This window comes from Pinus tabuliformis, chromosome 7 (assembly GCF_031772625.1).
Source record: "Pinus tabuliformis cultivar Carrire ecotype Pingquan chromosome 7, CPIR1, whole genome shotgun sequence".
Taxonomy (NCBI): Eukaryota; Viridiplantae; Streptophyta; class Pinopsida; order Pinales; family Pinaceae; genus Pinus; species Pinus tabuliformis.
Window position 1 is genome coordinate 1,877,108,937 of NC_142293.1, and position 72,089 is coordinate 1,877,181,025.

Consider the following 72,089-nt stretch of genomic DNA (forward strand, 5'->3'; position numbering starts at 1 on the left):
CAATGGAGTAGAAATTCCAAATACTTTGATTGATTTAGGCGTTGCTATCAACATTATGAGTAGACAGACTATGGAACAGCTAAAACTTCCTAATATTCGTTTTACACCTACTTTACTGCAACTTGCAGATCGATCAATTATCAAACCAGATGGTGTATTAGAAGACATTTCGGTCTCCTTACATTCTTGGGAATATCCAATAGATTTCATGATTTTAACTTCCAAGAGTAATCTAGGAGGGCACCCACTCATCTTAGGAAGACCTTGGCTAGCCACAGCTGACGCTTTTATCAGTTGTAGATCTAGGGATATGTATATTTATGATGGTAATTCGACAAAGAAATTCAATCTGTATCCTCCAGCAAAAGAAATTATAGAAGTAGGAGATAATGAATGGGTCGATGTTGAGGACACTGTACAACCTGTCTTTACCATTTCTGAAATCAGTGAAGATAGTCAAATTGTGAACACATTAGAAAACTTTGAAACATCTTCAGAATATGACCACACACAATTTCAGTTAGATTTTCACATTGAGTATCTATTATCTAGACAAATTTCTCTTTACTCTATGGAAGAGTTTGGTAGTTCTGCCATTGAGATCTTTCCAGGTAAAACATTGAATATCAACAAAAACTTGGAAAGATCACAACAGGGAGAGCTAACCAAAATCTTACAAAAACATTCTACTGCATTTGCATGGGAGTATACTGATATGAAAGGTATTGACCCTAAGACTTGCATTCATCACGTCTACATCGAGGAAAATAGTAGACCAATCAGACAACCTCAGAGGAGGACGAATCCAAACCTTAGGGAGATAGTGAAAGAAGAGCTCCAAAAACTACTCAATGTAAACTTCATTTATCCAATTTCAGATAGCCGATGGTTTTCCCCTTTGGTTATAGTACCTAAAAAGAATGTTAAATGGAGGGTATGCATTGATTACAGGGAATTGAATAAAGCAACTTTGAAGGATCACTTTCCTTTACCCTTTATCGATCAGGTATTAGATACTCTAGCAGGCAAAAAGTACTTTTCATTTTTGGATGGTTTTAGTGGCTATAATCAAATTCAGGTAGCACCTGAAGATCAAGATAAGACCACATTTACCTGTCCATGGGGAACTTTTGCTTACCGAGTGCTTCCTTTTGGATTATGTAATGCACCCGCAACATTTCAAAGGGCAGTACTAGGAATCTTTTCTGATCTAATCCATGATTGTGTAGAGGTTTATATGGATGATTTTATAGTTTATGGTGATTCATTTGAAGAGGCATTAGAGAATTTGGAAAAAGTCCTTATAAGATGTAAAGAAACAAACCTTTCATTAAGTCATGAAAAATTCTTTATGATGTTTACTGAAGGTATTGTTTTGGGACATCATATTTCAGGGGATGGGATTAAAGTTGATAGATCAAAAGTTGAAGTCATCTCCAAGTTGCCTATTCCAAATTGTCAAAAAGATGTTAGAAGTTTTCTGGGATTTACTGGGTACTATAGAAGATTTATAGAAAACTTCACCAAAATAGCATCTCCACTCTTCAAATTACTTACAAAAGACTGTGAATTCAAATGGGATCCTGATTGTCAATCAACATTTGAAACTTTGAAAACAAGAATATCTGAAGCACCCATTTTGAGAGGGCCAAATTGGAAAATTCCTTTCCATATTTCTACAGATGCTTCAGATACAGCTCTAGGAGCTGTGTTGGGTCAAAAGGATTTAGTTCCTTATGCCATTTACTATACTAGTAAAAATTTGACTCCCACTGAGTTGAACTATACTGTGACTGAAAAAGAGTTCTTAGTTGTTGTTCATGCAATCAATAAGTTTAGACATTCTATAACAGGCTATGAAACTTTTGTCCATACTAATCATTCTGCGATTAGATATCTAATGAACAAACTTGTTACTAATGGCAGAGTTACAAGATGGCTCTTACTTTTACAAGAATTCAATATTACTGTATTGGATAGACTAGGGAAACAAAATACAGTAGCTGATTTCTTGTCTAGGATCCAAAATACTAACGAAGATTCTCCTGTAGAGGATAAGTTTCCAGATGAATATTTATTTGCAGTAACTACTAAGACTCCTTGGTATGCAGATATTGCTAACTATTTGGTTACAGGGAAGCTACCTCCACATCTATTTCCTAGTGAAAAAAGAAGAATTATTCAGGAGAGTTCAAAATATTCATGGATTTCTAACGAATTGTTTAAAATAGGGCCAGATTGTGTGATCAGAAGATTTGTTAGGGAAGATGAAATGCCTGACATCCTCAAGGCATGTCATGATGAACCATGCGGTGGACAATTTGCTGACAAAAGGACGACCTATAAAATCATTTCTTTAGGATATTATTGGCCTTCTCTCTTCAAAGATACAAAAGAATATGTCAGAAGGTGTGACAACTGCCAAAGAGTAGGGAAACCAACTCTTTCAAATGAAATGACATTACAACCACAGGTACTCATCGAACCCTTTGAAAAATGGGCTTTAGATTTCATTGGACCCATTAATCCACCATCTAAACAGAAGAAGTATATATTGGTATGCACTGATTATGTCACCAAATGTGTAGAAGCCAAAGCATTACTTTTTGCTACTGAAAATGCAGTTGTTAGTTTTCTTTATGAAGATACTTTTACTCGCTTTGGTGTCCCAAGAGAAATTGTGACAGATCATGGAAGTCAATTTACATCCAACATGATGGAGAAGCTGATGGAAGAATACAAAATCAAGCACAGAAAATCTACTCCTTACCATCCGCAAGCAAATGGCCAAGTGGAGTCTACAAACAAAGTTATTGAAAGCATCATCACCAAAACTGTTCATCTACATAGAAGAGATTGGGCAGAAAGGCTTCCTGAAGCCTTATGGGCCTATAGAACTACATGGAGGAATACAACGGGACATTCTCCCTATGAACTTGTTTATGGGAAATAAGTCTTGCTCCCCATTGAGTTTCAAGTCAAATCCTTCAAGATGACAGTTCAATTGGGGATGGATCTATCAGAAGCCCAAAAGCACAGAATGGAGCAGCTGAATGAGCTAGATGGGATCAGACAAGAAGCAATCCTAAGAACTGATATAGTTCAACATCAAAGAGCTAAGTGGCATGACAGATACATCAAAGAGAAAAAGTTTCAAGAGGGAGATTGGGCATTACTATTTTATTCCAAGTTTAAAGACTTCAAAGGTAAATTTTAGACCCATTGGCTTGGGCCATATGAGATTGACAAAGTCATTAGCAATGGAGCGGTAAGAATCAAGACCATTGATGAATTTCAAACTCCTCTTATTGTGAATGGCCACAGATTAAAGATTTATCATAAGCCACTCTCAAAAGAGGAATTTGTCAAAATGTTTCAAGAGAATTCTGCAATAAGGATGGTGAAGAAGAATCCTTCTTCCCCACTAGCCTAGCCTTTGTTCCTTTCTGTTAAAAAAATAAATAAATAAATAAATAAAATTGTATAAGCCTGAAAACCAATCACTGATTGGCAGTCTTATACAGAAAATGTAGAGTGAAAATCAGAGACACCTGACACTATATTTTCCAAAAAAAAAATCTCTCCTTCTTTCCCATTTTCACTTCACTTCATTTCCATCCCACTCCATCTCCATTTCATCTTCATTTCACTCCACTCCATTTCATCTCACTCCATCTCATCCATTTCATCAATAAATGTCTCTTTCATGACCATTTCCATTCAGTTAGTTATTATCTAACTATCTTTATTCAGCCAAGTGGGTGCTGTGTCAGTTTCCGCAGCTGGAATCAGTTTCCGCAGCCAGAAGCAGTTTCCACAGCCACCACTCTGTTTTTCAAATTTACAGTCAAGATGTTAGTGCAATAATCATGAAAATGTAGGTATGACTGAGCATATGCTATGAAGACATGGAGCATCTACAGACATCAATAAGGAGTAGTTGATTAAAGGCTAATGGACAACAAATGACAAGGATTCCAAGGTATGAGTAAAAATTTCTTTCAAATAGCAATCAAAGGCACAATTTTACATAGTTATTAAACGTTAAAGCTCCACTATATGCAATGATTATCACGATAGCTCCATTACCATTCCACGACATTATTCCATAAACCATGCATTTATTCCCTAAACGGTCTCATGATTAATTTTTGGGTTTAGCTCATAGTTGACTGCACTTTCACACTCCATTTGTAATCATGAGATGTGACCTATTTCATTACGGCTCCTCTCCACCGCATTTTTCGCAGCCATTCCATAAACGTGTAACATCTCGTACGCAGCCGTTCAATTTAAAATTTTAACTTCACTTCACTACCCTGCCATTTTGTTAAAGCCACGGCTACATTACCACCTCGTTCACATACGTCTCCACTCCATTTTGTGAACTCACCTCGGCTGCTCATCCTTTGTTTCCACTTACAGTTCCTAAACACTCCCGTTACCTGTTATCCATCTTCCAATTGCAGCCACTGTTTTTTTTTTCCATAAACCCTACAACCTAGCCATCTTACCTCTGTTAAACCCTCACACATAGTTGAATTTCAGTTGAATTTCAAACAGAGGAAAGGATGGGACGATTATTAAGGGCAGAACCGGAAGGACCTAAGTTCTTAGAAGGTTACCCTCAAGTAAAAGATTTGCTGAAGAAAGAAAAATGGCTATGCTTCATTCAAAAATTTAAGGGCCACAATAAGGAGGTAACAAAAGCCTTTGCAAGGTCTTTCATTAGCCAGATGGTGGAAATTGGAGACCTGAAGTTCACGGTCACTGAAGCATCAATAGCAGCTACCACAAACCTGCCCCCGGAAGGTGAGCGTTGGTTTAAAAACAAAAGGGTGGACGAGCAGGCATGGAGAATCATATTACATAACCCAGGTATGGACATTCCTGTATTTACAAAAGGAATTCTTGTTCATGCATTAAAAGAAGAGTGGGCCAGCTTACTGTTAATCATTCAAAAGTTCATCACTTGTGAAGGCCGCTTTGGAGCAATGTACATGTATCATACTAGGTTATTGATGAACTTCTTAGAGAATCAAACCCTTAATATGCCCTATTTCTTACAGCTGAGCTTGAAAAAGATGAGCACCATAGTGCAAAGGAACATAGGAGACATAGAACCTCATTTATATCATCATGGACTTGTAAGGATTCTCATTGAAGGCCAACTGAAGAAAAACAAAGGTACCTGGGAACCAAGGATAATTTTAGGGGCGAATGTTCGCCCTTTGGCGAAATTAAGGGGTTTTAAATTTTTAGTGGGCGAATATTTTGTATCATAGTACATTTTTACAAATCACCTAAAATAGCCCACCTTATTTTAAGGGAGAGGGTAAAAAAGGTAAATTTAGCCCTTGAAATTAGGAATTACAACCTTCCATTCGCCCATTTTCAAGAATAGGTTTTATTAAAGTGAACCCATTCGCCCATTTTCAAGAATAGGTTTTATTTAAGTGAATCCTATGGGCCAAATACCATATTTATAAAAGAGGTATGGTAAAGTAATAAAAATATAAATAAATTAGAGGTATGGTAAATAAATAAAACATTTTTTATATTTACTCCATAAGTCACCTTATATACATGTAAGGGTGTAAACAAATAAAAATATAAGTAAAGTGGAGGTATGGTAAATAAATAAAACGTCTTTTTATACTTACTCAAAATGTATGGTAAATAAATAAAAATATAAATAAAACCTCTTTTTATATTTAGTCCATAACCCTCGTTCTATTTATGAAGGCTCAAGAAAGAGGTTTTATTTAAGTGAATCCTATGGGCCAAATACCATATTTGTAAAAGAGGTATGGTAAATTAATAAAAATATAAATAAACGAGAGGTATGGTAAAAAAATAAAACATTTTTTTTATATTTACTCCATAAGTCACCTTATATTTACGAACACTCAAAAAATGGGTTATATTTAGGTGAAACCTATGGCCAAAATACTATGGGACAAATACCATGGACTAGATTGTTATTAATACCATGCAAAAAAACAATTATTAACCCTAATATTAGAATTAACAAAAATAAAAATGGCACATGGTATTGACCCATGGTATTCACCTGGAATGTAGCCTATTTAAATGGGGTAATTAAACCAGCATGTAGCCTATGCTAAGATTCACTAGGACTTTACAAAGTTTTATTATTTAGTGAAAGACTCGCCAAGATCTTACAAGATTTTATAATTGAGTAAAATATTCGCCATGCCTGGTGAGAGATTCGCCAAAAAATTATATATGCATATTATATTATTGATAAAATCGCCTTCCACTTTTCCTATATACCATGGAGATTCGCCCATTTATTATATTTATAAATTTAGGAGGGGTTCTTAAAATTTTCCCTGCTGGGAACGGTTCTTAGTAAGAAGTTACTTTCAAGAGCCATCTGAGGCACCTGAAAGCAGTACACCAAAGACACCAAGAAGGGGTAGCAGAAAAGAAAAAAGTTCCATAATCCAAGACTCTCCTATTAGAAAAACTAAAGAAGTTGGTCAAAAAGAGAAGGAAGAAAGAACTAAGGGCAGAAAACAGAGGAAATTGAAAGGAAAAAGAAACATAGAAGATGTCTACCAATCACCAGAGCCATCTATAGAGGAAGACTATCAAACATTGTCTGAGAGACTAGTGCATCTTCAAAAACAAGCTGCTACAGCCAAGAAGAAAGAAAAAGGGAAACAGAGCATGGAAGAAGGGAGTACTAGCCCACAGTATTTAAGAAGAAGCATCAGGCTTAGAGGAAGGTGGAGGAAAACACAAAACAATGTAAACTTTGAAACGGGAACTATAAACTCAAAACGGGAACTCTGGCCAAAAAACCCCAAAAAAACATCAAAAACAGTGCTAAAAACGAAAAGTGTGTATACTGGAACGATGTTTTTTTTTAGGTGTCAATTTTGAACGTGTTTTAAAAATGGCAGTGACTACGAAATTTACTACGAAATTTTCATGCAAAATGTAGCTTCAAAACGAAAGTGTTGATACTGGAATAATGATTTTTTTTTTAGGGTAAATTTTCAAACTTTTTAAAAAATGCTAATAAAACCAATTTTTTATGTCTCAAACAAAGTTAAATTTTAAGGAAAAAACACATTAATGTTTCTGGTAGAATATCATTTTTCTTTCCTAAGTATAAATTTAACATGTTTTCAACCACAACATGCTAGATACAAAAGAAATTGAAATTTTTGCAACTATAAAACTAAAAAAACATGACATTATGAACAAATTATATCACTGAATGAATTCAAAAGTCTTTATTTATATACTGAATAAAACAGACATTATATCTCTAATTTGATGTTGCATTGTAGATATTTAAACAATAAAATTTATCATACTTAAGACATAATCCAACAACATAAAAATGCTTCATAACTTCTCATTTAACAAAATATGGAAAACATTAATTTTATTTGAAGATACGATGCATACATCAGTTATATAAACTGTCTTAAACAATTATTCAAACTCAATCACCCAATAACCGTGGGTAGGCCGTCGTCGTTCCCCCTTTCCCCAACCCATTACCGATCTTTCCCATTCACCCATGCCCTCTTCCCCCTTCTGCCCTACCCATGCGCCAGCCCTTGCTACCCCCAACTCACCCACCCATGCACCATTTCCCCAACTCTTCCTTCCCTACCCCACAACTCTCCTCCCCATAAGCCCACCCCCTAACTCCCATTCCCCTCCAATCTCAACTCCTCCCCCCCTTCCTTAACGTCGGCCCTATGGGCCTCGCGCCCTACCCCCCTCCACCCTACCCTTACCCCTACCTTCTCCCACCCCCCACCCTTACCTTACCCCCACCCCCGCCACCCCGCTACCCATACCCTAACCCCCCCAACCCCTACCCCCGACTACCCCCCTGCCCCCCCGGCCGCCCCCCCTCCCCCCCGCCCCCCTCCCACCCCCTACCCTTACCCCCCACAACCCCCCCCACCCCCCCAACCCCTACCCTTACCCCCCTCCCCTATCCCCCCTGCCCCCTACCCTTACCCCCACCCTACCCCCCCTACCACCCCCTACCCGCCCTACCCCCCCCTGCCCTACCCCTTACCCCCCCCGCACCAACCCCCTACCCTACCCCCCTCCCCCCCCACCCCCCTGCACCCCCCTTACCCCCCCGCCCTACCCCTACCCCTACACCCCTCTCCCCCCCCACCCCACCTAACCCCCACCCCCCTTACCCCCCCCTACCCCTACCCCCCGCATTCCCCCCCCCGCCCCCTCCCCACCCCACCCATCCTCGGCACCCTCCCCTGCCACGGACCACCCCACCCCGCCCACCCCCCCTCCCCCTCCCCGCCACCCCTCCCACCCCTCCACCGCCACCGCCCCCTCCCCGCCCACCCCTCCCCCGCCACCTCCCGCTCCCCGGCCACCCCTCCCCCGCCACCGCACCCACACCGCCCCCTCCCCGGCCCCCCCGCCCACCCCTCCCCTGCCACCACCCCCTCGGCGCCCACCCATCCCCCGCCACCGCCCCCTCCCGGCCCCCCTGCCCACCCCTCCACCGCCACTACCCCCTCCCGGCCCACCCCTCCCCCTCCCCCTCCCCCGCCCCCTCCGCAGCAGCGGCACCCCCGGGCCACCCCGCCCCGCCCGACCGGCAGCGGGTCGATTACGGAAATCGACCAGCCACCGGTCGGGCAGGGCGGGGCGGCCCGGGGGTGGCGCTACGTGCCCGCAGCGGCACCCCCGGGCCGCCCCACCCCGCTCGACCGGCGGCGGGTCAATTCCAGTCGGGCAGGGCGGGGCAGCCCGGGGGTGGCGCTGTGGCGCGCAGTGCCACCCTTGGGCCGCCCCGCCCCGCCCGACCGTCGGCGGGTCGATTCCCGGAATCGACCCGCCGCCGGTTGGGCGGGGCGGGGCGGCCGGGGGGTGCCGCTGCCGCGGAGGGGGCGGGGGAGGGGGCGGTGGTGGTGGAGGGGTGGGCGGGGGGGACGGGAGGGGGCGGTGGCGGGGGATGGGTAGGCGGGTGGGTGGGGAGGGGGTGGTGGCGGGAGAGGGGTGCGGGGGGGCCGGGGAGGGGGCGGTGGCGGGGGATGGGTGGGCGGGCAGGGGGCGGTGGTGGTGGGCAGGGAGGGGGCGGTGTGGGTGGGGTGGGCGGGGCGCCCGGGGAGGGGGCGGTGGCGGTGGAGGGGTGGGCAGGGTGGCGATGGAGGGGGGGGGCGGGGAGGGTGTGGGCGTGGTGGGCGGTGGCGGTTGAGGGGGGGGCGGTGGCGGGGGATGGGTGGGCGGGGAGGGGGCGGTGGCGGTGAAGGGGTGGGCGGGGGTGGGCCGGGGAGGGGGAGGATGGGGCTGGGTGGGCCGGGGAGGGGGGGGTGAGTGGAAGGGGGTAGAGGGTGGGCGGGGGTGGGGGTCGGTAAGGGTAGGGGATGGGGGGGTGTAGGGGGTTGGGGGAGGGGTAAGGGGGGCGGCGTGGGTAGGGGGTAGGGGGTAAGGTTGGGGGGGGTGTAGGGGGTAGGGGGTGGGCGGGGGTGAGGGGGGGGGTAGTGGGTAGGGGGTGGGCGGGGGTGAGGGGGGGGGGGGTAGGGCGTAGGGGATGGGGGGGTAGGGGGTAAAGGGGTGCGCGGATAGGGGGTAAGGTGGGGAGGGGGGGTAGGGGGTTGGCGGGGGTGAGGGGGGAAGGGTTAAGGGTAGGGGGTTGGGGGGGGGGTAATGCAGGGGGGCGCGGGTAGGGGGTTGGGGGCGGGGGTAAGGTGGGGGGTAGGGGGTGGGCAGGCGGGGGGGTAAGGGTAGGGGTTGGGGGGGGGGGTAAGGGTAGGGCGCGGGTAGGGTGTAAGGAGGGTGGGGGGGGGGAGGGGGTAGGGGTAGGGCACGGGGGTAGGGGTGGGTGCGGGCTGAGGAAGGGTACAGTTAGGCGGGGGTTGGTGGGGTGGGCGCAGTGGCAAGGGGCGGCCGTGGGGAGGGGTTGGGGGGTGTAGGGGGTTTGGGGGGATGGGGGGGAGCGGGGGTTTGGGGGGCGGTGGCGGGGGGCAAGGGGGGATGGGGCGCAGGAGTGTGGGGGGACGGTAGGGGGTAGGGTGAGGGAAGGGGAGGGGGGGAAGCTTAGGAAACTTCGCTCAAACAGAAAATTTAGCTGAAAACAAACATCTAGCGTGGCATGCAAAGGATGGACCACGAAGAAATACAGAGTTGGCGAGCGAAACAAAGAGAAAACACAGATTTGATGGATGCAGGGAGTATAATAAATTGGTAATCATATCGAGGGATTTGTCATCATCATCATTTTCGGAGATTGGATCAGGCGTGTTACTTTAATTATTAATGTGTAGTGAATCCAAGCAAGAGATCTCTCGTGAGAGGAATAACTTAATGGGGTCGGGGCTTCAATGTAGTCGTCAGGGGGTTGTGGGGGACGCATGGGTAGGGGCTCGCCCATACTTGCCTAATTGTGCACTTAGTCTCATTATCCCTCACCTGACCTCCCGCTCGCCCATCGACCCGCCTGCCCATTAGAGGTGGCTGGGCAATTCTGATTATACAAATAAAAAATTTATGGTATATTTTTGTTGTTAATTTAAGTTAATATGTTTTTTTATTTACTAATTTATGTGTTTTTTTTAGGAAAATGGCATCAAGGAAAATTTCTGTGAATCTTTCTGGACCAAAGAGTCTTAAAGGTGTATCTTCAAAAAACATTGGTGAACGAACTCCACCTGAGCTCATGCCTACAAATATTTCAAGTGTTTTAAGTGATAAGAAGCTAATCTCAGATTGGAAAAGTTCAAAAGAGGTGAAATTTCAATCAAGAGTCTGGTATGTGAAAGAAAGAGAGCACAACTGTGATTTTCGCATTGATTTTTAAGTCAATTATTATTTTTTGAAAAAAAAAAGTTGTTATTATTATTTTTTTGACATGAAATTCATAAAAAAAACTATTATTTGACCATTTTTAGTTAATATTTTTGTATAAAAATTGTGATTTTGACATGTTAATTCTAGCAAAAAATTATCAAAACGTTTAATTTTTTTGTTATATTTATGTTAAAAATGGTTATTTTTATGTCCATTGTTAAAAAATGTTGTTTTTTAGAAACAATTATTTCATGTGGGTTGGAAAATTAATTAAGGATGTATAAATATGTAGATTATCTAAAATTCAAACTATCGACTTTCTAATTTAAAAACGCAAAACAATAAAAACCCCCCTAAAAAAAAAAAAATTAAGATAGAGAACAAGAAAATATGAATAAAATGACGACTTCAAAAACTATCAAATTTAGAAAATAATTTTTTACATTTCACACACTAGAAAATTAAAAGTCAAAAAATAGGTCTTTTAAAAAAAGGGTGTGATGCAAAATACTCACATTTTAAAATCAGCATGAAAATCACTACCATTCTAAAACTTGATTTCATCCTTGAACATGAAAAAAAATTAAAGTTCCAAAAACCATGTTCTAAGAAAACATGTGTATTCTGCATCACCACTTTTTAAAATTGGGTCATTTTTTTGCTATCTCTACGAAACGGGTAACAGTGTCAGTTCTCGTTTCAAAGTTTACATTTTTACAAGTAAAAGGACCCCACTTCATCAACTTGGGTGGGGAAACACCCGAGAAACCTCCAGCTAACCGTAGTCCACCTCATCCTCAGCCAAATATTGAAACCAGTCCTCCAGATGTTGATGTAAGTCCTTCTCGGCCAGAATTAGAAAGCAGTCATCCTCCTCAACAAGACTTTGAAGTCAACCCAAGGAAAACACCCGAAATAGATCCAAGTCAGCAAGAGGTGTATTATTACCTCGAATCCTTAGAAAAGACAGCTGCAGGCCTGAGCACATCATCCACTCTGCCCCACATAACACAAGATGCACAAGTCCAATCCTTAAAACAAGAAGTGTTTGAATTGGAGGTTCTAAATAGGCACATTAAACAAGAAAATGAAGCATTAAAGGAGCAAAGCAAAGTGGAAAAAATCATTCATGATAATACTATGCTACATTTGGGACTATGGTAGAAAAAGAACAAGAAACTAAAGAAAAAGTGCAGAAAGTTGAGTAGGGAATTAATCAATCTCAAATTCAGATGTTTGATAAGGAAACCCAGGATGGTAGTAGCACCAAGAAAGAAGAGAAGAGGACTGGATGTACTAGCAGAGGCTTCAGAACATATGGACTAAAGGGGGATGACTAAAATTTTGGTTGCATGAGGACATGCAACACCTTCACAGTAGGGGTATGTTGAGTCCCAAACTTGCATCTTCCCTATACACCTTTTTAGCCTTTTTTTCTAGGTACCTGAACCACCAAGCTGTGAAATCATTGCATATTAGTTTAAAAAGATCATATAAAATGGTTTCCTAACTATGTCTTGCGATTGTTGTTTGATCTATATTTTTGCTCAGTCAGCTACGAAATCTTGTCACTTTCCGCAGCCAGCTCAACTTTCCGCAACCTTTTTGTTGAAGTTTATGTTACAGGTGTCTACTGGAGAATCCGGCCACATGGGCAAGCTACAAATGATGTGGACATGGAACGTGTCCCCTTGGTTTAGCCGAATCCCTTACAAAAGGCCATGGTCAAGGACAGTCAAAGCAGTGGTCAACCTAAGACTTTTACTGTGGCACAACTCTGTTTTTCACCACGTGAAGACTTGCGTGGCAAATTCCTCAATCTTAGGAGGCGTGCTAACACTTGTGGACTGCTCCATGAACCAAATCTAACAGCCTCCTTCCTTGGATTTAATTTTCACGACTACCATCATGCTAGATTTCCGGACGTGGTTATTCATGTGTCTGTTTATCAGCGCAGATTTTAGGAAGTAGTTGTATCATCCTCAGTTATAAATAACGTGTTATCATACACATATTAGCTAGCCTTTTGTATGTAATTTCGACTGTTTTACGAGCCCACTGTGCCGTGACTTAATCCTTATGTTATGACTACATTTTAATACATGAGAAGACAGTGTTTTTAAGTTCAATTTGTGATTGATTTCTGATTGGCCGAGGTTGCAGAGGGCCCCTGTACACCAAGGTTCTGTAATTACTGTATAGTTTCATGGTTTCTTCCTTTACATTCCTGATGCCATAATCATTTGCTTGTATATATTACACTGCTTATGGTATTCATGTTGATTTATGTCCATAGTTTCTTTTATTCTTTCTAATGACTGTTAACTGATCAGTGTTTTTCTTTCAGGTTCTAGTAGACAGCCCGGGCAGTTGCACATAGCTTTTTAATGACTAATGACATGAAATTATCTTGTCCTTCTGCTGATTTATTTTCATGGTTCTAATTCCAGCACTGTTTATTTCTTTCAGTTTTGTTTTGTTCATTTACTTTTCTGCAAGATAGATATTAGACTACTCATGTCATTTTCAGTTACCTCCTATAGCCAGAGCGAGTCAAATGGTGAGGGATTGGAGTATGAATGCGTAGTTTGATATTAGTTTATTTTTCTGCAAGTTAGTGATTAGATTACTCATGTCATTTTCAGTTACCTCCTATAGCCAGAGCGAGTCGAATGGTGAGGGATTGAAATATGAATGTGTAGTTTGATCTTAGTTTCATTTTATGCAATTTAGATATCAGATTACTCAATTTGTTTATGATTACCTCCTATAGCCAGAGTGAGTCGAATGGTGAGGGGTCGGAATATGAGTTGATGTAATATGATTTAGTTTACTTTGCTTACATTTTTTGAATTGCTTTGAGTTCAGTTTTCTTTTTATATAGCAGCAAGGATACTGGGTTTCATTGTCACTAGCTCACTATTTGGTACATTTTTATTTTCTCTTAGGAATTGATTTCATCATTGCATGTTTTAAAACCTTTTTGAGAACTTTGAAGTTTGGAAATCATTGTAGAGGTCACCATTTCCTTGAACACTTATATCCATACTTGACTTTTAATTTTTCCATCCCACATTAAGGAATCAACAAAAGATAAACCCAAAAACAAACCAAAAATCAAAAATGACAAAGAAGTAAGAAAACGGTTATCTTGCATATATAGTGCACTTCACTTTAGGAGTTTACGACTCCCAGATTGACAATTTATATAGCAATTTAGGACACACTAAATTGACCAAACAGGAAGATGGGTAATAATTTTTACCGTAATGGAAGATGTTTATTAGTCAATTCTGTCCATAATGGGAAAAGATCCTGCGGAAATTTGCCTGACAGGTGTATTACTTCCTAGTTATTACAGAAACTAGTCTGAGTACAACGGAAAATACTTTGTGAAATGTGTGAATGACCTCCCCGAATACAATCGGTTGCAGTACAGTGGCATCGATGCCGCAACTAATCTATAGTGTGGGGTTTATTGTGTTGAAAATAAATAAATTAAACTAACTAACTACTTGACTCACCTACTCCTACTAACTCACTCTAAACCTACCTACGCCATTCACCCATCCTGGTATTAATATTCCATCTAGTTGCGTGAGCTTCACCGCTCTAGACTCCCTCGTTTCCGCAACTATGAAGAGACCTAACCAGTGCATTTGCAACTTGCCTAGAAACTTCTAGAACTTGCTATCATATAATAAAACTTTCCCTCCGTCTGTGAAAGTTTTTTTCTTAATGTGCTTGTCATGTAATGCCTTTTGTCTTATTTTCTCAACGTACTAATGGAATTTAGCTAGAAACCTGGCTTCATCTAGTTCCATCAATTCTTCCAATTTCTTGTGCGATGAGGCATTGTCTATCATATTGGTAACTTGAGTGATGAAGATACTTGGTATCGCAAATTCTGTCGGAACAATGGCTACCCAGCCATATACCAACTAGAAGGGTGTTTTCTTGTGTGACCTCTTTATTGTTCTTCGGTACGCCCATATCATGCCTAGCACACGCTCATCCCAATCATCCTGATTTGCCAAGCATACCTTCGTTATGCCCTTTTCAAGTATCCTTTTAAAGGCTTAGACCGTCCCATTGGCTTGTTGATGGTATTGGCTTCTCTTATGGTGTTGTACTAAGAAGTTCTTCAACAAAGACGAGGCTATTTCATTTATAAAGTGAGTTCCCTCATCACTCGCTAGGATTCTTGGGCACCCAAACCTTGATATGTTGTTTTCAAAAATGAACCTCACGGTTGTGTCTGTTGTACAATATTTCACTGCATCCGCCTCCACCCATCTTGTGAGATACTTTTTTTTTTGTAATTATGTATCGTGCCTAAGAGTGAAGCGCCAGCAGATTGATTGGACTAATGAAATCAACTCCCAACTTCTCAAATATCTGTACCACGTGTACTAGATGTAGTCATAACTAATCACAATGTGATGTTTTTCCGACTCTCTGACATACATCACACCGTTTGGCATACTCTTTACATCCTTGTAGAGTGTAGGACAACATAACCCTCCCTACAAAACCTTTCTTGTCCTCACTTTCCCTCTGACGTCTCCCCCTGCAACTCCAGAGTGGCATTCCCATAGAACATCGTGTCATTCGTGCTGGAGGAGCCATCTCCGAATCACGTGGTCGAGCCCCAACTTATACAAATTCCCTATGATTAGCAAGCAATTGATTTCTCCCACCACCATATATCTCCTCTGTGTCACCATATATCCCTCCACACATTACCCTATGTCTATGAAAGCTGCAATTTCCTCTAAGTAATCTGGTATTGCTACTCTGTAGAACAAATAAATATTTGGTAGTTGGTCATTGAGGGAGCCTCCACTTTCCCCTGACTCCAGTATTGAGATATGATCAGGTCCCACATTTAACCAGCCTGGTTTAATGATGAATTTGAATGTAAACTCCTAGAATAACAGTAGCCACTTGCAGATTCTTCCTTTTAAAATCGGCTTGTTGACCAGGTACCTCAAGGTTGAGTGATGCATGAAGAACTTGAATGAGCCCCAAAATAGATAGTGCCAAAAATTTTGTAAGGAATTCACCATGGCTAATGCTTCTCTCTCAATCATGGTGTAGTTCTTTTCTGTTGTTGACAACTTCCTGCTGGTAAAGTAGATCGAATGGTCCAAGTTTCCTTCTCTTTGTTACACGAACACTACCCCTAGAGCAATGCCCGATGCATATATATGTACATGGAATTGCTTATTCCAGTCTTGGTGTACTAAGATGGGATAACTCACCAACTTTTCCTTCAGGATGTTTAATGTCACCTAACAATCCTCCAACCATTTGAATGCTTATGCCTTCTTGAGCATAGTTGCGGATGAATCTGCAATAATACCTTGTTTGGCCCAACATCGATCACAACTGCTTCACATTGGCTAGTGGATCCATATTTATAATAGTAACAAATTTTGCAGGGTCTACATAAACACCATCATTGCAAATGATGTGGCCCAGCAACATGCCAAATGGGATTGAAAAGATAAATTTCTTCAAGTTCAGGGAGATCTGCAACTGTCTACAAAGATCAAAAATCACTCTGAGTAGGTTGGAATTCTTTTTCAATAGGTTGTAAACTGTCTAATTTCCCATATACACCTCTAGGAATCGGTGAATGTAATCCCTTAATGCGGTGATGACAATCTGAGAGAAAACACTAGGCACATTCTTTAGGTCAAATGGCATGACATGGTAGGTATATGACCCCAACTCTATGGTGAAATTTGTCTTCTTCTTGTCCTCGTCCACTATTTGGACTTGGTGGTATCTTGAGAACCCCTCTGTGAAGGAGTATGCTTCATTTCCCCCAACGTTGTATAGGAGGTATCTTGAGAACCCCTGTGTGAAGGAGTATGCTTCATTTCCCCCAACGTTGTATAGGACCTTATCACTGAAGGGTGTGGGGATATGTAGACCCTTATCTTCGTGGCATCTTTCTTGTTCTAGATCACTATTGGACTGATCCATTCTGCTTCATCTACTGGTAAATTGAGTCCTGCTTCCAACATATTGTTTATCTCTTTCTTAACCCTTTCTTTTATTCTTGTGTTCAGTCAGTAGAGTCTGTGATTCACTCACCTGGCATTAGGTTTCAATAAAATCTTCATTTCCCCAATATCCACCTTTATTCCCTTTAACTCCGTAATCGACGTAGGGAATAAGTCCTCATATTCCCGTAAAAGATCAAAAATATCCTTAGTCATGTACTCGTCCCAATAGTCTCCTATTGATGCCATCTTAGGTTTTTCCTCCCTACCACTGTTGTGCTTTCTAAATTTTACTAGGAGAAAATGTAAGACATTTGTTGCAGGTCCTTCTCAAATATCCCTCTCTCCTTGGTCTCATGAAACATTAGGTGCCTCAGCCCTTCTAGGTCATCCTCCTCTAGGTTTGCGCTCACTTTTCTGCAAGCCATCACCTCTGGGTACCCTAACTCATAAAAGTATTGCATGAACCTTTCGTCAATGCATCCTTCCCATAATTCACCTGATGTGAAGAGGATCCTTTTGATAGCATACAAAGCCTCGGTCAGTTCTCCAATCACTATCTTTAAACAAAAAACTGCTACAGAATTGTTCATCCAGTGTGTCCCACTCCCCCGTTTGTCTTCGAATTTCTTCCTGTATGTACCATGTTTGAAGGACTTTACCCAAGGTGTGTAAGGACATGTGTGCCCATAGTTCCTTTGGAACCTGTTCTCTATTCCAACTGTCTGTGCAGTTCTCTCAGTGTTGTCAGGGATCAGAGTTCCCCCTGTATTTTACAATTTCTTACAGTCGGTCCCCTGCTTGCTTAAACCTTTCCTCCATGGCCGTCTTGATCCTTTCCCATTCATGGAACATTAGGGGGGCTTTGAGCTATAAAATGGGCCTCCTATGAAACTTACAAAATAATAGTGGAAATAATAAAACAGGATTTAATTACATCATCAAATTTTAGAAGGAAAAAAGAAAAAAACTAATTTTTCAACTCGTATTTTCAACTTATCTCCCTATGTGTTTACTCAAATTTCAAGCGGAAACACTCGTTGGATGAATAATTGGATTCCTCATCAAACAAGTATGCATGTTGTATGCTTTCAATGGACCCCACTACACGAAAAATGAGAAATACATGAAAAACGTTATTGTAATCATGGTTTTTCATGTATATCTCATTTTTCTTATAACAGAGTCCATCGAAAGTATGCAACATGGGTAGGCCTTGGATGAGGAATTAAAATTTGCATCCAAAGAGTACTCACACTCAAAATTTGAGTAAAACCTTAGGGAGATACGTTGAAAATATGAGTTGAAAAAGTAGTTTTATTATTTTATTATTTTCTAATATTTTTAATTTTTTACTCCAAAAATGGTGAATCATCCCCGATGGTTGACATCATCATATTGAATCCTATTGGTTCTTATAAAGTTTATTTGGTTGCACATTTTTCTTAGGAGGTGCATTTTAGACCTCAAAATTTCCCTAATGGTTGTTACAGTGTTCTTTCCACTGGCGTGTTGGGGTCACTTGCAGTGCCATGTCCAGCAATGTACCTTGTGGCTCTCTCTTATGGTTCGATCGATCTTCTTTAGAAATACATCTATTGAATTTATGCCATGAAAAGTGGGATAATCACTTACCTCCATTGCAATCCATTTAATGCGGCATATCTTAGCACAACATATGGTATCAACTTTGTATCTGCCTTGCTACCAAGCATCCTATGCAACCTCAGAGCCAACCTCTAAGCTTTGTATACTCCAGCTGATTGATCGTTTTGTTGTGGAGTTGATGTAATCTTCTCTCTTTCCTATTGTCAACCAGTACAACTAGTCTAGCATTCCTCGTTCATCTCGGTCATCCACCGGTACTGTGAATCTTGGCCCCTGGTACGAATCCAGTGGCTAGATCACCCATACTCCTTCCACCTCAAAGATCATCAACTCCTTCTTTAGATTAATGATAGCATAGTTTTCATAGGTCCAGTCAATGTTGAGCAGTGGTGGGTAAGGATCTTTCTCAGCCATTATATCTATCACCTCAAAGTCGGCATGTGTCTTCACTCTTGCTACATATACTTCCACATCTTCCAGCCTTCAAATGGGTAGATTGCAGTATTGGTTGGTCATCCTCAGTTGGAGTGGTAAGTACTTAAATTGTGGTTTCCCTAGTGCCTCCCACATTTTCCTAGGTAGAATGTTAACGTCAAAACCTAGGTCTAACATCATATCGTTGATCTGGAATCCAGCAACCTATGCATCAATTCTGAACTCCCTACCCATTCTCCTCTTATTTCTTCAAACTCTTCTTGTGTGCTTCTCAGGCATATTAGTCCAGACACTTTCTTCTCTAGTTTCTTCCTCCGGCAACACTGCTTTCATACTTTTGTGCAACTCCCCTAACATATGGTCATTTTTTATGATCTATAAGAACATTCTGAACCATTCCTCAATAGGGTGCCCAGGTCTTGGTCAGCCGTCTATTTTTTCCTCCTAGGAATTTGCCAAATTACCAAACAACTTTTTCGCTTCCTGATAATATTGCTTTTGTTGTTGACAACCCTCAGTATTGCAATGAGAATGATGCAACTCCCAAGGCTACTAACTTTAGTTATCAACCCGAGGTTTGAATAAATTTAAGCAGTTCGGCCCTATATGTGTAGCATGCAATGTGTCCTTCCTTTTTTTTCATGATGTAATGGAGTGCATGTACTCAAATCAAATCCTAAACTAATTGCAGAAAATGAAATGCTCGAAATGGAAACCTTAACCTATTGCAAGAAATAAAGTACAAGGAAAGAAACCTATTCTAATTGCATAAAGATCATGAAATAAATGTAAAAGAAACTTAGCTTAACCCTATTTATCACATGTCATGATTTAAACTAATTGAGCACGGAGTTTGATCTAGGGAGTATTAACTGCTATATTCATCTGTGAATATAAAAGAACTATTTTTTTAATCTTTTTGTTTTATAAATGAAAATGCTAATCTTTCCTTGTTCTTTGGCAAGGGAGATGGGTATGGAGGAAGAGGGTTACAATGGCCTTGATGGAATGGAGGTCAAGTAGGGGCCTAATCCTAGCTTCAATGATGATTTTTCTCAATTTGGGCTCAAAACAGGCTGCTACAGGATTTCCTACAGGATGTACTAGTTCTCCTACAGGATCCCCTGTTTTACAACAGGAACGGGCCAAAAGTTTAGGAAGTGGTCTAGAACGTGGAATGAAGCTTGGGAAAGGTGGATAATGGAAGAATATGGCATGGAGGTGGTGGAAACTACCAAGAAATCAAGCAAGGGCTTCAAGGTGGTTGGATTTGTTCAATGGAAATGGAAAATTTTGCTTATAAAACAAGAATTCAGATTGAGATTTTAGTGGATTTTGGCAATATGGGTGGATGAGGCTTGGATGAGGCGAACGAGATGAGTTCTCCTTGCAATGTAGAATCTCCTGCACAACACACATTATTGTCTGTATCTATACACAAATTCATTTATGCATAGGAAATATTTGTTAAATGGAAGAAAACAAAATTGTTACCATCTAATGGCTAGGTGCATGAATGGAAGTGCTTGAAATCAATACAAAAGCTATTTGAAACCAATATGAAATCTAAGAGATCATAAATGAAAATTGCAACTTATCATAAGAAACTTAAAGACAATTAACCCATGCTAAAAAAAAAACGGGAAATTAACCCATGCTAAAAAAATAGCGGAAAATTACTACTCTAAAATACAGAAATTCGAGAACTAGTGAGCTAGTAAATCTATAAAATGCCTAACCTAATCAAGTTCAAATGAAATTGGGTGATTTTTTTATTAAATATAATGTTTTTTTTTATCTAATGTAAGTGGAACCAATTCGATTGAAGCTCATTCGCATGCTCTAAAAAATAGCATAAATTTATTGGTCTTTGCCACAAAGGGGTTCCAGAAACCTAGATCTGGGAATAAGAGAACTAATCCAAGTAGCTCAATTATTACTATGACCTTCCAAATCTTTTACAAGGATAAAATGATGCTTTGTATCCTTCAAAATAACTTACATTAACCATTTAACCCAATACTACAACAAGAAACCATTAATACTAAATGCAGAAATAGAAAGAAACAAGAACAAGAGATGCATGTGAATAAGAAGTGACAAGAAGGAAAGAAAACGATACAAAGGGATTTGAGGCTCTTGGGATGGCCAAGACCAAGGAAAATCAGAGACCTATGGAGCAAAACAAGATTTAGAAGCTGAGCATGACACCAATCTTCATTATTTTCATTAATCCAATTACATCCTTGCAAGAAAATACAATGGAGCTGCAAAAATACAAGTTTTCTCCACAAGAAGACTAATAAAAATCTACCCCTAGAGGAAAAATAAACTTGTTACTTATACACAATGATTAGGAATCATTCCCCTTGATTAGTGGATCTGGTTCCCAATACTATGAATCTGCATTAAATGGCAGGGAACACATTCCTAGATTTTCTCAATAATTGTAGTTCCACAATCTGTGCCATAATTCTATAATATCTTATTGACTTATTATTTAATATTGATCCTCCTTTAGTAAGGAGAAAGTCCCTAAATTATCTCATCTCTCAATCTTCATAATCTACCCAATATTATTATAATATTCCACAAAAATAAATAATATTAGGCACAAATATGCAATTATTCATAAACCTTCCTAATGAACATATTAAAGTTAAAAATATATTATCTAATGGAAAAATAGAGGTTTAATGTGTTGAAGAATGGTTATATGGGCCTTAATTTATGTGTAATTCAGAGGCATGGACCTTAATTTATGTCTAATTTAGAGGCCCATCATACCCCCCTACTGAAAGTGTTTCTCATCCTCTGAACAACTTAGTGACCTCATTGTGCCTCATTCATGGCCCTGGTGGCCTCTCTCTTATGCATTCTTAAGTCCTTTCTCTCAAGAATCTTGGTTGTAAGTTCTACAAGGACAAGCCCAAAAATCTATTTGTGTATAGAAAAATAATTGTTTCTTGAGACCATTTGCTTGCCTTCTTCCCCTTATTCAAGATGGGTTCTTGAATATTTTTCATTTTGGCAAGGTCTTCCACAACCTTTTCTAACATTTTTCTACCTTGTTCCACCATTTGGACACCTCTGAAACCTTCAAAATGCCTTTAGATGAGAACTAGGACATCTTGTAGTAATTCCTCTCAAAACTACAGGAAACCTATAGTAAACCCTGTTAAAACTACAGGAAACCCTTTTTGAGCATAAATGATAGTCTGAGCCTAGGGTAGGCTCTCAACTTGACTTCCATGCCTTCCTCCCATTTCTATAACATCTTTTAGGCCTTGGAAAAAAGCTAGAAAGAGATTAGATACCTCCTGGAAAACCTCTTTTCATCACTGCAGTTTGAGTTATGTTTGATGGTGAATGCCTTATTTCCTTTTGTTGCCTTCTTCATCTCTTTTGTGGCCTAGATGATTGAGTAATGGACTTGGAGTTCTCTTTCTTGATTATGTCTCTCTTAGGTACTACCATTTTGTGTTTCAACACAATTTGTTCCTTTCTTCCTTCTTGTAACAACATTTTGTCTTCCTGTAACAGCCATTCCTTCTCTTTCAAAGTCTTTTAACTGCATGGGAGTGATGAGAAATTATGTAGAGGGTTTGGACGATGATGCTAGGGCTCAGAGAGAGAAGTGTAGGTTTTTGAAAATGGAGAGGAGGCTATGTTTGTTTTTTCAAGAAATTTTCAGGGTGAGACAGAGTGTAGGGTTTGTTCTTGAAATTGTTGGGTTGTGTTATATTCTTTCCACGTAGTTAATAGGGGGTTTGAAGGGCACGCGTAACCCCACTTTATGGGGTCCGGGGCAGCGCCCCGGAAAATTTTGGTTTTGGACCATATGTTAGGTTGGGCGGACCCACCTATGGTTTTGTGCATGATTTTCGCACATGTTTTTTGGACGCGATGGTTTTTCGGTCCATGGTATTGGACGCGATGGTTTTCGATCCATGGTATTGGATGCTTCAGCATGTATAAATAAGTATTGTAACATTGAAAGGAACATAATGAAAAATCAAGCTGGTAGTCCCGGTTTTGGGATCCAGGGAAAAATATTTGTGCATATGTGTTTTATGGGTTATGCTATCGCATTGTTTATTTTCTTTGTTTAAGAATTCGTATGCAGGTAATTTCTGTACAGGGTTAAAACCTACATTTGGTATCAAAGTTGTTTTGGCTTCAAGGCGACGCCTTTGTTGCTGAGGGGTTTCGCTCGGGCTTGTGGTAGACCCTGTTCAGTGGGAGATCTGCGAGATCGATTCTGGTGGTGAAAGAAGATGGCGAGCATTGGAAAGATAGAGATTGATAAGTTCAATGGTCATAATTTTGAGTTGTGGAAACTCAAGATGGAGGATCTGTTGGTGGATAAAGATCAGTGGATCGCGATAGATCCGGGTACTAAACCATCGGGAGTGACCGATGAAGAAAGGAAGAAGTTGGATCAGAAGGCAAAGAGCACAATACGATTGTGTGTCTCGGATTTAGTATTGCTGAATGTATCAGGGGAAGCTACGGCAAAGGCTTTGTGGGTCAAGTTAGGGACTTTGTACCAATCTAAGTCTCTGGTGAATAAACTATTCCTGTGGAAAAAGCTATATAACCTGAGGATGAAAGATGGAGACTCGGTGACAGAGCATCTGAATGCATTTAATACTGTGGTAAGTCAGTTATTATCTATTGATATTAAAATTTCAGATGAAGATAAATGCATCAGTCTGTTGTGTTCTCTACCAGATTCGTGGGATAGTCTGGTTATTGCAATAGGTAGCAATGCAACTGCTTTGCAGTTTGATGAAATAGTCTCAGCCTTGCTGACGGAGGAGATGAGACAGAAAAATATGGACAACCAGAATGGTGATGCCTTGTCTGTACGAGGACGGTCCCAGAACAGAAACAAAAATAAGTCATCGGGTGGGAGATCTAAATCTCTAGGAAAACCTACAAAGGTGGTGTGCTGGAAATGCGGAAAGGAAGGGCACTTCAGAAGGGATTGTAAATCTAAAGCTCATGATAAAGGAAAGGGATCTGATGATGCTCCTTCTGCAGAGGCGAAAACCACCTCAGATGAAGGTGGGGATGTGTACTTGGCTTCTTCAAGTACACATGTAGATCATGAGGCATGGTTGATTGACTCAGGTGCATCCTTTCACTTCACTCCCCATAGAGAGTGGTTCTGTGAGTATGAGAAATACGATGGTGGTGATGTCTTCTTAGGAGATGATAGGAAGGCTAGAATCATTGGTCGAGGAAAAGTAAAGTTGAAGTTGCAAGGTGGAAGGGTTAGAACACTTCTGGGTGTTCTACATATTCCTGCATTGGCCAGAAATCTGATTTCTGTAAGTAAGTTGGATGATGCAGGTGTAAAGACGGTGTTCGAGAAATATACCTGCAAGATGGTTCGAGGAGCACTGATATTAATGCGGGGAGTTCAGATTGGAACTCTATACAAGCTGCAAGGTAGCACTTTTGTTGATGGGTGCAATAGTTCTATGGTTCCTGAAAATGGAGTAGAGAATCTAGTGGTCTCTGGAGAGAAGACCATGTTGTGGCATCAAAGGCTTGGACATATTGGAGAGAAGGGCCTTCGAATACTTCATGGTAAAGGTATGGTAGAAGGTATGAATAATAGCTCTCTGGATTTTGATTTCTGTGAAAATTGTGTATATGGGAAGCAGAATCAGTTGAGTTTCCCCTCTGGTGATAAGACGACGAAACAGATATTAGAGCTTGTGCAAAGTGATGTGTTTGGACTTGTGAAGGTTCCATCACTGGGTAAGTCTGTGTACTATGTATCATTCATAGATGAATTATCAAGGAATACATGGATATATTCTCTTAAGAAGAAATCTGAATTCTTTGATAGGTTTAAAGAATTTAAGGCTCTGGTGGAAAATCAGACAGAGAAGAAGATAAAGGTGCTGAGAACAGATAATGGTGTAGAATTTTGCAGCAAGGAATTTGAAGAATTTTGTAAGAAGTGTGGTATAGCACGGCAGAAGACTACTCCATATACACCTCAGCAAAATGGAGTCGTAGAAAGAATGAACAAGACGTTGATCGAAAGGGCAAGAAGCATGCTCAATGGTGCCGGGTTAGGACAGGAATTTTGGGCAGAGGCGGTGGATACTGCATGTTACCTGATCAACATATCACCTTCATCAGCGTTGGAGGATAAGACTCCACAAGAAGTATGGACTGGTAAGAAACCCTCTCTTTCACATCTAAGGGTATTTGGATGTGATGCATATGTACATGTTCCAAAGGAGAAACGAACCAAGTTGGATAGTAAATCTGAAAAGTGCATCTTTATTGGGTATAAGGATGGTTTAAGCTTTGGAACCAAGTCACATGGAAGGTTGTGTACAACCGAGATGTGTTGTTCAGAGAGGTAAAAGATGTTATTCAATGTGAAGTCCAACCAAAGGAACCTGAGAAGATAGAGTTTGAGCCAAAGGAGGAAGAATCAGACTCTGCAGCAGAGGAGGAATCAGAAGATGAAGAGCCACAAACTCCGGCTGTGAGAAGATCAGTTCGAGAAAAGAAGGCAGCCAGAAAGGTATAGTCCATCCGCTTTCATTTCAAATTTTGCTTTGTCTATTACTGATGATGATCCCAGAACTGTGAAGGAAGCAGTGGATTCAGAGGATGGAAAACTCTGGAAAGAGGCCATGGTCGATGAAATGGCATCTTTGCACAAAAATGAGGCTTGGGATCTGGTGGAGTTGCTGGTTGGAAGGAAACCCATTGGCAGCAAATGGGTGTTCAAGAAGAAGACAAATGCAGAAGGAAAGGTGGAGAAATACAAAGCTCGGTTGGTAGCAAAAGGTTATTCCCAGGTGTCGGGAATTGATTTTGGTGATATTTTTTCTCCTGTTGCCAAGGTAACTTCTATTAGATTACTTTTAACTGTTGCTGCTGCTTTTGATTTTGAGGTAGAACAGATGGATGTGAAGACAAAATTTCTTCACGGGGATTTGGAAGAGGAAATCTACATGAAGCAACCTAAAGGCTTTGCGGTGAAGGGTAAGAAAGAACTGGTATGCAAGGTAAAGAAGTCTCTATATGGGTTAAAACAGTCACCAAGGATGTGGTATCAGAAATTTGATACATTTCTACGGGGACTTGGCTTCACCAGAAGCAAAGCAGATCATTGTGTGTATTTTAAATTAATTGGTGACCGTATTATTTATCTGGTCTTGTATGTGGATGATATGTTGCTGGTTGGAAATGACAAAGAAATTATCCAAGATTTGAAGACCCAATTGTCCTCCAAATTCGACATGAAAGATCTTGGTGCTGCAAACTATATTTTGGGCATGGAAATTAAAAGAGATCGGTCAAAGAGGAGGCTTTGGTTAGACCATAGGAAGTATGTCGACACAATACTCCAAATGTTTAATATGCAAGATAGTAAACCGGTGAAGGTTCCTATTCCTGTAGGTGTGAGGTTATCTGTTGAACAGTGTCCCAAGACACAAGAAGAGGAAGAGGACATGTCCCGTGTTCCATATGCAAGTGCAGTGGGTAGCCTGATGTATGCAATGGTCTGTACTAGACCATACATTTCACATGCAGTGGGAGTATTGAGTAGGTTTATGTCAAAACCTGGGAAGGAGCACTGGACAACAGTGAAGCGGGTTTTCAAGTATTTGCGTGGCACTAGTGATTATGGTTTGTGTTACCAAGGAAGACCAGGATTGGACAGAGTGTTGGATATTCATGGCTTTGTTGATGCAGATTGGGCTGGGGATCTGGATCAGAGAAGATCTACAAGTGGGTATGTGTTTAACCTATTTGGAGGTGCAGTCAGTTGGATGAGTAAGAAACAATCTGTAGTGGCACTATCAACTATAGAGGCAGAATACATGGCAGCCACTCATGCAAGCAAGGAAGCAGTTTGGTTGCAGAGATTGTGTTCAAGTATGGGGTTAGTACAGGGAGCTATAAGAATAGACTGCGACAGCCAAAGTGCAATTTTCTTGGCAAAGAACCCTGCTTATCATTCAAAGACAAAGCACATTGATGTTCAGTATCACTTTGTGAGGGATATGATAGAAGACAGAAAGGTGTTGCTGGTAAACGTGGACACTTTGAAGAATACTGCAGATGCCTTGACAAAATCTGTGAGCTCTGAGAAGTTCTCTTGGTGTAGAGAAGCAATGGGAATCTCAGGGCTGAAAAAATGACTAAGCTCTCCTGTGGCCCCCTTTGGAAAGAAAACAACAAGTGGAAGATTGTTGGGTTGTGTTATATTCTTTCCACGTAGTTAATAGGGGGTTTGAAGGGCACCCGTAACCCCACTTTATGGGGTCTGGGGCAGCGCCCCGGAAAATTTTGGTTTTGGACCATATGTTAGATTGGGCAGACCCACCTATGGTTTTGTGCATGATTTTCGCACATGTTTTTTGGACGCGATGGTTTTTCGGTCCATGGTATTGGATGCTTCGGCATGTATAAATATGTATTGTAACATTGAAAGGAACATAATGAAAAATCAAGCTGGTAGTCCCGGTTCTGGGATCCAGGGAAAAATATATGTGCATATGTGTTTTATGGGTTATGCTCTCGCATTGTTTATTTTCTTTGTTTAAGAATTCGTATGCAGGTAATTTCTGTACAGGGTTAGAACCTACAGAAATTATGAAATGGGATGGACGAATGATGGATAGATAGTGAATATGAAGTGGATGGAGGGTTCAGAGTGTTGTGGTGACTTGGCCTTTGCAAAAATTTCTTCTTTTAACTATTGTCCCCATTCCTTGAAATCATCACCCTTCATAATTTGACTTTTCCACATTGCATGAGTGAATGGGTGAGCTGAAATTAACTAGTTGAGGGTGGTTGAGATTGTTGACCCATCCTTATCTTATAAAACCTCATCTCTCATGCATTGACAACAAATTTATAGCTATAATATGCTCAAGAGAAGAGGTAAAGAACATTTCATACATGTACCTACCTGTTGGTTGTTGGAGAGACATGCATGTTGTTTTTGAGTTGATGTTGTTGTGCTGCTCATGACTCAGGTACATCTTCTTGACTATTTTTTTTTTTAAATCTTATTTTGCAGATGGGTTGTCTTCTTGTTGATGTGAAAGTGTTGGCTTCCCCTGTTGCTGCTGAGCTCTATAGGAGTTTCCTTTTGCCTTCAATCATGCTTCTTATTTCTCAATCATTGTGCTGAAGGTTAGGTTTGGAGTTGTTGCTTTTTTTCAGAATAGGCTGCTACAGGATTTCCTACAAGAAAACTATAGGATGTCCTGTAGCTGCCTTTTTCTTTAATTTTTGCATCTTTACTCTGCTCTGAGGGTGAACAGGTATTGGAATGAGTGGAAGGTGTGGTCATGGGGTGGCAAGTGAGGTAGGAATCTGGTATACCGCTTCGATTTTTTTTTCATCTTTTTTTTAAGACAACGAGGACAATCTCTTATAGTAGACTTGTTTTGTCCATATCTCCCAAACAGTAGAATGGATTGACTTGAAATTTTCAGAGCATGTTTCCATCATCATTATGTACCTCCCCATAAAAAAAACTTGGCCAATAAATGCCCGAATCTAGAGAAAAAAAATGGTTGAAGGTGATGGAGGTTGATTTCTTAGAAACCATGCATTGGAATTTGCTGAAATTTCTTGGGCAGGTTACAATCATCCATATGCATCTCCCCATTAAACATATTTCTAAATGGATGCACGAATATCGAGAAAATTCAAAAATGGTTGTAGGTTATGGAGGTCGATTTCTCAAAAAATGTGCATTGGAATTTCCTGAAATCGCTTGAGCATGTTACCATACTCCATATTCATCTCCCCTTGAAACAGATTGCCAAATAGATGCATGGTTTGCAAGATATGGAAAAAATAGTTTTATGCTCTATGTATTTATGTTTCCTGTAGTAAAACAGAGTATTCTTGTAGTTTTTAGGACAGCAAGCAAACTGAATGGGAAAATCTTGAGAATGATGGGTGGATGGTGGAAATCGATGAGGGTGATGGATTGGCATGGCCTTGACCTTGACCTTGTTGGAGAAAGTCAAAATTTGACTTCTTTTGACTAGGCTTGACCAATTCTTTCTTTTGGTACCAACTTGTTTTTTTTGCTTGCAGATGTTGGAGAGTACATGCATTCATCAAAGAGATACATGGAGCAAAGATTTTTTATTTTTTCCTTTTCTTTCTTCTAGGCCTACTAGTCACCTCAAGGAGGTTTTCAATTAGTAGGTCTACCTAGGCGCTTCAAAGGAGGTTTTCACCTAGGATCTTTTTTTTTTTCTCTTTTTTTTTTTTCTTTTTTCGCAATCGATTGGCCACCTCATGGAGGTTTTCAATCGATGAGCCAATCTGAGGCACCTCAAAGGAGGTTTTCACTTGAGATTTTTATTTTTTCTCTTATGTTTCCTTTTTTATTTTTGTTTCTTTTTACCCTACTCTACTTGAAAAACAAAATCACTTTCAAGTATAAGAATACTTCCAATGGATCCATGTGCACATCAATATGACAGACAAACTGATGTGTAGGCTTGCAATATATGATTTGACATTTACCTGGATTTTAGAGACCAAATAATTTGACTTTGAAAGGATCAAGCATAGTTGAAGAAGAGAGTGATGCTCCATCTTGTTGATTTTTTGGAACCAAACCTCAATAAAACTTTGATGCCCTTGGTTTTCTTGCTTATCTAGATCATTTTTCATGTCTTCTTCTACCATGACCTTCAAATATTCCTCTTTTTGCTGATTGTTCTCTTGAATACATGGAGGATTTGATGGTAACCATGAGGGAGATTTCTCGATCTCTGATTTTGTTGTCTACTCTTCATCAAATGCAGCCCATGATCCTTTGGTATTCTCATTTGAATCTTCTTCTTCTGGATGTTGTCCTTCAATGATATCAAGAGTATCTCTTTTTGCAATACTCTTCCTGAGCTATGGTGAATACCATTTAGCTCAATAGGAGGTGTTTGGAAGTGTTGTACCTTAGCATTGTAAGTGGGCTGAGCTACTTCAATGTGTGGGTTTGGAAATTGTGGTATAAGTAGTTGAGTGGGAGTGGATATTTAAGATGGATGTGATTGAGGTTGTGGTTGTGGTGGAGGTGAATGGTAGGGATAACATGGAGTTGGGTATGGAGGATATTGAGGATATTGTGGATGGATCCCATAATTTCCTTGCAAACCTTGTTGCCAAGTTTTGGGGTTGAGATGGCCAACGTTTCCAAGGAAAGGGTATGTTCCAATTACTTTGAAGTGGATATGCATAACCTTGAAATTGTGAATTAGGCTCTTACATCATACTAGGTTGACTAGGTTGTCATGGTCCTCTTGGAGCTACATAACATAGTCGCTTTGGTGATTGACTTGCTCCATTGTCCTCTTGGTAAACTTCATTCAACCTTGGTAATGATGGACAATGTTTAACACCGTGTGATTATGCATGGACAACACAAATATCAGCATCTTCTTTTTCTTCATCTTGCATTCTTAACATTCCTACTTGTTTGGTTAGATTGTTAAAAATTTATGTTTTAAAATCATCAAACAAATTTCCAAGTTTAGCTTGACTTACTGATCTTGACGTTGATTTACTTACTCTTGCCCTTCTTCTTGATATGTGTTTTCATGTTTCACAAATTTCTTCAAATGATAATTGGTATACATCACCTCTACTAATGAGATCAAGGAGATTAATCCATTCATCCCTAATTTTTCTAAGTAAGAGGGTCTTTAGTGTCTCGGATCCTAAATGATGTAGTTTTTCCCTCTTAACATTATACATGAACCTCTCTATTAGATCCTCTAGACTCTCATCTTCCTTTTGATTCATTCTAGATATTTCTTCTTTAAGATCATGATCTTTATATTTTTCTAAAAATATATTTTGCATATCATTCCATGATCTTATTGAATTATTCCCTAAAATAATGAACCATTTAAGAGCTCTATCCTTCAATGTTGCCGAAAACAATCTTAATTTTTGATTTTTTAGTAAGTAACCATAAGATCTAAAAACAATTTCAAATTAAAAGAGAAAGGTTTCTGGATCCTCTGACCTTAGAGCATGAAATTTTGGAAGAAAAGATGGAGGTATGTTCTTCATGTGCACACTAACGTGAGTGTCTTGAATGGGGAATCTGAGAGGATCTTCCTCATTGTTATCTTCTCCATCCATTTTTTCTACATTATTTGCAATCTCTTCTTCTTCTACCTGAAAAAGGGGATGGTGATAAGGCTCTTACTGCACCATGTGATCAAATGGGGGGGTGGGTTGGTGTTGAAGAAATTTTTTGTTTTTATGATTGAATGAAAGCACTAATGCAATGCACTTTTCTATTTTTGAAATGAAATATGCCTAATTCAAATATTTTTTTGTTTTTGCAAAATGTAAAAAGAAACGAATCAACCAGGGAAGAAAACAATGCATACTTTGACACCTCCCCGGCAATAGTGCCAAAAAGTGATGAGCCTTAGTATTGCAACAAGAATGTTGCAACTCCCAAGGCTATCAACTTTAATTATCAACCCAGGGTTTGTACAAACTTAAGAGGTATCGACACTATATGTGCAACATACAATGTGTCTTTCATTTTCTGCCATGATGTAATGGAATGCATGTACTGAAATCAAATCGTAAACTAATTGCAGAAAATGAAAAGCTCAAAATGGAAACCTTAACCTATTGCAAGAAATAAAGTACAAGGAAAGAAACCTATTCTAACTGCATAAAAATCATGAACTAGATGTAAAAGAAACCTATCTTAACCCTATTTATCACATGTGATGATTTAAACTAATGAGCATTGAGTCTGATCTAGAGAGTATTAATTGCTATGTGCAAAAAGAACTCTCTTTTTAATCTTTTTGTTTTATAAATGCAAATGCTAATCTTTCCTTGTTCTTTGGAAGGGGAGATAGGTATGGAGGAAGCGGGTTACAATGGTATTGATGGCATGGAGTTCAATTAGGGGCCTAATCCTAGCTTTAGTGATGATTTTTCTCAATTTGGGCTTAAAACAGGCTGCTACAGGATTTCCTATGGGATGTCTACAGGATGTACTTATTCTCCTACTGGATCCCATGTTTTACTACAGGAACATGCTAAAAGCTTAGGAAGTGGTCTAGAAGGTGGAATGAAGCTTGGGAAAGGTGGATAAGGGAAGAATAAGGCATGGAGGTGGTGGAAACTACCCAGAACTCAAGCAAGGGCATCAAGATGGTTAGATTTGTTCAATAGAAATGACAATTTTTGCTTATAAAACAAGAATTCAGATTGAATATTTTAGTGGATTTTGGCGACATGGGTGGATGAGGCTTGGATGAGAGAAAAATATAAGGCCTCCTTGCAATGTATAATCTCATACACAAACATCCATTATTGTCTATATCTATACATAAATGCATCTATGCATAGGGAAGATTTATTAAATGGAAGAAAACAAAATTGTTACCATCTAATGGCTAGGTGCATGAATGGAAGTGCTTGAAATAAATACAAAAATTCTTTGAAACTAGTACGAAATCTAAGATATTAGAAAGGATGATTGCAACTTATCCTAAGAAACTTAAAGACAATTAACCCATGCTAAAAGAATGGCGGAAAATTACTAGTCTAAATTCCAGAAATTCGAGAACTAGTGAGCTAGTAAATCTATAAAATGCCTAGCCTAATCAAGTTCAAATGCAAAAGGGTAATTTTTGTTTTTAAATAGAATTTTTTTTTATCTAATGCAATTGGAACCAACTTGATTGAATCTCGTTAGAAAGCTCTAAAAAATAGCAGAAATTTAATGTTCTTTGCCACAAGAGAGTTCTAGAAATCTAGATTTGGGAATAAGAAAACTAATCCAAGTAGCTCAATGATTACTATGACCTTGAAAAAAAAATTCAAGGATGAAATGATGCTTGTGATCCTGTAAAATAACTTACATTAACCATTTAACCCAATACTACAACAAGAAATCATTAATACTAAATTTAGAAATAGAAAGAAACAAGAACAAGAGATGCATGTCAATAATAAGTGACAAGAAGAAAAGAAAATGATACAAAAGGGCTCTGAGGCTCCTGGGATGGCCAAGCCCGGGAAAACTCAGAGCCCTATGGAGAAGAACAAGATTTAGAAGTTGAACATGACACCAATATTCATTATTTTCATCAATACAATTACATCTCTATAAGAAAATACAATGGAACTGCAAAAATACGAGTTCTCTCCACAAGAAGATTAATAAAAATCTACGCCTAGAGGAAAATTCGACTTGGTACTTATACAAAATGATTAGGAATCATTCCCAATGAAAGGAGGAAGTTTTCCCCACCAAAATTCCTTGATTACTGTATTTGGTTCCCAATACTAGGAATCTACATTAAATGACAGGGAACACATTCCTAGATTTTCTCAATCATTGGAGTTCCACAATCTATGCCATAATTCCATAATATCTTGTTGATTTATTATTTAATATTGATCCTCTTATATTATGGAGCAAGTCCCTAAATTATCTCCTCCTCTAAATCTTCACAATCTGCCCAATATTCTCATAATATTCCATAAAAACAAATAATATTAGGCAAAAATATGCAATTACTCATAAACCTTCATAATTAACATATTAAAGTTAAAAATACATTATCTAATGCAAAAAGAGAGGTTTAATGTGCTGAAAGATGGTCAGATGGGCCTTAATTTATGTTTAATTCAGAGGCATGGGCCTTAATTTATGTATAATTTAAAGGCCCATCAGTTTTCTAAGATTGTATGGCTGCTTTGGTGAGGCCAATTTGATAAGGAGTCGTCTACAAAGGTGGAGGAATTTCCTGGATGGCCAAAAGTGGTCATAATCCGGGTAAAAAAATTCAAAAAATCTTGTAGAGGCAGTGTTTGAATCATGTTTTTGATGGTAGAAATGGATTCAGCACCATCAAAAACTTCTAGGGCACCTAAAATTATGAAGTTTGACAAATTTTACTTAGATTTACAAAAATTCTTGCCAGATTTTTTCAAAATATGGCTAGAATTACTTTCAGGGAAAAAAATCATAATTGTTAGACTATGGCGTTTAATAATGGTTGGTCGGTCCTAAATACCTTGGCCATCGCCCACTTTCTTGCCACCATGGGTGACTACGTTAATATTAGAGAGCGGAGCTATCTCTACCTCCCAAGGCTCTACATTTATCAAGTTCATCCCCTGCTACCTAGTTCGTTCTTCCCGCCTTGCAATCAGTTCTGGGAAATCCTTTGTTGTGTGTGCATTGACTCGGATTTTAGATCACCAAAGTCTTCTCAGGAGAAGACAGTCCCTAGTGACATTTATTTCTTGATCACAGTTGTAGCAACGCATAGGTCCCCTGCTCCCTGTTCTTCATCCTCTTGTTCCTCCTCCTCCTCCGTGAGCAGTCTAATTGATCATGAATATCGAATGGTATAGGCGATCTACTAATGCATCTAATGCTCGACACTAATTTGTGTGGTGGGTCATGGATACATAGAACTCACAATATTTTTTGTTTGGGATTTTTTAGTACTTCTGCAGTATCAGGCACAACCGTGGTGAATGCTTGTAGCCCTTATAGACCACACAATGCTCATGTTGGTTGTGGCTAGGGAATGCCCCTTGTGATCCTACTACTGCAACTCTTGTTGTGATTGGACCCCCTGATGGTCCGGCAAGCCCTGATGTGTTACCCGTGCCCCTTAGTCTCAAGCACTCAGTCGTGACGTGACCCTCCACCAGAGAGTGGGTGCACCACACGTTGGGTCTCACTGGGCAGACTCATTGTAAGTCTTTCAATTTCTCCGTTAAGATGGTTATATAGTGTTAGAGACCCAGGATCAATAGGTCTTGTGACACACACACACACACACACCCAATACTCATGTGGATACCCTTCCATAGCTGCTATGCGGGTTTCTTCCTCCAGGGCATCCTACAAGGTCTCAATCTTCTGTTGTGTTAGGGGTGTTGGGTAACGGGTAGGAGTGCCTTGATAAACCAATCCCTCTAGTGGTTTGGATCTATGGTGTAACTTAGTTTTTTGATTTCATATTTGAACCTCTAGATCAACTCCCAAGCAGTTTCCCCTTCTTGTTGCTTGATCTCCCACAACTCTAACAACCATTGCTGATCTATTTAGGGGAGCTTCAATTCTTGCACGAAGCTCTTCATGATATTGTCTATGGTTAGATTCTGGTTTCACTTTGCCCATTTGATAAACCACCTCAGGGCCCTCTCCCTCATGATAGTCGTGAATTCGATCAACTTCACATTGTCGGACATTTGGCAAGCTCTGCATATGGCTTCACATAGGTACCAATGTTGTTCTACATCCTCATTCTCTCATCCAGATAATTACGGGTATCTGGTAAAGGATCCTGCCATGCTAGTCCGAGAACATGTTAGAAGCACAAAGCCTTGGGTTCTAAGCTATTGAGATCCTTGTAATCCTAAATTTCTAGTGCTATTATTCCCACTACTGTTAGAGGTACTAGAACTAGTCTTATATCTAACATGCACATTATGTCCTCTTATTTCTTTAAGAAACTTAGCAACAAATTTACCGAGACTATTGTAAAGTACTAGGGGAAGGTCGAGGTGAATGCTACCTGAGCCTCAGGGGGTTGGATTTCTGATTTTGTCTAATGTATTGTCCTCTGCAAACAGTCGTCTCATCACACCACACATCTCATCTTCCATATCTTCCTCGGGATTGCTGTGACCACTTCCATTAGACACCTCCCCCACAACTGGTGAGGGAGGTATCTTATCACCTTCTAGACTTTTGTCTATCCTATTTGTCTATTTCTCCTTCTTTGAGTTCTCTACCATCTCATCTCTTCCTTTTGGACCCTTCGACACCACTACTGCTTGGTTTGGTCCCTCTGATTGCCCTCTCATTTCCTGCATGTCCCTTTTCTACCAGTTTTCTACTATATGCGCTCTCCCTTTCACTCTTACTTTCCTAGCCCTTCGTGAATATTTTGCATCCATTCTTTCATTGGAATCATAGTCCCTCACTCACTAGAATTTCTCCCCTTATGTCCTTCCCCCAGCACTAGAGGTTTACGCTGCCATACTTGACCCTTGGAAAGGAATCAAGCCTTCTTCCACCATCAGAATCTTAATCCAAACAGGTACTTCTTTCAACAAATTTCCTCTTAGCCCAGATCAAAACATGGCATCAGCCTTCAAGAAGGACTGGTAATTTTCTTCTGCAAACGCAACCACGTATCCGTCTAGAGTAGTATGTACCCAAAAATCTACCACTCTTATCAGATTTGTTTCAAGGAAGTGGAGCATTACGACATCTATGGGAACCCAACCACGACGAAATTGCATCTTTCCTTCTGGTCGACTGTTCACTTGCAGTCTCTGCAACCAGTTGTATAGATCTCCAAGGAACTTACACACATAAGATCTTGTACTGATCACTTGTAGTTTCTAAGTATAAAATCTGGTCGTTCACCTTAGCAACAACTCGGCTTCGATGTATGGCCTGTTGTTATACAAACCGATCCACTTGGTCATCCCACTAGTTTTTTATCTCCTTCTTAAAAATCCTTGATGCCATATTCTAAGCCCCTCCTTTTTATTTCAGGTCCCGACAACGAAACTATTTTTTGGCACCAAAATGACAATAGAGAAGAGACCCTGGGTTCAGGCACAAGGGACCAACAAGGCTCTACTATAGTCTAGAAAAACGCCAACGTTTTCACCTTACTCGGAGGGGCAATGAGTCTCACCCAAGGTGTGTTGCGATTGAAGTTATATGAGGTAGAATGGAGTATCAAGGAGTTTCTCAATCAATAACTTACAACAGTCAATAATCTACACTATCCAATCAAGCTATCTACTCATATCATTACGAGAAACCATCTGGCGTATAGCCATTCATTAAAAAAAGTTTTAAATAACCCACATAAATCATATAAATACATTATAGGTCCAAAAATTCTTATTTCATTAACTTGAACATAATAGAGTACACAACATATTATAGAAAGCTTGAATCTTGATCAGAAAATACATAAAGAACATAACAAGTAAGGCCAGTCATAACAAGAACCAAGGACGAGGCACACCTCTCCGCAATTGAGGAAGGCTCTCTTGATCCTATCCTCCTTCGTCTACTTCATGACCAACCCCTTCCTCATGCTATCTTTTTCCTTTTATCCTTTGCACTACACTCCGACTGCTAGTTCCCCTCGTCTCTTGCTCGGTTGACTATGATCTCAGTTGCCTTCTATCTATCCTTGTTCATCTGCTATTTCTCTCGTCTGCCACCTTGCCGCAGCTGTCTGTTCACTCTTAGTTCCTGCTCCCTCCCTCCGCTGTCATCTCCACAACTCAAACAGTTGTCCCCACCACATGTCTTTACTTTTCTTTCCGCAAAACTCAAAATTCAAAATGAAGGCCCCAAAAAAAAGTAATGCCCAATCACCAAGCTGAAATTTTCTTTCTCTGATAAACCTATCTTTCCACTTGGATCTTTGTTGTTGGACTATATTAGTTCTATGAATAACATATTTTTCGTATCTCATCAATTTCATTTAATTGCTCCATTATTTGTCTTTGAGATTCTAATAGATCAAGACCCAACATGGTGATTGTTTTAAAAGTATTTATTTAGAGCTCAATAGGAAACAAGACTTTCTTTTCATAAACAAGTTCATAAGGAGTGTGTCATGTTGTGTTTCTCCATGTAGTACTATATTCCCATAAATATTTTGGAAGCTTTTTTGCCCAATCCTTCTATGCAGATGTAGAGTCTTGGTAAGAATTGTTTCAATTACTTTATTGGTAGATTCAATTTGTCCATTGACTTGTGGATGATATGGAGTTGACTTCCGATGTTTGGATTTTTACTCCTCCATTATCTTCTGTACCAACTTGGATGTAAATTTACTACCTTGATCTGTCACAATTTCCCTTGGGACACCAAAACGACTAAAAATATCCTCAAAAATAAATGAAACTACAACATTTTCAGTAGCAAAAGGAAGTTCTTTAGCTTCTACCCATTTTGTGACATAATCTATACGAACAAGAATGTACCTCTTTTGTCTTAGCAGTGGATTGATTAGACCAACAAAATCCAAAGCCTATTTCTCAAAATTTTCAATAATTACCTGAGGTTGTAGAGGCATTTCATCTGAAGGAACAAGTTTCCCCATTCTTTGACAACTATCACTTCTCAACATATTCCTTGGAATCCTTAAAAAGAGAAGGTCAATAATATCCTAAGTTAAAGACTTTATAGGAAACTATTTTATCAGCAAAATTTCCTCCATATGGTTCTTTATGACAAGATTTTAATATATTTGGTACTTCCTCCTCTCTAACACATCTTTGAATGATTAAGTCAAGCCTTGTCTTGTATACTTATTCATTTATCCATGAATAAGATTCACTAGTTTGAATAACCTTCCTTTTCTCTTAAGGAGACAAGTATGATGGTAACATCCTTCTAGCCAAATAATTAGCAATATCTGCAAACCAAGGAGATCTAATAGATACTGCAAAATTATATTCATCAGGAAAATTATCTTCTACATGAACATCATTATTATCATTTTGGATTCTATATAGAAAATCAACAACTATGTTTTGTTTTCCAAGTCTATCCAAAATAGTAATATTGAATTCTTGTAATAACATTATCCATCTTATAATTCTGCCATTAGTAATTGTTTTATTCATTAAATATCTAATTGCAAAATGATCTCTGTGAATGAAGGTTTCATAACCAGTGATATAATGTCTGAATTTATTGATGGCATGTACAACATCTAAAAACTCTTTTTTTGTTATAGTGTAATCTAACTCTGCAGGAGTCAAATTTTTGCTTGTGTAGTAAATGGCATAAGGAGTTAAATATTTTTGTCCTAATACAGTTCCTAAAGCTATATCTGAGGCATCAGTTGAAACGTGAAAAGATAATTTCCAATTTGGTCCTCTTAAAATGGGTGCTTCAGAAATCTTTTCTTTCAATGTTTCAAAAGCTTTTTGGTAGTCAGAATTTCAGATAAATTTCCAATCTTTTGTAAGCAATTTGAAAAGTGGAGAGGCTATCTTTGTAATTTTTTCTATAAATATTCTATAATATCCAATAAAACAAAGAAAAATTATAACATCTCTTTGACAAGTTGGAACTAATAATTTAAAAATAAATTCTACCTTAGATGCATCCACTTTAATTTCATTTCCTGAAATATGGTGGCATAAAACAATTCCCTCAGTGAACATCATAAAAAAAAAATTATGGGCTAATGAGGGATTTTCTTCTTTACATCTAATGATAAATTTTTCCAAATTTTTAAGAGCTTCTTCAAAAGTGTTTCCATAGGCAATAAAATCAGCCATGTAAAATTTCACACAATCATGAATTAGATCAGAAAAGATGCCTAAAACTACCCTTTGGAATGTTGCAGGTGCATTACATAAACCAAAAGGAAGTACTTAATAAGCATAAGTTTCCCATGGACAGGTAAAAGTTGTTTTATCTTGATCTTCTGGAGTTACGTGGATCTGGTTGTATCCATTAAAACCATCCAATAATGAAAAACATTTTTTCCCTGCCAATGTATCCAGGACTTGATCTATAAAAGGAAGTGGAAAATGATCTATTAAGGTAGATTTATTCAATTCCTTATAATCAATTCATACTCTCCATTTTCCATTCTTTTTTGGAACAATTACCAATGGTGAAACCCATTGGTTGTCTGATATTGGATAAATGAAATTCAAATTTAAGAATTTTTGTAATTCTTCTTTAACAATTTCCCTTAGATTTGGATTCATTCTCCTCTGGGGTTGTCAGATTGGTCTGGCATTTTCTTCAATATAGATATCATGCATACAAGTGTTAAGATCAATTCATTTTATATCAGTGTATTCCCATGCATAAGCAAAGGAATTTTCTTGTAACATCTTTACTAATTCTTTCTTTTGAGATTCTTCCAAATTATCATTAGTATTCAAAGTTTTCCCTGGAAAAATTTCTATTAAAGAATTGCAAAATTTCTCCATAGAACGTAAAGCCATCTGACGAGATTATAGATATTTAATATTACATTGTTCTTGAAAACTTTGATTTTGTTCGCAATATGAGGAAGATTCACTATTTTCCATTAAATTCAAAATTTGATCTTCTTCATATATTTGTGAAGTAGAAAAAATTGGTCGTATATCAAAATTTTCATTATCATCTTCTATCCATGCTTCACTTTCTACTTCTATCATTTCTTTTGCAAGAGGATATAATGTGAATTTCTTTTTCGAAGCTCCATCAGAGATAAACATATCACCAGATCTACCACTTATAAAAGCATCAGTTGTAGCTAACCATGGCCTTCCTAGAATATCCTTAGGTGCCAAGAACATGAAGTCAACAGGATATTCCAAAGAATCTAAGGATACAAATACATCTTCTAACACACCATCAAGTTTAATAACAAATATATATGCTAATTGCAATAATGTAGGTGTATATTGAATATTAGGAAGTTTGAATTGATTCATAGTTTGTTTACTCATCATATTTAAGGTTTCTCCTAAATCAATCAATATATTTGGAATCTCAAAACCATTAATGTGTTTTTTTCATAATGGGACTTCCTAGATCTAGATATTTGTGAGTTGTTTCCTTTCCCATCATGATAATTGCGATTTTCCCAACTAACTAGATCCTTTTAACTTCTTTCCTTTTTCTTCCTAGTTTTTTAATACTTAAATCCCTAATTGTCTTTGCAAGTATTGATATTTCTTTGGTAGCTTGTAACAAAGGAATTTTTAGACAAACATTCTTCAGTTCATATATCATATCATAATCAAGGAACACAATTTGTTTTTCTACCCCTTTGTCAATTTTCAATCTTTCAGGAAAAGGTGGATTTTGAATAGAAATTGAACATTATTCTATAATGGGAGTTGAGTTGATTGGAGTATCATCATAATGTATAGGGGTGGTTTCTTTCTTAGGATCTTCCTATTGATTAAGAGATGTCTCTTTCTTAGAGAGGTCATCATTTTCAGACTCCTAGATAGCAAAGAATGGTGAATTATTTTCCAATACTCTACCATATCTAAGTTGGACATTGTTTAGACCTAATGGAGTTATCATGTAATTTTGGAAATTATGTCCTTCCATGTTGTAAACAAGTTGTGCATGTTTATTATTTGGATTTGGAAGTGGCTGAGCAAGTAGTTGATTTGGCTTTTGTGGAAATGGTAGTGAAAGTTGTGGGTTTGGATTTTGAGGTTGAGAGGGTTGAACAGGCTGAGGAAAATATTGTGGTGGAAAAACAGGGTAAGGTTGTTGAAATTGAGGATATTGAGGGTACTTTCCATAAGGAGTTTTTCATCCTTATGCCCAAGGTTGAGGCCAAGGTTTCCAAGGCATGGGTGCAGTCCAATTTCTTTTTGATGGTTGTGCATATGTTTGAGTGTTGAAACCTTGAGTTATATTCGATTGTGGATTTTTCCATTGTGTCCTGGCAAAAAAACAAAGAGGTTCTACCTGATTTGGCATTACTTTCTATTGAAAAATGACTTTAAGACCTGGTATTAAAGGAAATTCCTTTGTATCGTGATTTTCTACACATATAACATCGGTTGCAACTCTTTTTAAGTCAAGATAATATTCTCTCAAGGCATGCTTCTTTCCACATTTTGGACAAAATATAGATAATGCAACATTTTCAGCATTTTTTTCACTAAGACTCCCCAAAGTATTTGTTTTAAAGTTGTCAAGAAAATTTCCTATTTTAGCCGTAATTATTGTCCCAGCTGCAAATTTATTAATCCTTCACATAACAAGATCTCTTGGATTTTTCCCAGTTCTTGTCTTTCCTCTTGAAATGTGTATGCATAACTCACAAGTATCTCCAAATGATAACTGAGATATATCTCCTTAACCCATCAAATTGAGAAGATCTATCTACTCACCTCTGATAGATTTCAGTAAGAGAGTTTTCAAAGTTTCTTCATCTAGATTATGCATTTTAGCCCTTTCTACATTATAAGAAAATCTTTCAACGAAATCTTCAATATTTTCATCTTTTTTTGTATTATTTTAAAGACTTCATCTTTAATGTTATGGGGCATACAATAATCCTTGTATTTTTCTAAGAATGCAGTTTTCATTTGTTCCCATGTTATTATAAAATGTACTCATAAGCCCATCAACCATTTTAATGTTGCATCCTTAAGAGTAGCTGGAAACAATTTCAACTTTTGAGTATCAAGCAAGTAGTCATAGGATCTACATAGGACTTCAAACTCAGAGAGAAATATTTTAGGATCCTCATTTCTTAATCCATGAAAATTAGGAAGGATGGAGGGTGAGATATTTTTTATTGTGATTGTGGTATCTTCATCAAAGATGGGAAATCCAAAAGGTTCTATATCTATCCTACCACCTCCTCTTCCTATTCCTCCACCTCTTCCACCTCCAATCCTAGGTTGTTCACCATTCACATTATGTACTTCTTCTTCCCCTTCTCCTCCCATTGTAGATTCCTCAGAACGAATGTAATGTTCCAAAATTGTTTTTTCTAGTTCCTCCTCTAGCTCCTTTGGTTCTTCTATCAATGTAATGTTAAAATAGGTTTCTTCTTGTTCCTCTTCACTAGGGATTTATAATTCTTATCCTAGAAGTTGTTCTCCAATTGAAGATAGAAAAATTATTCCTTCAGTTGGAGATTTAGGATCTCATTCTTCAACTACAACTTCAGTAGAGGAAGTTGGTCAATCTTTTGGTTGGATTTCAGATCTACGTACCTCAGGAAGTCTATGCCTACCTGCAATATGAGTTTGGGTGGATGGTGTGGCACTACGAGGTCATAGTGGGGTGAGTGATGATTTTGGAATCAAACTCCTACCTCTATTTACAAATCTACCTCTAGAATCTCTTTCCCTATGCATATAATTTTTATTTTTTATTTTTTTAATGAAAAGAAAAAGAAGAAGACTCCTATATACACTTCCTGGGCAATGACGCAAAAATGTTTAGTAATTTAATTGATGTTAAATTACTACATAAATTATATATCAAGGCTAGTATACTGATTAAGTGTATGTGTAATGTATGCACTAGAAGTACTTATTATTCAAGAAATTCCTAGATTAAATTGAGATATTGAGATGCACATGTTTTCATTACTCTTGCATGAAAGTAAATATGTCACTCTTTAAAGAAAATGAAATCAAAATTATTGCACTTGCTTGAAAGAAAAATTACACTTTCTTGAGAGAAATATCAAACTAGGATTACCACACTTACTTGAAAGGAAATAAGAAACTAGGATTATCGCACTTGCTTTAAAGGAAGATTACACTTTGCAAAAATAAATATCGCACTTATTCAACTAAATAATGAAACTAAATCTAAATCACTATGATAGAAAAAGAGAAATTAATACTAATTGGAAATTGAAATCCTCTTCAGCAAACTCAAACTATACTATAAATTGTAACTCAATCCACACTCTGCTATGCTACTTATCATGTGCACAAGATATCTTGGCTTCACTCATTCTTCCTACACCAAAATGATTAAACAAAATGTGTTTTGTTATCAACTCTATGATCATTGTTAAAAGTACTCATTAATAATCGAACTATGAGTGAAATAAATGAATTAAACACAATATAGAATACATAATTGAAATGTTAGTTTGAAAACAACAAAACCTTACAACTCCAGGGGGGCCTCCTACGAGATGTAGGCAACAGTGCGACTCTTCAAATGGACTATATAAGCATCAAGGAAATGCACATCACAAAAATCAAATAAAACAAAGTTTTATAACTGTAAAACATAGTTTTTCAAACAATATTGAAGTTTATGTTTGTCATGCAGAGAGGTATATTTATAACCTCCATAATAACTGTTTAGAGATTTCTGAGCCTATCCTACTCGAAAAATACTAAAAATATCATAAATATAATATCTCATGATTTCTTCGTGATTTTCTATCGGAGAAGCAAATCATGAGGCTAAATATCCGCTTCAATTAATTTCCTCGCTCGCATGGTTCGCCTTCGACTCCTTCTTCGTTTGTTCACTTCCATGATAACTAAGCCTATATGGTGTTCTCATAATAGATCTAGACCATGGAGATAGATAAACATTGGTGTGCTAGTGATTAGCCACCTACCCATATGTCTCATTCCTCGGCTAATGTTTTGAAACCTATCAAACCTTCGACTTTTCTATAGAGTCAGTCATTAGCTGCAGAATTGGTGCAATTCGGTAGCTCATGAAAATATTAAGTTAAATAATAAATTAAAATTAGACTTATGAAATAAAAAATGTTTAAGTACCTGTTATTTCCATGAACCTTGTATATTGATTCTCAATTCGAGTTATTAGAGTAAAAAATAAGGAGGATGGAGTGTAAGAAGGTAGTCAAAAAGAGACAATTTTGGGCTTCAACAGTACAGTCAATGTGAATGTACAAAAGAAATTTTTGAAGCTTTAGTACAAAAAGAAGAAATTACCTTACATGATATTCCATTAGTAAAATGGTAGATACAAAGGAGGCACAAACATAAACCTCTATAGACACTAACAGATCATACGATGAGTCCTTAGTGGAAGCAAATGTTGAAGATAAGCTAGCACAAAAAGAGAAGCAAGTACCACAAAAGAACCCAAACACCACTCAAGCACTATCAGTTGAGGAATTGAAGAAAGAAACCCCATCAATTAAAGCTTTGGAATATCACCACCCACGTCACCCAAAAAGACTACAATCAGCAAGACAACAACCAACAATATGGCACTGATTAGCAACAAAGATGAAGGCACCTAAAAGACACATAAAGAGGTATGAAAATATACCCACAAAACATCTACACATGGGAACCACAAGAACCAGTTTCCATCTCAAACTAGCATGGCAGCTAATAGATAGAGTGTGCACCTTTCTCTTAGATGGATGGATGCATGCACGTGCATGGTACTAGTGGATTACTCTTTTGAGTAGATCTTATTATTTGTATTATTCTCATGTTTCAAAGATGAAACATGCTTTAAGGGGGATGGAATGTAGTATACATAAGGGTGGATAATATGGGGTACCAAGGGGTGTACCCAAGGGCATATTGTAATCTAAAAAGGGGACGAAAAATAGTTATATAGTGAATAAAGGTCGTAAATGGTTACCCGCAATAATGATGATTATAAGTGGTGAGCCCCATTATAAAACAGGACTACGATTAGTTAGTTTAGCTAATTACGATGAATAAACAAGTCATAGTTAATAAATAAAGTAGTTAACCTGCATTAGGCAAGCGACCACAAGTCGTTAGGACTTAATGTGAGGTAAATGAAATAAGCCCATGGTACTGGATGTATGGTATTGAGGGCCCATGGCATTATATGTATGAAGCCTATATAGATGTTAGAAACTCTTTATGGCAGATATGTCAAGTAGTGTTTTTGTGTAGACAAGCATATGGCTTGTGGAGTATTCTTTTTCCTTAAGGAGTGATTTTGTGGTGTTTTTCTACCTCAAAGGTTTTTTACAGATCATAATAAAAATATATTTCATTTCTATCAATCTCTTGTGTTATTTTTTGGGAATATTTTGCAAGTTTAATATATTTGTAGATAAGATCTACTATAGCCAAGCCATCAATTAAATTTCTCCTGTGTAAGGAAACTTCTAAAATATGAGAACTAAATATAAATTCAGGTGTACTTACAGATGCAAAAAAACAAGGAAAACTACTCTAACTCGATACCTAGGAGATGGCTCCCAAATACCAAGTGTAATGATTTAAATGTGTTGGGGATTTAACATGATTTTTTTATGATGAGTATTAAGTTGTCGAATTATTTCTAACAATTGATATATTTAATGCAAAACATGCTCTATTTAGAGATTTAAAATGATAAAAGATGTGTTGCTGAAATATGAAAGTAGTTCACTCAATTCCAATGGAAATTAAATTGATTTAAGATGGAAAATTTTTGAGTAAATAGTTACTCAACAAATTGTTCAAATACAAGAGAAAATCGAAAATAAATAGAAGATCTATAAAACTATTAGATCAAAGAGTTGATCTAGTAAAAAAGAATTACAAAAGTGCAAAACATGAAATTATTAATACATATCTGCCATTAAATGAATAATATTTCATTAACAATTAAATTATTTGAAACTATAATCTTAAAATTGGATTTCTTGCCACATTTTACAATGCATCTCATCTATGATCCTCCCAATACTTTCAATTTTTCCACTTGAGAAAAGAGTTGCAATAGTGCAAATATATAAAATTCTGTAGATTCACAAGATCATGCAATTTACTAAAGCACCGGTCAAGAATATACTTCTACTTTCAACTCGTTGAAGCCAATAGATCAATGAAAACAATAATAGAAAGATGAAGACAAATCAATGGCAAATAACACAATAAATATCTAGGGAAAGCCACAACTCAAAACCCCCACTATCGGTATTGCATTAAATCATAAATCTAAGATGATAATACAATGCTTGTTCTCACAAGAACAATCCCAACACTTATTATGATCAATCTCCCAGCTCACAAACAAGCTCAAAAAAAACCTTAGCCTCTTCTACTGCTCTCCAACTCCCTATTTCCTTGCTCCCTTAGTCAAATAATTTGGATGAATACAATATGCTCAGCTCAACCTTGAGCTTAACCTGCACAAGTATTTCCTATACTCCACCTGATGACCTCCCTTGGCCAATACTTAGCCAAATTTCCAAGCCTCCAAGCTTCTAATTATTTTTACAATTCTTGAGAGAATTATCCTGTATTTAAAGGGAAATCCTCACTACACAATCCTAAACTGGTTGCATGCATGATATTTACAACTCAGTAAATTTTACAACTGATAGTACGTTGTCCCCTACACTCTAGTCTCAACTAGGTCTTTGTCTGAACTGACATGCATGAGTTTTTTATGAGTGAATCTTCAGTTATCTGGATTAACACTTGTGGATGAACCATTGCACCAATTGATTGTTAGTCCTCTATTAGTTCCACAAATAGTTATAACTAATTAACGGAACATAACTCAACAAACTGAGTTATCTAATTACAACTCACAATTAAACTCATCCTGGACCCCTAAAACTTAGGGAGAACATATACATGACTTCCAAAAGACTTCCAACTCGAATTTCCTAATTCAACTAAGTTAATTAAACTTAATTAACTATTTACAAGTTGATATGAGAATAGAATTCAATTTTAATTCTCAATTTAATTCAAGGACACTAGAATTTCTGGATTCTATTTTTAACATTTCTTGTTGTTATTTTCAACACTCCCTCTCAACAAGAAAGGAATTCAACTCGATCCTAATCCTGAACCTTTCGAATGTTCTGTATGCAACAATTCTCTCTAGTGTTATTTCTCCAACAACTCTAGAAACAAAAAAAAATCCAACCTAAATCAGTATGATGCATCTGTCATCAAAGTCTCTGACTGATATGGCCTCTGTCGACCAAAAAACTCTGCACTTTTACTGACTCTACCTTTCTGCATTATTTTCAATCCTTCTTTATGTTCTTCAGTGTCTAAATTCTCTAGCATCTATCACTCTGATCTCTGACTGCATCAATTACACTGATTCCTCCCGCTATTATGTACTTTGGGCTCCCATAGCAAGGTACGATCCATGAGATAAAACCTCTCAATGGATCGTGACCAATTTTAACCCTCTTGGGACTATCACTTCACATAGCTGCACCTCACGCCTGGAGTATAGCTGCATGTGCTCCCTCTTCCCACTTGGATCAAAATTTCTCCCTACTGGAGGTCTTTGCATGAGTGGATGCCTCCACTTGGTCTCCTCTCAACTTCTCTAATTGTGGCTGCTCCACAATTGTCTGAGACTACTTCTTCAGGGACAACATATTGAGAGGTAATTTACTCCCCCTCTCAAACACCAAGTCTCTAACCTTTCTCTTGCTCCTCAATTCTTTGCATGCATCTTTCACCTCAAGTGCATACAGGTTCTTGGCTAGCACACCAATCTGTTTCATCTATCTCGCCATCACGAAATTTTCTAGAAAAGGAGCTGCTTTTAAATCAGCAATATCTCCCTCATCCAAACTCTAATTTGGCTGATTTTTTTTTTTAATTTCGGTTTTATTTTGCAGGGAATCCAAATATTCTATTTGTTTCTAAAAATTTTGCACAAAAAATTTCATATCTGCTCTACAAACTCGCTTCCCAAAAAAATCTATCTTCGCTACCATGTAGAATTTCCTGCAAATCTAGTTCTGATACCATGTAGAAAATTGTTTTCATTGATCTATTGGCTTCCATTGGTAGATTCACAAGCTCATGCATTTGCTAAAGCACAGGATAAGAATCTACTTCTACTCTTTATAGTGGGAGCCCATAAAGATCGATGAAAACAATAATCGACAAGAGGAAAACAAATCAATGGCACATAACACAATAAATATCCGGGGAAAGCCTGAACTCAAAACCCCCACTATCTATATTGCGTTAAATAGATGATAACATAATTCTTGTTCTCACAAGAACAATCTCAACACTCAGTATGATCAATCTCCCATCTCAGAAGCAAGCTCAAGTCAAACCTTAGCCTCTTTTGTTGCTCTCTAAGACCCTATTTCCTTCCGCCCTGTAGAAATTCCCACTATAGATCAACAGATTATGTAATATACTAAAGAAAATAGAAGATATACTTCTACAACAAACGTTGTGGAAGCTTAATCAATTTCAGCAAGATCAATAAGAACACATATAACTGATGAAGAGAAAGAAAACACACATGAACACAAAAGAATAATCATGGGGAAAGCCTCAGCCTAAAACCCCAATATTTGTATTATCATAAAAGTGGAAATATAGTCCAGATTACAAAAAGAATCAGCTCACAAGCTATCATGCTCTCTCTGCAATCCCTCTGCTGCTCATAGACAGTCAAAGGCCTCTCACAAACCTTCTCCTCTATCCTCTAAGCCTTCTATTTCCTTGCGCAATTTTTCCTGGGGTCCAGTTCTTCCTATGAATCCCCACCTCACACTGCTCACTTGGCTCAGAAATAATTGCACAAACCTGAAGGAGATAATTCCTTCTGCATGGATGAGTTTCCTTTATAGGAAAAATCCTCCAACTGATAGTACAGTGTCCCTTCCTTTGATCTTGACTGGGTCTCTAACTGAACTGACATGCATGAGTTATTTATTATAGAATATTCAGTTATATGAAGTGAAGCAGTTATATGCAAGCATGCATTAACTAACTGAACTCACAATTAATTCAACAAATTGTTTGAATTAATCTAACTAGACTTGACTCAGTTAACTAAGCCAACTAATTACAACTCATCCTTATCTCTTTAACTGATGGATAAATTCCTCAATCAATGGAGAATTCTTGCATGTCCTCACATAGACTTCATGTTTGATTTTTCACAACTAATTAACTCATGGTGAATTAATTAATTATTTTTCAAACAGCTGCTAAGATCAAATTCGAATTTTACTTCTCAATTTTAGTCCAGGTACTAACTAAAATTCGAATCCATCCCGAACTGCTAAAAATAGCAATTCTGTTTTTAGCACTTCCATTTTTCATTCCTTGTTGCTCAATCGAGCACTTGTACCTAAACTGCTATTTATAGCAGTTCTATTTTTAACACTTCTATTTTTTGCATTTCTTTTTGCCATTTTCAACACTCCCTCTCAACAAGAAAGGCTTCAACTCGAACCCGATCCTGAACCTTTGGAATGTTATGCATGCAACAATTCTACCAAGTGTTGTTGCTCAAGCAACTCTAGAAACAAAACAAAAAAACTGCCCACTGACCTCTCTGTTGGGCTAGAAACATGCTCTGACGCTGAAGCTTCCTCCGTCGCTGACAAGTGCTCCCTCTCTGACCTCTGAGCTGTTGCAACACTCCATGCATCTCGCACCGTTGCACACCTTTCTGTGCCATCCTGCACTGGTACAACACTCTTGTGCCTCTCGCATTGCTACAGCCTGCTAGCTCTACACTATCTTGGGATTCCTGCACTGTATCTCTCTCTGTCACTCCATCGACATCTATCTCTACCCACTCAGTCAGTCCTGCTACTCCTCATCGGGGCTCCTGTAGCAAATTCAAATCAAAGAGGTTTGGTACCTCAAGGATCCTACCCCTATTCCAGCCTTCTTGGGACGATCACTCCACATCGCCCCACCTCCTACCTGGAGGTATGGATGCATGTGATCCCTCTGTCCACTTGGCTCAAAATTTCCCCCTACTGGATGTCTCTACATGAGTATATGTCTCTACTCGATCTCCTCTCAGCTTCCCTAGTTGTGGCTGCTCCACAACCTCCTGAAGTTGCTTCACCAATCATGGCTCCTCCACAATTGTCTGAGACTTCTTCTGGCACTGCATGTTGAGAGGTAATGTACCCTCCCTCTCAACCACCAAGTCTCCATAAATTTCCTTGCTCCTCAAGGCTTTGCATGCATCTTGAACCTCAAGAGCATACAGGTTCTTGACTCGTGAACCGATCTGCTTCACCTATCTCGTGATGATGTGTCTAAGGAAAACCTTTCCCTTACTGAAGACTACATCATAGCCTATGTCTTCCAGCATTGCGATTGACACCAAATTTCTCTTCAGTCTTGGTACATACTTAACATCGGTCAAGATAATGTGAGCTCCATGATCCCTCTGAAAAACAATCGTGCCTACACCTGAGACACTATATTTTTCATCATTATCCATCACTATGAGTATCTGGAGATCTTTCTCCTCCAAGCAACTGAACAAACTCTTATCGTCGGTCATGTGGAAAGAAGCTCCACTGTGAAGTAACCAACCACTTCCCACAATGGATGAAACCATGCATGCAAAGAGTGTGAAATCCAACTTGAACTTTGAGGCCAGTGCCTCACCTTCGGATCCTTCCACGGATCCCTTCTTGGATTTCCTCAGTGGAAAATTTGTAGCAAATGGCCCACTTCATGGCAACGAAAGCATCGCACTTTCAATTTTTCAAACTTCTTCCCACCATTAGAAGAACTAGATTTGGAATGAGAATCCTTCTCCTTCCCCTTCTTCACCTTACTCGCTAAGGCACAATTTTCTTCATCCTCCTTGGATGAAGAAGATCCATCTCTGGTGCGTCTCCTTATCTCTTCCTGCATCAGATCTAACCAAAGTCATTCCTATTCTGGTAGTTTTTCTCTTCCATTAACCGAGTCTTGGTAGCTATGCCAGCTCTTAGAAAGACCGAGGAGTGCAAGACTCACCATGTCATCATCGGCGGTCGTGATCCCCACACTTCCAAGCTCATCCCTACAGGTGGTGATCTTGTTCGGGAACGTAGAGACCGTTTCGCCCTTTGCACACTTGAATTTCCGAAGCTTGTCTTTCAGTGCCAGCTTCCTCTAATCACTGTTATTCTGATATATATCTTTCAATATGTTCCGCATCGAAAACGGTGTCTCCTTCCCATGGAGACTCTAGACTATGTGGTCTCGAACTCCCTCCAGAAGGATTCTCCTTGCTCTAGCCACACATTTCTTCCATTCCACCAATTCAGTAGCACCAGTCGACTTGGGGACTTCTTGATCAATGAAGTCCTTGAGACTGTTATCCTTTAATACTGCTTCCATGCGATCCTTCTAGGCTATATAATTCGAGCTGCCATCAAGGGAATATTCAAGTCTTAAACCGTTGATTTCCATTAGTGAAATTGAGATGTGATAAGAACTCGATTTCTATATTCAGGAATCACAAACTTTGAACTTCTCCCTTCTTGTATACCGTTCTTCCTTGATCACCTTTACTCTGATACCATGTAGAAATTCCCACTGTAGATCAACATATTATGCAATATACTAAAGCAAAATACAAGATTTACTTCTACAACAAACTTTGCGGAAGCTTAATCAATTTGAGCAAGATTAATAAGAACACATATAAATGATGAAGAGAAAGCAAACACGCATGAAAATAGAAGAATAATCCTGGGGAAAGCCTCGGCCTAAAACCCTGATCTTTGTATTATCATGAAAGTGGAAATATAATCCGGATTACAAAAAGAATCAGCTCACAAGCTATCCTGCTCTCTCTGCAATCCCTCTGCTTCTCATAGACAGTCAAAGGCCTCTCACAAACCCTCTCCTCTGTCTTCCAAGCCTCCTATTTCCTTGCCCAGTTTTTCCTGGGGTCCAGTGCTTCCACAAGTGTGAATTCCCACCTCACACTGCTCACTTGGATCTGAAATAATTGCACAAACCTGAAGGAGATAATTCCTTTGCATGGATAAGTTTCCTTTATAGGAAAAATCCTCCAACTGATAGTACACTATCCCTTCCTTTGATCTCAACTGGGTCTCTGACTGAACTGACATGCATGAGTTATTTATGAGAGAATATTCAGTTATCTGAAGTGCAACAGTTATATGCAAGCATGCATTAACTAACTAAACTCACAATTAATTCAACAAATTGTTTGAATTAATCTAATTGGACTTGACTCAGTTAACTGAGCCAACTAATTACAACTCAAATTTCAACTCATCCTTATCTTTTTAACTGATGGATAAATTCCTCAATTAGTGGAGAAATTCTTGCATGTCCTCACATAGACTTCATGTTTGATTTTTCACAACTAATTAACTCATGGTGAATTAATTAATTATTTTTCAAACAACTGCTAAGATCAAATTCGAATTTTACTTCTCAATTTTAGTCTAGGGACTGACTAAAATTGGAATCCTTCCCAAACTACTAAAAATAGCAATGTTATTTTTAACGCTTCCATTTTTCATTTCTTGTTGCTCAATCCAGCATTGGTACCTAAACTACTATTTATAGCAATGCTATTTTTAGCACTTCTATTTTTAGCATTTCTTATTGCCATTTTCAACACGCCCTTGGTCAAATAATTTGGATGAATACAATATGCTTTGCTCAACCTTGAGCTTAACCTGCACAAGTATTTCCTATCCTCCACCTGATGACTTCCTTTGGCCAATACTTAGCCAAATTTCCAAGCCTCCAAGCTTCTAATTCTTTTTACAATTCTTGATAGAATTAGCCTATATTTAAAGGGAAATCCTCACTGCGCGGTCCTCAACTGATTGCATGCATGATATTTACAACTCAGTAAATCTTACAACTGATAGTACACTATCCCTGCACTCTAGTCTCAACTGGGTCTTTCTCTGAACTGACATGCATGAGTTTCCGATGAGTGAATCTTTAGTTATCTGGAGTAACACTTGTGGATGCGCTAGTGCACCAATTGACTGTTAGTCCTCTATTAGTTCCACAAATAGCTAGAACTAATCTAACTGAACATGACTCAGTAAACTGAGTTATCTAATTATGACTCACAATTAAACTCATCTTGGACCCCTAAAACTTAGGGAGAACATATACATGACTTCCAAAAGAGTTCCAACCTGAAATTCCTAAGTTAACTATGTCAATTAAACTTAATTAACTATTTACAAGTTGCTATGAGAATAGAATTCAATTTTAATTCTCAGTTTAATTCAAGGACAAATTAAATTGGAGTTTTTGGATTCTATTTTTAACATCTCTTGTTTCTATTTTCAATAGCAAAATCTCCCTCTACAACAAAAAATAAATCTTAAAAGGAAAACCCCCAAGAAACTCATATATGAGTATTCCTCTCAACATATAGCAACAATCCTCCTCACAGAAGTGCTAAGAGTATCCAATTTGCTAAAAAGAGGAACCCTCTTTCCTTCTCCAAAAACTATTGTATAATTACAAAAGAAATCCCCAAAAAGCAGAGTTATTGAAGAAAAATGGTTGAAATCTTTTATTTTAGTTGGAAAAAAATATTATTTTCTACTTGCTAGTGCAATTTCATTATTCCAAAAATTCTTGGGCCTGATCTTCCAGTTATCTTTGCAAAAAAAATCCAAAAACAAATTTAAAATCCAATTAAAAATATCATAAAACTCAAAAAACAAAATTGTTAAAAGAAAATTACAAATTAAAAATTCATTGAATCAATTAATGAAACTAAAAAGTAAAATTTTCATTGTTTTCTCATTGAAATTTCACTGGTAAATGTACAATATGGAATGAATTTGCAACAAAAAATCCTCTTAGTGAGTGAAATCTCTCCAAAATAAACTCAGGATATTTATTTTTTTGTTGCAAATTCGCAACTTTCACTTTTGTTAATTTTTTTGGATAGTAAATATCCATATTTGCTTGAATTAATGTTTCTAAATTATTTTCTATGGAAATAAATTTACAACAAACTCCCATTTTCCTCATTTCACTGAATAAAACTTAAAATATCAGCCTCCAAAATCTGAGTTCCAAAACAAACTATTGGCTAAAAAAATACACAATGTTGAACATATTCAATTTTATTATTTTTATTTTATTTAACTTTTTAATCATTTTAATAAATTTAAAAATTGATGATGATGATGATGATGATGGTTAATGTCCGCTGAGACCAAATAATGATCTATCGGACCTAAAAAGACAAATTATTTATTTTGATTTAAGATTTTATTCCTATGCTCAAAAAGCTTGGAGAGAAGCCTCCCGAGTTCACTATAATTTTGGCATTGTAAAAGGCTATGAAGGTCAGTATTGTAACCAAGGTTGTGAAATTGAGATCTAATGTGGCTGTATGCAGGGCACTCTAAGAGGAAGTGGTTTTCATCTTCGATGCTCCTATTCTCACAAATATGGCAGATCCTTTCCATCCATGGCGTTTTAGGAACTGCCCAACGGCCAGTTTCACTATGGAGCTCATGAGAATTCGTTCTAATCTTTGCTATATTAATTTTCTTCTTTGAGCTAGTTAAAATAGAGAGATACTTTTGATCTTCAAGGGTGGGGTTGATGACCTTCTTATAATAACTTAATTTTCTTTTAGACGCTAAATCTTTCTCACACCACAATTTTTCTTTGAACTTAGAAGTAACAATATCTTTAATGTTATTTATGTTTTGCAAAGCATCATTCTCATTGATCTCCCAATAGTTTAATGAGGCCCTTGTGTCCTTATGCCATCCTCGGTTAAGCCTTAGGTGGTTTTGGCTGGAATTTAAAGCTAGCTTAGGAAGTCTATAATTGTCTATGTTATTGAGCTTGTGCTTGTACAACAGAAACCTGAGCGTAGCCAGGCTCTCAATAGGAGAAATACCTGCTTCTATAAGGAGAATAGGATAGGGTGTATTACTTTTAATTTTCAGGTTATAAGTTATAAAACGCTTCTGGATTTGCTCAATCTTTCTCCATGATTCTCTGGAGATGCTGCAGCCCCAAACTTCACAGCCATATAAGATAACAGGAGTGACTAAAGTTTCAAAGAGGAACTTCTTTTTATCCCACATTACGAGGTTTCCTGTTTTACAATTATTTTCAAGACCAAAATAAGCTTTCCATCCCCCATTGATCCTTTTCTCAATACTATGGTTCCAGTTGAGCTTGTGATGGATATCAATTCCTAGGTATTTGTAAGAGTACACTTCCTCCAAGTTATTATTGTCATACATAAAATTAGCGCAAGTGTCCTTCTTGGATTTGATAGTCATAACTTTTGTTTTGTCAGTGTTAACAGTCATACCCATGGTAGAGCAGAAATCCTTAAGAAGCTTGAGTTGCTTATCAAGATCAGAAGGGCACCTTGCCAAAAGAACAATATCGTCAGCATAGAGAAGAAGGATAACGACTATCCCATCTAAGATTGTGCCACCACATCCTGCTTCTTCTAAATAACCTTCGAGCTTATCAATGTAAAAGCCAAATAGGGTAGGGGAGAGGGGGCAACCTTGTTTAACTCCGATGTTACACTTAATATCTTTTGACCACCCCTCATTGTTTTTTAGCTTGGAAATTACATTCTCGTATAGCCTTATAGCAGCAGCTCTCAACTCAAGAGGAACCTTTAGCTCTTCTAACCTATTCCAAAGGTTGTATCTAGGAACCGTATCAAAAGCCTTTCTAAAGTCTACAAAGCAGCAAAATAAATTGGATTTATCATTACGGCATTCCTCCGCAATGATCCTAAGCGTAACAAGGTGGTCTGTTGTTGAGTGATGGCTCCTGAAACCTGCTTGGCCTTTAGCCCGCTTACCTTCATTTTCAAGCCATATGCTTAACTTTTTTTCCAGAATACTACCATACAACTTGGCTAAGAGAGGGCTGATCATAATTGTCCGATAATTAGAGGGGTTATTTGTATCACCACTTTTAAAAATAGGGATAATGAGGCTCTCAGTCCAAGGTTTAGGGAACCCTTTCTTAACAGCTTGATTGAAAAGCTTGTGGATGTGGGGGATGAGGACAGGGCCTCCAATTTTTAAGATTTCTGCCTGGTAACCTTCAATGTCCTTAGCTTTCCCATTCGCGAGGCGATTAACCCCAAACTTAATGTCTTCTAAAGAGAAGACTTCTTTCGTTGTGAGCAGGGTTTCCAAATTATCCATGACATTAGGAGATTCATAAAGCTTTTTAAGATAAGAATTCCAATCGTGCAGAGCAATTTTATCATTATCCTTAGTCTTCCTAGTTAGAATCTGCCTCCAAAATTTCTTAGGAGCTACCTTAGAGAGGTGTAAGAGATTCTCCTGTCTTTGACGAATGTACTGCTTCTTTTTCCTTTTAATTAGGGCTTTGTATATTCTTATCTTGTCCATTTTAATAGAATCATCAACAACTTCCTTAATTGATCTCCTCGCATTTTTACAATCTTTGTCATACCAAGGATTGGTTTTGCTATTTCTTTTATTATTTGAGACTTCAATTAAAAAGTATGAAATAAATTTTAACTCAATTAAATCATATTATATATATATATATATATATATATATATATATAGAGATATAAATAAAATGTAATAAAAATTAAATTAAAATACATTAAAAATAAAATATATAAAATAAAACAAAGTGGAGTTGTTTCATATGTATTGTGATGTTTAAAGTTACATATGGTGGATCTGGTTTAATATTGGAATGGTGCACGTACATGGAGGAGAGGGTTCAGAGGAAGTAGAGAGTGGGCCCCTTCCCATAATTTTAAAATATAACCAAGGTTATCCCCCCACACACACACACACAGATATCTATATATATATATATATATATATATGAATGAGTTATGATATAAAAGATTTTGTGTATTAAGTTAACCTTAGTTTGATCTTCACGAAGATTTCAGAAGAGCGCAACAAAAATCTTAGACGAGGAACGAGTGAATATTCTTTTCAATAATATTTTTATAATTATATTTTATGTAATATTTATTGTATTTTGTTTATATATATTTTATGTAATATATATTGTATTTTGTTTATATATAGTTACAATATATACAACGTGCTTGAATTCAATGGTTTTGTAATAAAATATATTTTTTACAAATTTTATGTATAGGTAGTGAAATTTGATCAAACTTTAACTAAGGATATTTTCCAAACTATAAGTTGGAATGAGACGAAACTTGAACCATTGGAAATCTAGTGGAAAAATGAAAAAAATGAAATCGTCAAAATAAAAATCTAATAAAAGTAAAAATATTACAAAATAAACCAAAACAATGCATTCAAGATAGCGATATTAACAAAATTCATTTGGAGGGCCTCATAAGAAGTTTTGAAAAAATATTGGGGGTGTTGTGGTCAAAACAATTAATGAAACACAGGTACGAAGAAAATATCTCTGTTTTAGAATAATAGGGTTAAATTTATCAAAGGTTGAAAAGAAAATTTTCTAAAACATTCTCACATATTGTACCATTTCTAAAGGTCCCACATAAGCAAGAAACAAAATAAGATGAACTCCTAGAAATGAATGTACTTGAATGTCTAGTTCAAAACAATTAATCCAAATATAGGGGATGATTATTTCTTTTAAATTTTCTCTCCACTATTTGATAACAAACATAGCTAGGTGGTTTAAATGATTAGTGTGTGTCTATTAAATATAAAATTACCTATTTTTCTCGGCATTGCTTTGTTTCCAACATGCCTGTTCAACACCTTGATGAAGTTGTCTTGATACCATATATGCATTGACCCATTATTAGAAAGCTTGTTTAGTACCCCGATGGGTTTGCATACACTTCTCAAACATATGTGCTTTCAATCCTCTTATATGACACCCTTTTGATAATCTTTATTTGGCAAAATTCTCTTAGCAATTGGGTGAAGAGACTAGGGTGGTACAAGAGGCTTTCAATTTGAAAAATAGATGCAATACTAGTTAAGCTTGACCTGACTAGTTTTTTCTTCATCTATCCTTGTAGATATTTTTTAAATATGGAGGGGCATGGGAGGGATTCAAAGTAAAGACTAGAGATAATTCATTCATTTTTAAAGGTGAACTTATACCACTTGAACCATGACTTAATGTTTCCCATAGGCAATATTTGATGTACGAGAAAATGAAAAGTTATTATAGATGGCGTTTAATAAATGAATCCCACTAAAACAATAAAGTAAAAATTTCCCGATGTAAGCCAACCGATGTTGGGTAGGAAAAATTCCCCATATAGATTTTGGAAATATCACACAATCCATAAAAAGAAAAAACAAGCAAAACCAAAAGATCACAAAGAATGCAATGAAGAAAGAAAATGCAAACCCAAAAGTAAAAGATAAATTAAAAATTCATGATTAAAAGAAAACTTCAATAATATCACTTAAGAAAATGTCTCAACAAAATGTTGAATATGAAGAAAACATGTGTGTCTTAATTAATTTGAGATATTGACAAGTTATGTCCTGTAAATTTGTGACTTTAGGCTTTTATTGAAAGATGTTCCTAAAATTGGGGAGCGGTTTCGAATAAAGTCACATCAAGATGTCACTTTTGTTGCAAATGTCTTGTTTGAAAATAAATCTCAAAAACTAAAGAACAAGATACTAAACGATAACAATGCCAAGTAAGGAGACTCCCCAATGTAACTTGTTTGTCATTTAATCATCATCACAATTTCTTATTTAAGCTAGAAGGGATGCAAAGTAAATTGAGGATTTTTATGCAACCTTGCCAACAACATCAAACCTTTAGTGTAACTAATGAGGATCTGTAAAAATAGAGCTAAAATTATAAAATATTAAAACATAACTAAAACTAAAATCAGGATGAAAAATAGTAAAAGATAAATATAAGCATATGGAATTACCTTGAAGAATCTTGTTATGATTTACCTTAGAGATGTCGATTTCCTCCAAATTCAATTTTTTCAAGAAGAAACTTCATTTTATGATTAAGATGAAATAATAGAAAGAATTTACAACTCTATCAAAGTTCATATGCCTATGATCATCAAATTTATTAAATCTAAACTAGAGAAAGAAATAAGCCAGAAAGGGATAGTTCATGTTCAACAAATTAGGAATAAATTAAAAACATCATAAATAAGGATGAAAATATGCCAATATGTACTTCGCCTTCTATTACAATTGTGGTTATTCTCTTTGCCTCTTCTAATTCCAATCATATTCTTTTTATGTTTAGGCTCTAAATGAAAGAATTTTGTTTTTATATCAGCCCCAAACTTTTCTTAAAATCCCATGGAATTAGGCTAAATTATTAACCTATGTAGCGATTTATATAAATATATATGGCATAGGACTTGGACCTTTTCATAGTGGGCATTACAATGGAGAAGTATATATATAATCAAATAGCAAGAGAATCCAAAATCCCATATAAATTGACACGCAACCATATTACTTATGCACCAATGCTAGTGGATAGGATACAATGACATGGTGTGGTGATGTGTGAATGGAGAAGACCCACATAAAAACTGTACTAGTTAACTAGGCCACCTTAATGATAATATATCAAAAACATTATGGGGATATTTACGGATTTTCCATGTAAATATGATATATTTTCAGGGATGATAAGTGGTGAGATTTGTTTTGGGTAAGAGGTGACTTGGTATTCATCGTGTCTCCTTACATCTACAAGGGAACTAAAGCCATAAAGGAACAAAGAGTGTACAATAACGAGATAGCCAAGATGACTAGATCTAGGATTACATGGAGTGTAAACACACTTGATCTAATAAAAAATATTGTGATTCAACTCAAATGCCATGTGGATTAGGCCGAGTCATCTCAGGGATGGGATCCCAGAAGAAACAGGAGGAGTGCACGTTAAGAGTTATGGGGTAGTAAGCTTCGGGATTATGTGGATGGAGAATCATATGAGGATCGAAGAGAAAGCACTACGATTGATATCAAACTCCGTGTGGGATGGTTGAGTAACCCTGGTAATGGGAGCCTAGAATAAATGGGATGTAAGTGTATTGTAATCTCTAAGGTACCTAGTTATGGGGTTACACGGGAAGAGGGAGTCTTTAAGTCCCAATGAAATAATAAAAGTGCAAGAAGGAGAAGGACCCACAAGAAAACATATTATGGTGATCTATCTCCAGAGTTCATCTCTGACTCTTTCAAATGGAGGAGCGTAAGAAATCTGCTGGGAAGAATGATCTATAATGACATGTAAGGGTAATGGAATGAGGCGCAAATAAGAGAGACTAAATATGAAAATTGGATGAAGGGAGCCCGCAACACCACACTAATGTGTTTGATTGTGTCACCTTGGGAGGACGGAAAGGAGCATATTGTGAAATCTGCAGGAAAAAACTTTCTGGCTACGTGATAGAGTAAAGAGATGGTTATAGTTGTGTAAGGACACTCATAACATGCACTAGGAGAATATCATAGTGGAAAGGGACCCACCTGTCCACGTTGTCCCGGAAGATCAAAATCTGGAAATAAAAGAGGGGAGGTACAAAGGATTATTCTAACAAAAGATGTCTAAGAATACATGGAAAGAATGAGGCGTGAGTTGTGAATTCAATGTGATTTGTGAGGATGATAAGTGGAAGGTGCGAGGACCACATTCCTAAGTGGATGACTTATGTCACCCCAGGAATAATCAAGAGGATCATCTACTATGACCTTCAGGGAGAATACCTATAGGATAATGTATAAAGTAAGAGAACCAAGGGCCAATTAAATAACATATGAATGACATGTGAATTGGATCCACATGTAATTGTTGATTTGTCCCAAGGTTTATAAAAAAAGTGCAACCAAATGAAGAGATATGGGATGATTACCTCTAGAATGAGGCATGCACTATTGTGAAAAGGTTTGACCCTAGTTAGCCTTTGTATATGAGGAATTTTACAATGCACAAGGATATGGCTCAACCAATTGATTCTTTTTTACCCTCATTTGTCCACAAGAACCCTTGTTTACTTAGCCATTTAATACTTTAAAAACTAGAGGCTTGATATTTAACTAAATAGGAAAAAATCAATAATTTTTATTTTGTGTTTAATTCTCTTCCAGTGTTGCTCAGATTCAACTGCGTCAATAAAATAAACATGCTATCATTTAGTATCATTTCTATTTTTCCAACAATCTAATCTATTTTAAAACCTTATAACATTGATATTATAACATATGAGAAATTTGAAGTTCTCGGTGTTCATAATTTATGCCTTGAAGTCCATTTTCATGTTCCCCTAATAATGCACTTAATGAATATTCAAAACTCGATTTCTCAATATGCCAAGATATGATATTCAAAGATTTAAAAATAAAAGACAAATACAAATTTGAAACAAACCATAATAAATGAAGAATGTGAAGTAAAATTAAATCACTATTTACACTAATGGTACATATAGTGTTAAAAAACATTTCTGATTTATTTGAAAGAATTGATACTGACATCTACTTGTGAAGGTGAATGAGGTTAAATACTACGCGAAAGAATGGGAACTTGAATAATATCATAATCATAAATTGGAGTGGACTCCCCTTTTAAATAAATGAAATCATTATGAGATTTAATAGATTCATAAAGAGGAATATGAACATAAAATGATCTCTCATCATGAAATATAGATTTGACTTTGAGAAAAGAACATGATATTTCGATGAAGGGTAAAATAACTCACTATTATCAACTTCAAAATCATCATCATAACTGACTTCGGAAATCCTAAGAGCACTCTCTTCATTTTCAAAAAGTAAATTAGAACTAGGAAAATGATCAAATGCATAATTATGGGAATTCCCAAAGCTGTTGAAAGTATGGGGAATTAAATAGTAACTATCTCAATCATAACTAACTAACAATTCGTCATTAATTAAATTTATGACAACTCTTTTGTTTTATAAAATTGCATTTGTATGAGCAAGAACCGTTAAATGATTAACAAACAAATTAAGGTAAAAAAAAAGGTCAAGGTAATGATAAAAATGGTTGTTTAAATAATGAGAGAGAATGCTTCTCTTTTAGAATAATCATCATAAAATAATTCTTGAATTTCCAATTTTGTCACTAGTTCATCATTACCTTCAAGGCAAGATTCATAGTTTTCAGAATTTAAAATAATCTTTGGAATGTCGTGAGCTTGACTTACTACATATTGCTATAAGTGAAAATTTAAATCATCTGAATCATATGGCTAAAACTCATGGAGAGCATTAGCAAGCTTCAAAAAAATTGTTGTGTGAAGCATGCTGACAGGATCCTCTTTAACCATTTGCATTGTTGTTGAATGATTTGTTTGTTGCTTGTTACCTGTCGATTTTCTTACTTGTTGATTTTTTTCTTTAATATAATTAGCATCATTTGGGACAAAAATTTATTTTTTAATCAGAGCGGCTCCAAGATCAACATTACTTAATTTAACAAAATTTATTTCCTTTTGAAATTGTTCATTATTAATCTTCTCATTTTTTATTTGAAGAGGATTGGTGATGCAATTGTTAGCAATTGGTTCTTCAACAATGGAAAATACACTTTAAAAAGTAACATCTTTCGGTTCTTGGCAATTGTTTGGAATATAAGGAAGGGAACAAATATATTCAAACCATTTCGTTAAGTCAATGTATGAAGGTTTATCTTCATATGTAAATCTTAAACAAATTATTTGGAATCTAATAATAAAATTGATGGAAGATTCATTTTCAAAATTTCGTAAATTTTCAAGTTCAGTGCATAGTTGTTCGTAATCATAACCATCGAATTTGTGAAGGAAAATTGTGATAAATTAGTCCCAACTATGAATAGAGGCATCTAGAAGAGAGTCACACCATATTTTGGCTTTACCTATGAAAGTGAGAGTAAATATCCTACATAGAACACCTTCATCAATATTAGAGAAAGTAGAATCAGTAAAATTTTGAACGAATTGTAAATCATTATCATATGCAAAAGAATTACTCTTACCATCAAACTTTACCTTCAACAAGAGTCTTACAAGTTTCATTGGAGTGGTGGAAGATGAATTTCTAGGGATACAACTCCAAATGGGAAATTTAGAAGGATCCACTATAAATAAATTTTAAAAATTACAAATAAAAAACTCCTAAAAGACAACTTATCATTGTCTCTCCTTCTAGCACCAAAATTATTAATCGTCAAAAATGACCAAAACCAACAATATGGAGATCGGCCTCAACTTAATCCCTTATATATTTAGGATGGTGAATTTGATTATTTTAAAAGGGTCTAATTACCCTTACTCTTCCTGCTGACTTGTGATGTTTCTAATTACTTATCAACAAGAAGAAGCAAGCAAACTTACCCTCTTTCAATGCACTTGCAAGAAATCGATCCTTAAGCCCACATAAGGCTCATCCAAGCTACCTATGCAGTTTCTCTAGTTTAAGAGACTTATAAATGATGAAAACTAAATCTAAATGTAAATATGAATGCAGACCTCCTTACTAATGTGGAAAAACAAGACAAACTACTCTAATTTGATAACTAGGAGATAGTTCCCAAATACCATGTGCAAGAATTTAATTGTGATGGGGATTTAACATGCTTTTTTGTGATGAATATTAAGCTATTGAATTAGTTCTAACAACTGATATTTTTAATGTAAAACATGCTCTATTTAGAGATTGAAAATGATAAAAACATGTGTCACTAAAATATGTAAATAGTTCTCTCAATTCCAATGACAATTATATTTATTTAATATGGAAATTTTTAGAGTAATAGTTACTCATAAATTTGTTCAAATACAAGAGAAAATCAAGAATATATAGCAAATCTATAAAACTATTAGATTACATAGATGTTCTAGTATACAAGAATTTACATATTAAACAAAAGAGCAAAACATGGAATTACTGATACATATATGTCATTAAATGAATAATATTTTATTAATAGATAAAAGTATCTGAAAATACAATCTTAAGCCTAGATGTCTTGCTTTGTTTTACAATGGATCTATTCAACAATCTTCCCAATACTTTCAACTCTGTCATTTGAGAAGAGAGTTTCAATAGTGCAAAATCGCCCTCTACAACAAAAAATTAAATCTTAAAAGGAAAAACCCTGAGAAGCTCATATCTGAGTATTCCTCTCAAACTATAGCAAAAATCCTCCTGACAAAAATGCTAAGAATATCCAATTTGCAGAAAAGAGAAACCCTCTTTCCTTCTCCAAACGTTTTTTTATAATTACAAAAAGAAATCCCCAAAAAGGAGAGTTGTTGAAAAAAAATGGTTGAGATATTTGATTTTAGTTGGAAAAAATCTCTCTTTTCTTCTTGTTGGTGCAATTTCATTGCTCCACAAATTCCTGGGCCATATCTTCCAACTAGCTCTACAAAAAAGCCAAAAACAAAATAAAAATCCAATTAAAATTGCACAAAAAACTCAAAATACATGTTGAAAATAGTAGCGAGAAATTGATTCCTTGATTTGTGCCTTAATTTAAGGAGTCAAACTCAAGTTCCTTCTTGTGCATGCTCAAGTTCCTAAAATTATGAGTCCCTAAAAAATTAGGATGAGTTAGGTTGCAGTTAACTGATGTTTTAAATTGAAGGTCGAATTATTGATTTTCTAGTGTGAGTTAATTGAGGAAAACCACAAGTGATTTAGTTTCAAGTGGTTGACTTGAGATAGGATGAGTTACACAAGCAATTAACTCATGCCAACTCAACCAATCACAAAAGAATTCCTTAATTAGAAAATTCACTAATCTTAGCTATCTGAATTGCTTTAAAAGCAGGAATGAAGGCACAATATAGTCATTGTTTTGGTGAGCACGAGTTGTTGATACCAAGAAATAGGAAACACAAGTTTATATATGGAGCTTGTAAGAGGAAGAGTGTGTAAGAGAAGCTTCTGCACAAGTTGTAGAGGGCAGTAGAGATCAATAGTGTTGCAAAGGTTTCAAGCTTAGATCAAGTAGGAAAGACAAATGTGTGTTTCATATTGAAACACTTGTATTTTGGAAGAGATCAATTTCTCAGTTTCTCTATCAATAAAATTCTCGAACAAGCAGAGGGTTTTCCCAGTTGGGTTCCCTAGAAATTTTTGTGTTTTTTAATCGTGCGACTGTAACACCCTCCTCGAACATTTACCCAAGCAACCAGCCATTTGGGGTAAAAATGTAACGAGAGGCCACTATGATATGATTCGACCTCCTAAGTCACATTAAGAAAGTGGAATAGACAGAAATGCACCATACAGACATTCAACATCAGCACTAGGATCCTCAAGAACCAATCCAACCTTTTTGCCAACCATCCCCTGGGTGCCACTTAGCTTTTGGATAACTTGACCTCTAGATGCTTTCATGTTATGGGCATGCTAGCATCCAAGGACCTCTGGAGTCTAGATGCTCTCACAGGCCTGCAAGCCAGTGTCAAGGGACTCTTTTTGTTAGTGTTGTGCCAGCGTCCCCGGGATTTGAGCCACTTTTCCAGGCACAGAGCCTAGGTCACTGCCCAAAATTGAATGATATCTTCAAAACAGTAAAATAACAAGGAAATGACAGTATAAATGCAATCACTTGAATGAGGCCTTGACTAGACCCCTACTAGCCATGACCGACATTTCATCAAACATATCACCAATATGTAATCTACATGTGTAAATAACATATCTAAGTATAGGGGTCTCATACTTAGCTGAGAATCACTAAATAACATTGATGCCTCAACACATCAACTTCCATTTCATCCATTAGGTCATAGATACATTTTCCATTCATTTACAATTAAAAACATGATGAGATCCATACATAGTTATTGTCATAAAACTCATACATAACCAGCACCATAGCAGCATAAATACCAATGAAATCACAGTCATGTAAACCACATATAATCCAATATAATACTCATAGAAATACAAGATGAAATAACCTCATATTGATGAATAAAAATACAAACATGGGATGGGACTTCCACATTCCACCTGACCGTGGAATGGTTGAGCCAAATCTCTCTTCATCCATTCACCCTTGTGTCATATTCCAAGCATGAATGTGGTATCTCATCAAACACATCAATCCAAAACCATCCACAGCTTCCAGAGGCCAACCACCTCAACCCATCAAACAATGATTCCACCTCACGATCGGACATAACAAAACCAACATTAGATTGGTCTCTATCCAATCCTTCCAGGGCTCCCGAGTGTTTTTCCAACCAAGGCTCCAGGACTAGTAACTCAACCCAGCAATGGCTTCAGATTGTTTTTCCAACCAAGGCTATAGGACTAGTAACTCAACACAAGTTGTTACAGGGCTCCAAAGAATTTGTCCAACCAAGACTGTGAGACTAGTAACTACACCCAAGCTAAGGAAACATGAGAACTAACAAAAACAAAACAATGAAAATAAACCCACAATCTCCATGGCTATCTAGGAAATGTCAAGGCTAGGAAATCCACTATCAATCCTGACCATCCTCCATGCCAATGATAGATCACAACCAACAAACCACATGCATATGCCATGCATGCCAAAACTAGTGAGGAAAACATACATGCAACTCGGTACCTGTAAGCGAATTTCGTTGTAGTTGTTAATCTCAATGTCCTCTTGCACTTTCCTACTCTTCCTTTGCTTTATTGCTAAAAAAATCCAAGTATGCTACACCCTCCAAGAGTGCTCCAAGAAAATCTCCAATAATATGAGAGAGAGAGAATAATGAGAGAGCTCCAAAATTGAACTGACAAAAGATTACCAACTGACCCTCAAAATCCTTTTTCTGAATGAGGCCTCTATTTTCTTCATTTTCCACTATTTTCCTTCATTTTCCTCCTCACATGCAACCTGTGACCTTTCACCTCCCTTTTCTCGTAATTTCCATTATTTTCATAAATAATGTGCCAAAAATGCCATTTTGTCTTTCCAAATCCTTATTCATTGCCTTTGCCAATTTCCTTAGCCATTAATAACCAAATGAACACCCACACTAGGATGTAGTTCCAAAAATTCAGTTTGGAATAAGTGTCCCATCAACTGTGGTTATTATTTTGCCTTTATTAACTTTTATTACATGGAATTTTCATCAGGGTTGTTACAGTGATTGTGCTTTTATTTCTATTCCTATTCTACTGCATCTAGTGGAGAAATTGTGTGTTTATGTGAGAAGAAATTTTATTTCATATTGCTCATCTTAGTATATTAGAATTTCATGGATTTTCTACATGGTGTCAGATCTCTTGGAACAAATTTAAGAACAACACCAGTGAAAATCTTCAAGAATAAGGACGTTTGAGGGCTTAGTATTTAGCCCTAGTTCATTGTGTATAGATGGACCTCTACAGTGAGAGTGGGCAACCTCCATTACCCTAAGACTTATCTTTTGTGGAGAAACAGTGAGGCAAGTAGTGGGTAGGTTGAAGACCCTATGAGTTGGCATCCTTGATGGAAAAAGGAGCAACTAGAGGGCAGATTGTTTAGGCGAAAGATCAGTGACCTAAAGGATTTTCATTCACTGATAATGGCATATTGGAGCTGGAGATGCATGCCTTCAGAGGGAGAGGCCTTGAGAAACAAGGCAAGAAGTGCTCATAATAGAGAAGTGATGGACTCGCAGAGCATGGTGGCAAAGAATTTTCTTCAAATCAGGTTCCGCAAAAGAAAGAAGTGAAATCTTCTAGTTTAGAGGGAGCAGCTGCAGCAACGGAGAACATGGTAGTGTTGGAGACAGGTCTAGGTGGACGAGGTTATTCTAGGAACACCTTCCTTGCTAATAGGAAGTGTTGAAAATAATAGCAATAAATTGATTCCTTGATTTGTGCTTTAATTCAAGGAGTCAAACTTGAGTTCCTTCTTGTGCATGCTTGAGTTCCTAAAATTTAGGAGTGTCTCTAAAAAATTAGGACAAGTTAGATTGGAGTTAACTGTTGTGTTGAAATTCAAGGTCGAGTTCTTTATTTTCTAGTGTGAGTTAATTGAGGAAAAACACAAGTGATTGAGTTTCAAGTGGTTGACCTGAAGTAGGATGAGTTGTATGAGCAGTTAACTTATGCCAACTCAATCAAGCACAAAATCATTCCTTAAATAGAAAATTCACTAATCGTAGCCATCTTAATTACTTTAAAAGGAGGGATGAAAGGCACAATTTAGTCATTGTTTTGGTGAGCATGAGTTGGTGAGACTAAGTAATAGGAAGAACGAGTTTGTGTCTGGATCTTGTGAGAGGAAGAGTGTGCAAGAGAATCTTGTGCACAAGTTGGTAGAGGGAAGCAGAGTTCAACAATCTTGAAAAAGTTTCAAGCTTAGATCAAGTAGGAAAGACATGTGTGTCATTCAGATTGAAACAATGTATTTTTTAAGAGATCAATGCTCAATTTCTCTATCAATAAAATTCTCAAACAAGCAGGGGGTTTTCCCAGTTGGGTTCCCTAGAAAATTATATGTTTTTGAATTGTGTGGTTGTGCCTTTAATTATGTTCCTATTCTGTTGCATCTAGTAGATAAATTTTATGTTTATGTGAGAAGAAAATTTATTTCATATTGCTCATATTAGTATATCAGAATTTCATGGATTTTTTACAATACAAAACTGCCAAAAAAATTACAAATTTAAAACTCATTCAATGAATTAATGAAAAAAAAAAATGTAAGCTTTTCATTAATTTCTCATTGAAATTTTACTGGTAAACATACAATCTAGAATGAATTTGCAACAAAAAATCCTCTTGGTGAGTGAAATCTCTCCAAAATAAACTTAGGATAGTAAATTTATGGATTTTCTTGACTTAATGCTTCCAAATTGTTTACAATGAAAATAGCTTTCCAATGAGATCTCATTTACATCATTTGGCTGAGTAAAACTCAAGATATCAACCTCCAAAATTTGTGTTACAAAACTAACTATTTGCCAAAAAATACACAATATTGAGAATATTCTATTTTTTTATTTTTGTTTTATTTAACATTTTATTGATTTTAATAAATCTAAAAATATAAAAATATAAAATAAATTATAATTCAGTTAAATTATATTCAAAAAATATAAAACAATAAAATGTAATAAAAAAATAAAATGAAATAAACAAAACAAATTTTAAATACATTAAAATAAAATATATAAAATCAAATAAAGGGGTTGTTTCATATGCATTGTGATGTTTAGAATTACACAGGGTGGATATGGTTTAATATTGAAGTGGTGTATGTACTTGGAGGTGAGAGGCCCGAAGAAGTTCAGAGTGGGCCCCACCCCACCTCATTAAACTTTAAAACAAAACCAAGATTGCCCCCTTTTAATAGATACATGTGAGGTATAAAAGAGTCTGTCCATTCGGTCAACTCGGGTTTGACCTCCTTCGAAGATTTTGAAGGAGCGCGACAAAAATCTCCTTGGGACGGTGAACCAGAGAATATTTCCTTCAATATTTGTTTTATTATTATATTTTATATAATATATATTTACACCGAAGGTGTTTCTTTTTGAAACCCTTCAGCACCGACTTTCGTCTACCATTTTGTTTTGCACCGTTGATTCATACCAATGGCTATCACTATTCTCCACCATCGGTTCAAGCACAACCACATCCATTACTAAATTCCACCATTTTAGGGGGAGTAATCAGAAGCATCCCCCATGACAGTGAATATGTTGATGGGTATTAGCCACAACATGAATGGTGGAGGCAGCAGAGGCGGAAATATTAAGGGAAGAATCAATAATAAAGTTGTGCATAAGAAAAGGACCAATAAAGATGTTATGTTGACGCAGGACCAGTACAGATGTGATGTTGACGCAGTTAACCAACTACGAAACCCACCTATTACTACTTGTCTTGTGTGTGGGAGGGGTGGGGGTGTTTACTGTGCTATTTTTCGAGGAATCAACGTAGATAAGTTTTATTAGATTTAATTTGGGTAAAAATAACACCATATACCATCTCTTTACAGGATCTATACTCATTTGATAGATAATTAACATTTTTATTTTAACTAGCAATTGTCTCTAAAGGTACAAAGATATACCGAAGGAATAGAAGATTCGAAAAGACCATCTTGAAAAACTAATTTATTTTCAAAATTTAGAGAAGCAAATTATTTTCAACATAATTCGATTCTATAATACAACCACATAATTTTATTTTATATAAATTTTCTAACTACAACTTATATATAAATAATATTAATAAAAATATATATAATTAAAAAGAAACAATAATTTGAGAAAGATTATGAAAATCAACCACCATGAAAATGCCATAAGAGTATGGAAATTGTCCTTTTCCCTTACCAACTCTCTCAAACTTTCCATTCCCTCAAAATTTAACATCAAAACGACATGATTTTCGACTTTGGTGTCGAAATGAGACAAGTATCGAGAAATCCACCCACAGATGTACTTATATATTCCATAAAATTGAGAAGCTTATAATTTCCATAAAGTTGAGAAGCATCCAATTTTTCGTATCACAATTCCCAACTCTTTTATCCTTTGGTGTATCTTTGCACCTTTAGGGGCAATTTCTAGTATATTTTGTTTATATATGTTTTATATATAGTTACAATATGTACAAAGTGCTTGAATCCGATGATTTTGTAATAAAATTTAAATTGAGATATTAATTTATTTATTTAATAAAAATCAATTAAATAATTAAAAATGATATGTAAAAATTAATTAAGTTAATTAAAATAATTAATCAAAGATAAATTAATTAAAATATATTAACATATTGAAGTAATTTTATTTACAATTACAAATTATAAAATATAGTAAAATACATATTTTATGTCTAGGTAACAAAATTTGGCCAGATTTTGACCAAGGATATTTTCCAAATTGTAAGTCAAAATGAGATAAAACTTGTACTCTTGGAAAGATGGGAAAAATGAAAGCAACGAAATCATCAAAATGAAAATCCAAGAAAAGTGAAAATATCACAAAATAAACCAAAATGGAGGATTCAAGATAGTGTTATTAACAAAATTCATATGGAGGGCCCCATAATAAGTTTTGAAAAATTATGGGGGGTTTTATGGCCACAATAGATCCATGAGTCCAAAACTTTCAAATCTAAAGGGTTTGTTATTGGGAGCAGCTTTGAGATCAATCTCTAGACATAAAGGTTAGTGGTCTAAACCTACACTAGGCCCAGATAAATGCCTCCAAAATAATATATTTTTTCTGATGGACTAAGATATAAGAAATCGACCCAATGTACAAGCAATTTGATGCTTACCTCCCATTTTGTTGTTCCATATACAAATACCATTGATTATTACATTGTTTGTGATATGCAGTGTGCTTATATTTTCCTTGAAAATATGAGATTCAATGTACGTCCAGCCTTCGGATGCCCCCCTTTTCCTCGTCTAGATATTTGATCTTATTAAAATCTCCTGCAATGATGCATACATCCTTCTGAAGAAACTTTCTTAGTTAACATAGCAAGTTAAGAAACAATGCATTTTCCCCTAAAATATGGGGACCATAGACTACAAATAAGTAACATCATTCCTTTGTTCCTAAGTCCTAGAAGCGGCCTGCTAGACTTCTTGGGGTCACTAACCAGTCTAAGGAGATGATTTCTTCTAGATTCCATAATATCAATAAACCTCTTACATGACCGCTAGCATTAAGAGCCACAGAATCGCATCATTTCCAACATTTTACAACCACCATGTTCTTTTTTGTTGTTGGTTCTATTGTACCTCTGAGATAGTATTTGGTCAGGCTACTAATGCCAGAGCATCTAAAATAATTGTTTTTGGGGTGTTGTTGGTTTAAATTTATGGAAGACCAATGAATGAAGACAGATGCAAAATTGAAGTAATAAATCCTTCGGGGTATATTAATACTTCAACAAGGGGCTGCTATAAAGCATTACATAGTGATATAGATCAAAATAGTGGTGAGTAGAAGACAACAAAAAATATGATTATCATAGTTTCCAAACTGTAAAACAGAACAAT